Source organism: Salvelinus alpinus, chromosome 12 (assembly GCF_045679555.1).
Source record: "Salvelinus alpinus chromosome 12, SLU_Salpinus.1, whole genome shotgun sequence".
NCBI classification, from domain to species: Eukaryota; Metazoa; Chordata; class Actinopteri; order Salmoniformes; family Salmonidae; genus Salvelinus; species Salvelinus alpinus.
In genome coordinates, this window is record NC_092097.1 from 923840 (window position 1) to 995928 (window position 72089).

General features: G+C 42.4%; 2 protein-coding genes across 2 annotated transcripts in view; both read left to right on the forward strand.

The window, feature by feature from the left end:
* The first annotated feature begins 20387 nt into the window (after positions 1-20387).
* uqcc1 (ubiquinol-cytochrome c reductase complex assembly factor 1) lies at positions 20388-58255 on the forward strand. The gene is made up of 9 exons (XM_071334647.1): positions 20388-20598; positions 21547-21654; positions 25864-25974; positions 28333-28405; positions 28872-28929; positions 34120-34228; positions 46032-46109; positions 46417-46530; positions 57535-58255. The coding sequence occupies exons 1-9, from the start codon at positions 20524-20526 to the stop codon at positions 57667-57669; spliced, it is 861 nt and encodes a 286-aa protein (XP_071190748.1). The 5' UTR covers positions 20388-20523; the 3' UTR covers positions 57670-58255.
* Positions 58256-66968: 8713 nt separating this feature from the next.
* LOC139535338 (protein FAM83A-like) overlaps positions 66969-72089 on the forward strand; it is an 8004-nt gene continuing 2883 nt past the window's right edge. Inside the window, exons 1-3 of the mRNA XM_071334648.1 lie at positions 66969-67644; positions 69161-69328; positions 69643-69767. Of these exons, the coding sequence (XP_071190749.1) occupies positions 67135-67644; positions 69161-69328; positions 69643-69767 (803 nt within the window). The 5' untranslated portion in view covers positions 66969-67134. The remainder of the gene's footprint in view (positions 67645-69160; positions 69329-69642; positions 69768-72089) is intronic.

Genomic DNA, 72089 nt, shown 5'->3' on the forward strand with positions numbered 1-72089 from the left:
CAGTTTGGGATATGTTATATTTTTCATTTGCATATACATTTTGGCCAAGGCCAACCATCTTTAACTCTGTTCTGCATCATGCAGATTCTTTGCTAATAGTGTTTCTTGGCTGTTACTTATTTGGAAATTTCCAAAAGATTCTAAAACACACGTCAAGCATTACAAACTTGTTCAGGTTTCACAGTTCTAGTAAAGAAACTGAAACTGTCAAATGTCTGGCAACCATGTACTATGTGTCTCACTTGCACAGGCTCTACAGACATAACGTAACTCCATCTCCACTTAATTCTAGAATTTTTCTGTGGTTTTTATCTTGCAACGGGAAATTTGAATGAATAAGGGATGTTCTGGTGCAGTTCTGGTGCCGTTTGGGCAATTTCAAGTATTGATTGGGGGATATTTTTGGATGAATTGTAACTGTTTTTCTGGGTGATTTGTGATGTTTTACTTGAGCTTACCATGACTGTGTTTTTGTATTCTAATGTGTGAATACAGTGCCGTGAAAAAGTATTTTCCCCTTTTCTAATTTTCTATACTTTTGCATATTTTTTATACTGAATCTTATCAGATATTTAATCAAAACCTAATATTAAATATAGGGAACCTGAGTGAACAAATAACACAACAATTACATTTATTTCATTAAAATCTCTCTGGGATAGGGTCTAGTTTCCTGAATTTCCGCCTGACTGACGTGCCCAAAGTAAACTGACTGTTACTCAGGCCCAGGTAGCATTGGATAGAAAACACCGTTTCTAAAACTGTTAAAATAATGTCTGAGACGATAACAGAATCGATATGGCAGGTGAAAATCCGAAGAATATCCAACCGGAAAATATTATTTTTTAAACTCCCAGAATCTTATAATGGGAAGCTATTGTTTCTATGTAAATCCGTCTCCCAGATTGCAATTCCTATGGCTTCCACTAGATGTCACCAGTCTAAGGTTTCAGGCTTTTTTTTGGAAAAACGAACAATTGATTGGAGTTTTGGTGAGAAGAGCACCGGAACAATATCAGTCTTTCGGCGCGTGAGGGAGAGGGCGCGCCCTTACTAATTAACCTTTCCTATTGAACATGCTACTTTCCATATGAAATATTATAGTTTATTTACATTTTAAAGTAGCTGAGGATTAAATAGAAATGTTGTTTGACTTGATTGGACAAAGTTTAGCGGTAGCTTTTTGGACTCCTTTGTCTGCATGTTGAACGAGTGGATTACTGAAATCGATGGCGCCAACTAAACATACTTTTTGGGATATAAAGAAGGATTTTATCTAACATAACAAACAGAGGAAGATCTTCAAAAGTAAGTGATTTTATGAAGCCTGTGCTGGTTGAAAAATATGTTGATGTGGGGCGCCATCCTCAGACAAACGCATGGTATGCTTTCGCCGTAAAGCCTTTTTGAAATCGGACAACACAGTTAGAATAACAAGAATTGAAGCTTTTAAATTATATGATACTTGTATGTTCATGAATGTTTAATATTACGATTATTTATTTGAATTGCGCGCCCTCCAATTTCACCGGATGTTGTCGTCTGATGTCCCGCTAGCGGGACGCCTATCCCTAAGTTAACAAACTTACGCCACACCCAATGCCCCTGTGTGAAAATCGAATTGCCTCCTTACACTCAATAACGGGTTGTGCCACCTTTAGCTGTAATGACTCCAACCAAACACTTCCTGTAGTTGTTGATCAGTCTCTCACGTTGCTGTGGAGGAATTTTGGCCCACTCTACAGCAAAACTGCTGTAACTCAGTGACATTTGTGGGTTTTCAAGCATGAACTGCTTGTTCCGAGTCCTCCCACAACATCTCAATTGGGATTAGGTCTGGACTTTGACTAGGCCATTCCAAAACTTAAAATGTGTTGCTTTTTGCCATTTTCATGTAGACTTGATTGTGTGTTTTGGATCATTGTCTTGCTGCATGACCCAGCTACACTTAAGCATCAGCTCACAGATGGATGGCCTGACATTCTCCTGTAGAATTCTCTGATACAGAGCATTCATGGTTCCTTCTATTAAGGAAAGTCATCCAGGTAATGAGGTGAAAAAGCATCCCCAAACCATCACACTACCACCACCATGCTTGACCGTTGGTATGAGGTTCTGCAGTATTTGTTTTTTTCCATAAGGGGACCCATCATCCAAAAAGTTATACTTTTGAATCATATGCCCATTGAACATTCTTCAAAGAGTCTTGATGATCAACCAGGTGCTTCCAGGTGTGTTTTGGAAAACTTGAGTCAACTTTTTGGATGACATGGGTCCCATTATGCCTGATCTGATAACATTCAGTATAGAAAATTGCAAAAATAGAGAACATCCAAAAGACGGCAAATACTCTTTCAAAGCACTCGGAATGTATTCAGACCCCTTGACCTTTTCCATATTTTGTTACGTTACAGCCTTATTCTAAAATTGATTGAATTGTTTTAATCAATAAATCTACACACAATAGCCCATAATGACAAAACAAAAACTGGTTTTAACAAATGTTAGCAAACATATTTAAAAAATATATATACAGTTGAAGTCGGAACTTTACATACACCTTAGCCAAATACATTTAAACTCAGTTTTTCACAATTCCTGACATTTAATCCTAGTAACAATTCCCTGTTTTAGGTCAGTTAGGATCACCACTTTAATTTAAGAATGTGAAATGTCAGAATAATAGTAGAGAGAATGATTTATTTCAGTTTGTATTTCTTTCATCACATTCCCTGTGGGTCAGAAGTTTACATACCCTCAATTAGTATTTGGTAGCACTACCTTTAAATTGTTAAACTTGGGTCAAACGTTTCAGGTAGCCTTCCACAAGCTTCCCACAATAAGTTCGGTGTATTTTGGCCCATTCCTCCTGACAGAGCTGGTGTAACTGAGTCAGGTTTGTAAGCCTCCTTGCTCGCACATGCTTTTTCAGTTCTGCCTTTGTTGTCCTTAAGCCATTTGCCAAAACTTTGTAAGTATGCTTGGGGTCATTGTCCATTTGGAAGACCATTTGCGACCAAGCTTTAACTTCCTGACTGATGTCTTGAGATCTTGCTTCAATATATCCACAATTTTCCTGCCTCATGATGCCATCTATTTTGTGAAGTGCCCCAGTCCCTCCTGCAGCAAAGCACCCCCACAACATGATGCTGCCACCCCCGTGCTTCACGGTTGGTATGGTGTTCTTCGGCTTGCAAGCGTCCCCCTTTTTCCTCCAAACATAACGGTGGTCATTATGGCCAAACAGTTCTATTTTTGTTTCATCAGACCAGAGGACATTTCTCCAAAAAGTACGATCTTTGTCCCCATGTGCAGCTGCAAACTGTAGTCTGGCTTTTTTATGGCGGTTTTGGAGCAGTGGCTTCTTCCTTGCTGAGCGGCCTTTCAGGTTATGGCAATACAGGACTCATTTTACTTTGGATATATAGATACTTTTGTACCTTTTTCCTCCAGCATCTTCACAAGGTCCTTTGCTGTTGTTCTGGGATTTATTTGCACTTTTCGCACCAAAGTACGTTCATCTCTAGGAGACAGAACGTATGTCCTTCCTGAGCGGTATGACGGCTGTGTGGTCCCATGGTGTTTATACTTGCGTACTATTCTTTGTACAAATGAACGTGGTACGTTCAGGCATTTGGAAATTGCTCCCAAGGATGAACCAGACTTGTGGAGAGGTCTACAATTTCTTTCTGTGATCTTGGCTGATATCTTTTGATTTTTCCATGATGTCAAGCAAAGAGGCACTGACTTTGAAGGTAGGCCTTGAAATACATCCACAGGTAAGCCTCCAATTGACTCAAAATATGTCAATTAGCCTATCAGAAGCTTCTAAAGCCATGACATCATTTTCTGGAATTTTCCAAGCTGTTTAAAGGCACTTTCAACTTAGTGTATGTAAACTTCGGACCCACTGAAATTGTGATACAGTGAATTTTAAGTGAAATTGTCTGTAAACAATTGTTGGAAAAATTACTTGTGTAATGCATAAAGTACATGTCCTAACCGACTTGCCATAACTATAGTTTGTTAACAAGAAATTTGTGGAGTGGTTACTTAAGTAAAAGAAATTGAGTTTAGTTAGTAAATATTTTCTTAAATCTATTTATTGAAATGCATTGTTGGTTAAGGGCTTGAATGTAAGCATTTCGGCGCATGTGACAAATACGATTTGATTTTGATTTGAAATGTCTATTTACTCTGTTCCATCTCACTGTCTCATCAGCCTAGCTAGGGAATTTCTAAACTTGATCTCCACTATAAAAAGCATCTAGACTTTATCTCCCATTTCTTTTAGACTATCATTGGATTTTCAACAGCGGAGATTTGTATAAACCTTGCTGTCAGTCTCACGTTTGCAACATTGTTTCAATATCGAAATTCGATCTCCAGCTGTCCCATAGTAATGAACGTGTCAGGAGTCGGAACGAGACACAGGCAGGCAGCATTTCTCAGCCATTTGAAATCATGAATCAGCTGGCATCATTTTTGTGGATATATACAAAGAAATGTCCATAGAAAACAGTTCAAATGAAACGAAATGTGGCTAGTTTGCTGTCTTTCCAGGTTCAGTTTGAAATTATTGTGTTAGCTGTGCTGTTGGCTAACTCTTCTGAACAACAGTGTCCTGACGAGAGAGCCAGGCAAAATCGCGGAGCATTAGCTCATTGTTATGAATGTATCCAAATAAATGTCACTAGGAAACAGCATAAACATTTGCAAATGCAGCTACTTTGCTGTTATTCTGGATGCACTGTTTGACGTGACTGTAAGTTAGTCATAGTTGGATAGCTAGCAAGCAAGGGATAAGAACTGGCAATGGAACATTTAGAATGAACGACTGGGTCGTGTCCATAGATGCAGAACAAAAAGACTGACTGACTGGGTCATGTTTCTGGCAACCGAACATCCCGCCGGCTTGGGTAGCAACCCAATATTTCTGTCGAGACTATTTCTTGTGGAAAGATTAAAAAGTATGAATAAATTCATTAAAATTATGTTTTTCATGAAAATATGTCAATCATTATTTGAACATGTTGGTAATCGTTGTATAAAAGTGATAATGCCCTCGAAGCCAGTGTTTGGAGGATATATTGGCACAGTTTGCCGGCCCTCAACATTGTCTCGGGCCTAACAACACCTGTGCCAAGACATCTTCCAAACACTGGCTTCGAGGGCATTATCACTTAATTAGTTAGATTTTGTTGGGTTTAGGGTTAGGGTTAGGGTTAGGGTTAACCCTAACCCTAAACCCAACAAAATCTAACTAATTAAGTGATAATGCCCTCGAAGTTAACCCTAACCCTAACCCTAACCCTAACCCTTCAACAAATGATCAGGTCTATATAATTATCAAACATACATTAGTAATGGAAAGGAAACACAGACTCTTTGTTTAAGTATTAAAATACTCCTTTAGTAATATAATTGTAGGCAGAAGTTGGTACAGAGTACAGTACATAATAACTCTCCCCAGGTTCTGCAAAATGTCTAAGACATCCTGTAACTCATATAGCCTCTCCCAGTCCTCCTTGCGTGAGTTTCCCTGGCAACAACATTTTAATAAATCTAACCTCCCCCTGACAGCAGCAACCATTTTATCAGCAATTAAAAGCTCAGAAGTGGGTTTGACCGCAACTTGACCTTTCATCACAAGTATAGAGTCATAACAAGGTGAATGAGTCCAAGCATCTTCTGGCAGGTGGCTGTTTTCATCAGGCCTGCGGTAGCCTTGTGTTCTCAAAAAACCTGTCGTATTTCTCAGAACCTCAGATAGCCAGGTGGGGCCCAGACAGGAGGAGTATGTACTGTAGACTGTTTCCGTCTTCTGATAGTGTCTGAAGGGCACAAAACTCAAAACTGGTGTTAATACACACACAGAGGTCTCCTAGAAGAGGAGACCTTACAGTTTATCGTAACACAATTTATTAACCCTAAAAAGGTATGAGGCCTTGGTTTAACCCTCTTCAATTTGAGTCTTGAAATTCCCTTCCTGGAAGTGTTCAACATAAGCTTTTATCCTCCCTTCATATTTGGTAACGTTAGATAGCTAGCTAACTAGCTAAACTAAAACACGATGTACTAACACTAGTTAGCTAGCTTGTTTTGAATACAAAGTGAGACATTGACATGTCAGTTGGCTAGCTAGCTTGAAGCTACTAGCTGAACACAGTCACTAATGTCATCAACAACCTGAGTGAGGCTAGCTAGCCACAATAAGGATTAGCCACAATAGTGGAATTTGTGGTTCGTCTTCAAAATAAAAGTCGGCCATTGAAACGGATACAAATAGTGGAATAATACCATATTTGGAATAGACAGGACCAGCCTTAGCCCTTTGGGGGCCCTTAGCGTCACTTGACGTCAGAAAGAAAACAAAGTTTAGTTAATTACCTGTGATTCTACACATTTTGTAATGGGGTGAAGAGAAAATAGAGACATTTTATAATGCATTTTATGCAATTCTACAAATTTTACCATGGGGCAGAGAGAACAGAATGTGTCATTTTACAGCTAATTTCCTGTAATTCTACCCATTTTGCCATGGGGTGAAGATACATGTTTTGCAGTTTGAAACTGAGAGGAAATTAAGAGGAAATTAAAAAAAATTGCCAGCTTAATGACGATACCCATGATATATTTGGGCTAGGGTTATGCTTATCGGTCAATAGGTTAATTTGCATAATTTAGTGGAATTAAATTGGCACGTGTATTTTCATTAGTTATCATTAGAGCCTGACTGATTTATTGTTTGACTGATATTATTGCCGATATGAGCCTTTTATGGATGTATTTGCATCGGTGTTTAATCCACCTAAAAGGACCGATTTAGAATAGATACAGTGGGGAGAACAAGTATTTGATACACTGCCGATTTTGCAGGTTTTCCTACTTACAAAGCATGTAGAGGTCTGTCATTTTTATCATAGGTACACTTCAACTGTGAGAGACGGAATCTAAAACAAAAATCCAGAAAATCACATTGTATGATTTTTAAGTAATTAATTTGCATTTTATTGCATGACATAAGTATTTGATCACCTACCAACCAGTAAGAATTCCGGCTCTCACAGACCTGTTAGTTTTTCTTTAAGAAGCCCTCCTGTTCTCCACTCATTACCTGTATTAACTGCACCTGTTTGAACTCGTTACCTGTATAAAAGACACCTGTCCACACACTCAATCAAACAGACTCCAACCTCTCCACAATGGCCAAGACCAGAGAGCTGTGTAAGGACATCAGGGATAAATTGTAGACCTGTACAAGGCTGGGATGGGCTACAGGACAATAGCCAAGCAGCTTGGTGAGAAGGCAACAACTGTTGGCACAATTATTAGAAAATGGAAGAAGTTCAAGATGACGGTCAATCACCCTCGGTCTGGGGCTCCATGCAAGATCTCACCTCGTGGGGCATCAATGATCATGAGGAATGTGAGGGATCAGCCCAGAACTACACGGCAGGACCTGGTCAATGACCTGAAGAGAGCTGGGACCACAGTCTCAAAGAAAACCATTAGTAACACACTACGCCGTCATGGATTAAAATCCTGCAGCGCACGCAAGGTCCCCCTGCTCAAGCCAGCGCATGTCCAGGCCCGTCTGAAGTTTGCCAATGACCATCTGGATGATCCAGAGGAGGAATGGGAGAAGGTCATGTGGTCTGATGAGACAAAAATAGAGCTTTTTGCTCTAAACTCCACTCGCCGTGTTTGGAGGAATAGAAGGATGAGTACAACCCCAAGAACACCATCCCAACCGTGAAGCATGGAGGTGGAAACATCATTCTTTGGGGATGCTTTTCTGCAAAGGGGACAGGACGACTGCACCGTATTGAAGGGAGGATGGACGGGGCCATGTATCGCGAGATCTTGACCAACAACCTCCTTCCCTCAGTAAGAGCATTGAAGATGGGTCGTGGCTGGGTCTTCCAGCATGACAACGACCCGAAACACACAGCCAGGGCAACTAAGGAGTGGCTCCGTAAGAAGCATCTCAAGGTCCTGGAGTGGCCTAGCCAGTCTCCAGACCTGAACCCAATAGAAAATCTTTGGAGGGAGCCGAAAGTCCGTATTGCCCAGCGACAGCCCCGAAACCTGAAGGATCTGGAGAAGGTCTGTATGGAGGAGTGGGCCAAAATCCCTGCTGCAGTGTGTGCAAACCTGGTCAAGAACTACAGGAAACGTATGATCTCTGTAATTGCAAACTAAGGTTTCTGTACCAAATATTCAGTTCTGCTTTTCTGATGTATCAAATACTTATGTCATGCAATAAAATGCAAATTAATTAATTAAAAATCATACAATGTGATTTTCTGGATTTTTGTTTTAGATTCCTTCTCTCACAGTTGAAGTGTACCTATGATAAAAATTACAGACCTCTACATGCTTTGTAAGTAGGAAAACCTGCAAAATTGTCAGTGTATCAAATACTTGTTCTCCCCACTGTATATAGAACTACTTTTTTGCATTTCATTATTTGTCCTGAAGAAACTTCTTCTCGGGCCTAACAACACCCATGCCAATATATCCTCCAAACACTGGATTCTCAGGCATTATCACTTAAGAGTGCTTTGAATTTAAAATATTCTGCACACCCCAAAACATACACACATGCGTACCTGCATCCTTCATTTCGCTTGTTCAAGTATCCATGCCCATCTCCAAAGAGCGCCTCTCATCTGGTTACGAAAGACATGCTCCTCCAAACGTATTCAATTATTCAGTCCTATAATGCAGTATCAACGGTAGGACTAGACTATAATTTGCTTAATGAGACCATGCCTCAAACATACAATACAATTTACAGGCTAAAGGTGTTTTTTATTTTAGGAGCAGTGCCAGAATTTATTAAAATACTGATGGAGAGAATTGTTTCTCACTTTTAAAATGAAAATGTAGGCTGTAGGAATCAACAGCATGATGAACACTTTTCACACTCTAGTGGACAAAAGTGGTGACGGCGGCTAAATATCTTTCAAATTTCAAATGATGTCTTCTTCTCCCCGGCACAAACGGTGAATAGTTCATATTTTCCTTGTGGTGTGATGAACTCAATATGATTCACCTTGTTTATTTTACTAGAAATTATTACGAAAGGTTCTGCACAGAGCACAGAACAACTGCCCCAGAGTATCCTGGTGCAGGCTTGAATAAAGGTATTAGCAAGGACGTAGGAGCCGGGGAGACGGAGGCCTTTTTATTTTGAAAAGGCCTCTGCGGCTGGAACATGAGTCACTTCCCCCGCCTTCACTGACTGCTTCCTTCTCACTCTCGGTTGTTACAAGCAGTGTGACAGTGTGTGAGTGAGAGAAAAAGCACTGTGCGGCACAAGCATCATTACTCACCGCACAAGGTAAAGTTATTTTTGTTGGCAACAACATAGTATGTTTAAGTAAAAATGTATGAATGTGAATAAAGGTTGATATGTTAGAACGAACGTGAGCAACTAAACTTTCTCCTGGCTAGTAGCTAGTTAGATTTACATTTACAGTTTAGTCATTTTTAGCTGTGTCAGGTTATATCTAACTAGCTAATGCTGGGTAGTTCTAGACGTGTGAAAAACTGATAGTGAATGTTTTGAAGCCAATAATACTTGCTAGCTACAGAATTACTTGCACAATCACTGTCTTAGTTGTCATCATATGGCAGCAAGTTAGCAATGGATGTGCCACCTGTCCGGAAGAGAGAAAAAAAAAGCATAAAGAGTTTTATTTCAAAGGAGGTTCTTGGCCACTGACCCCACACCACCCCTGGCAAACTTTTATGCTTTCAGCTTAGATTAACAAATTTAGGCATGACATGGGCTCCCGAGTCGTGCAGCTGTCTAAGGCACTGCATCCTAGTGCTAGAGGCATCACTACAGACCCTGGTTTGATTCCAAGCTGTATCACAACCGGCCGTGATTGAGAGTCCCATAGGCCGGCGCACAATTGGCCCAGCGTCGTCCGGGTTAGGGTTTGGCCGGTGTAGGCCGTCATTGTAAATAAGAATTTGTTCTTAACTGATTTGCCTAGTTAAATAAAGGTTAAATGATGGTTTTGCCTACACCTAGCAACCTGTTTAAATTATATGAGCAAAAAATATACAATTTTATTTGGAATGGCAAGCCAAACAAAATTATTATTGGATTACTCACTCATTAATGGCTTTGGATCAAAATAAATAAGTACCAACATTCTTTCTGATAGTCTTTAATAAATACATGTTTTGACTGTTTTGACCAGGTTCATCTGCTCATGTGTGTGTTCAATTATTTGTGACGTGGCATTTAAAGCATATTGAAGATAGAAGCCGCCTTATTTGATGCTTATATACTCTAAAGTTTTACACAGTATCTGTTCATCAACATCTTTATGCTTCGTTAATAAAATAAAGATAAAAAATACTTTAAAAATGCAGATGTTTATTTCAACTACTGTACATCTCAGCTACATTTTAGTTGCACTTCCCCCGAGCTCCACGACCACGGGTAAAACTTTGCTGAGATGTTTTCAAAAACTTTCAAAAGCTTCTTTAAATCGGGGCAGCAGGTAGCCTAGTGGTTAGAGCATTGGACTAGTAACAGAAAGGTTGCAAGATTGAATCCCTGAGCTGACAAGGTAAACATCTGTTGTTCTGCCCCTGAACAATACAGTTAACCCACTGTTCTTAGGCTGTCATTGAAAATAAGAATTTGTTCTTAACTGACTTGCCTAGTTAAAAAAAGGCAAATAATAATAATAATCAGCACAACAGTTTTCAGCTGTGCTAACATAATTGCAAAAGGGTTTTCTAATGATCAATTTGCATTTTAAAATAATAAAGTTGAATTAGCTAACACAACGTGCTGTTGGAACACAGGAGTGATGGTTGCTGATAATGGGCCTCTGTACGCCTATGTAGATATTCCATAAAAAAATCTGCAATTTCCAACTACAATAGTCATTTACAACATTAACAATGTCTACACTGTATTTCTGATCAATTTTATGTTATTTTAATGGACAAAAAAAGTGTGCTAGGTGTGCTTTTTACTAGGATTAAATGTCAGAAATTGTGAAAAACTTAGTTAAAATGTATTTGGCTAAGATGTAGGTAAACTTCCGACTTCAACTGTAGTCATTAGTATATAAACAACATTACGTTTTTGTCATAAACCTCTAAACAATGACTAAATTATCCCAACCACGTGTTAGAACAAGCGCATATTCATTTCACTGGTAGAATCGGGAAGTTTCGACTTCCTGTGTATTAATCTGCTCAAAGTGAACCACAAAGTCTGGCATTCATAGCGAATGCAGACAACGCCCGCTAGGTAGATGTGGCGTGCCCGAAAACTTGGATGATGGCGTTGTTTACTTCGAACGAACACACAGTAATCTCAGAACTTCTCTAGGCAATAATCTTTTTGTCTTTGTTTTTCAACATGTTCTGTACCTGATATGCTGATTACAAACGAGCAAAAATGTGTTATCTTTCACTGTTCTACCTACCAGAGATTTACCCGGACGCTGCCAGTGGCTTTCTAACCTACAAAGCATTTCATGGGCTTGCTCCTACCCATCTTTCCGATTTGGTCCTGCCGTGCTATGGTCACAAGACGCAGGCCTCATAACTGTCCCTAGAATTTCTAAGCAAACAGCTGGAGGTAGGGCTTTCTCCTATATAGCTCCATTTTTATGCAATGGTCTGCCTCCCATGTGAGAGACGCAGACTTGGTCTCAAATTTTAAGTCTTTATTGAAGACTCATCTCTTCAGTAGGTCCTATGAGTGTAGTCTGGCCCAGGAGTGTGAAGGTGAACGGAAAGGCACTGGAGCAACGAACCGCCCTTGCTGTCTCTGCCTGGCCGTTTCCCCTCTCTCCACTGGGATTCTCTGCCTCTAACCCAAAATACAGGGGCTGAGTCACTGGCTTACTGGTGCTCTTCCATGCCGTCCTTAGGAGGGGTGTGTCACTTGAGCGGGTTGAGTCACTGACGTGATCTTCCCATCTGGGTTGGTGCGCCCCACCCCCCCCCCCTTGGCGTGTGCCGTGGCGGAGATCTTTGTGGGCTATACTCGGCCTTGTCTCAGGATGGTAAGTTGGTGGTTGAAGATATCCCTGTGGGTGGGGTTATGGGTGGGTGGGGTTATATCCTGCCTGTTTGGCCCTGTCCGGGGGTATCGTCGGACGGGGCCACAGTGTCTCCCGACCCCTCCTGTCTCAACCTCCAGTATTTATGCTGCAGTAGTTTGTGTCGGGGGACTAGGGTCAGTCTATTATATCTGGAGTATTTCTCCTGTCTTATCCGGTGTCCTGTGTGAATTTAAGTATGCTCTCTCTAATTCTTTCTTTCTCGGAGGACCTGAGCCCTAGGACCATGGCTCAGGACTACCTGGCCTGATGACTCCTTGCTGTCCCTAGTCCACCTGGCCGTGCTGCTGCTCCAGTTTCAACTGTTCTGCTTGCGGCTATGGGACCCTGACCTGTTCACCAGACGTGCTACCTGTTCCAGACCTGCTGTTTTCAACTCTCTAGAGACAGCAGGAGCGGTAGAGATACTCTGAATGATCGGCTATGAAAAGCCAACTGACATTTACTCCTGAGGTGCTGACCTGTTGCACCCTCGACAACCACTGTGATTATTATTATTTGACCCTGCTGGTAATCTATGAACATTTGAACATCTTGGCCATGTTCTGTTATAATCTCCACCTGGTACAGCCAGAAGAGGACTGGCCACCCCTCATAGCCATGGTTCCTCTCTAGGTTTCTTCCTAGGTCCTGGCCTTTTTAGGGAGTTTTTCCTAGCCACCATGCCTCTACACCTGCATTGCTTGCTGTTTGGGGTTTTAGGCTGGGTTTCTGTACAGCACTTTGAGATATCAGCTGATGTAAGAAGGGCTTTATAAAAACATTTGATTTGATTTCTGCTATCAAGAATGATGCTTACGGTGAACAAAGATTATCAGAAAGATTTTCAGTCTGAACTGATGGGGAATCCTTTTTGACGACAGCTGAGAAATGATGTGATACCATATATTTTTTCCTTCACAACAAAATGGAAGATTCTCGATTAGAGGTAACCTAAAGTTAGCTGGCTTGCTAGCCTAGCTTGACTAGGTATGTTAATGTTACAATCATGTATTAAACTCTGAAAGCCATCAGTTAAATCCTATTGCTAGCTAGCTATGTTTTGGATACACACTTTTGGATATAAACTGCCTTCATTTTGCTGGACCCCAGGAAGAGTAGCTGCTGCTTTGGCAGCAGCTAATGGGGATCCATAATAAATACAAAGAATCTATTTTGCCTATGCCATGGTAGTCACTGCTAGACTGGTTGCTACATTTAGCAGAGTAAACATGTTTGTTCATTCTATCTTTGACTAAAGTTATTTAGTCCAGCAGCATACCACCCTTCATCACACTGCTGGCTAGCCTCTGAAGCTAAGCAGGGTTGGTCCTGAATGGGAGATCAGATGCTGCTGGAAGTTGTGTTGGAGGACCAGTAGGAGGCACTCTTTACTCTGGTCTAAAATATAGATATATATATTCCCTAGGGCAGTGATTGTGAACATTACCCTATGTAGGGTGCTGTCTTTTGGATGGGATGTTAAATGGGTATCCTGACTCTCTGTGGTCACTAAAGATCCCATGGCACTTCGTAAGAGTAGGGGTGTTAACCTTGGTGTCCAGGCTAAATTCCCAATCTGGCCCTCATACCATCATGTCCACAATCATCCCCAGCTTCCAATTGGCTCATTCATCCCCTGTAACTATTGGTAGCCATCTATTCCACCCTTGTCTGGAAAACACTCCGTTACATAAATTAGAATTTTCGAGCTAGTTGTGTGTTGGTATGAATGTGTATAAATCGTCTGTAGTTGGTTCTCAGTTGGCTAGAAATCTTGCTGCCAATTTAGTGACATTGGCTAGATAACAGCAAGCTGACAATATTGACATGTCTATGTTAGGTGTGCTAAGATAGTGTATTGATCTGTATTAGACTGGCTAAGTGGGGTAGTTAAATTGTGTATTTTGTTGTACTGTAGGTGGTACAGAATCTGATTCCACCAGCATGTGCTTCTAACCCCTAGCTCTGCACAAGGTGAAGGTAAGTTGGCAAAAATACAAACTGATTGCTAAGATAGCTCAATTTACAGTAAGCATGGCATAAACATGAATTGGGTCGTGTTTGTATGGTTTTGTATTATGGGATTACAGGTAGCCTAACATGCTGACCAGACCGGACACGTCGCGTGCGCGAGCGTCGCAAAATAAATTTAGAAATCCATGTTATTCAATTATTGCACCCACACTGCTCGTGCGCGTCAACAAGCATCTGCGTTACCAAGGGCTAAAATAGAAGTCATTCCTATTTCTGATGCAGATCGCGCTGAAAGTCCTGCCTCTCCCATCTCCTCATTGGTTTATAGAAGCAGGTACCCACATGCCATCTCCTCATTGGTTATGCCCACGTGGGTGATTGAAAGACGAACTGTTTTGCCGGTTGTCGTGGTAATACTATTAAAGTTTAGATGCGATCACCATATAAGTTCAACGATGAAAAAGCCTGGAAGGAGGAGAGATGACTAGAAACGATTCGGTTGGCCGTTTTATGTGTGGATTAATTTGTCAGAGTAGAGGACCTCGTGCAATTCAGGTAAAATAACAACTCAATGTTTATATCCCAGGACAAATTAGCTAGCAACAGCAAGCTAGCTAAATAGGACAAATTAGCTAGCAAGTGCAAGCTAACTAGCTAAATTGCCATACATGTTTTGTTTTGATATTTTAACCTGCGTGTCGTGATTGCGTTTGGTGTAGGGGGACAAAATACATTTGCACACGATAGCGCATGATGGCGCACGCTCGCAGACGGTTTGGGTTCCGTGTAAGGAGTGAGACCACAGACTACCTTCCAGACCATGTAATCAATTTAGTCTACCTGTCACACCTGCTCCTGCAACGCCCTCTACTGCTCATCCTGTGTCTCCTTGACCTGCCGCCACTCCCCCAGTACTCTCTCTCTCTCTACGTGTGTGACTGTGTGGGCGGAGACAGGTGTGCTGGAGTCAGAGCAGATCCCCACCAGCTGAAACCTGTTCCATAATCAAGACCTCTACAAATACTCAGCCCTGCCACTTCCACACTGCCGGAACGTAATCTCTGTTTATTCTGCCCGCTCTGACTCTGGTCCCTGTCTCACGGCTCGTCCTCATGCTACTCTGTCCTGGATTCCCCACACTATTACCCCCTTGGATTCCCCTCCGGACCTGCGTACCCTGTCTCAAACCCTCTCGCCTCAGCACCTGGTTTCCAGCAACTCACCCGAGTTTCCCCTGACCTGCACTCCATCTCCACCCTGGGGTTCAATAAATACCTTGGTTACTTCATTCCAGTATCCTCGTCTGAATCTGCTCTTGGGTTCCCCTGTTCCACTCCGCGTAACACTACCCCTTTTCTCTTTTATCATTTTCTCTTTGTAAAACAGGCTATCTAGAGTCCTTCCAGCAGTGGCATTTTGGGTACACAAGCACGTGGGAGTGAATACACATTGCGGATGTGGAGCACAACAAGATTGTATGACAGAAACCAGCAAGGGACACTGAAAGGTATAAAATCAAGACTACAACAATAAGTCTGTCAATTTGATTACTGTAAAATTGCATTGTATCTGGTCAAACTATTTTTTCCCCAAATGTTTACTAAGAGTTGGTAACCGGCTGATTGGTTGGCTATTTGAGCCAGTAAAGAGGGCTTTAATATTCGGTAGTAGAATTACTTTTGCTTCCCACCAGGCCTGAGGGCACAAACTTTGTTATAGGCTTAAATTGAAGATGGGGCGCATGGGATTGGCAATATTGTCTGCTATTATCCTTAGTAATTTTACATCCAAGCTGTCAGACCCCGGGTGGCTTGTCATTGATGATAGACAACAATACTTTTTCACCTCTTCCACACTCACTTCACGGAATTCAAAATGACAATGCTTGTCTTTCATAATATGGTCAGATGTACTTTGATGTGTAGTGTCAGAGTTTGTTGCTGTCATGCATAAATTTGCTAATCTTGCCAATTAAAAAAATATTTAAGTAATATCTGCTTATTAGATATCTGGGATATGCTGTTTCTCCTCATTACACACCACGGAACAACAAATATTCTTTACATCAAAACATAGGAATCACTACAAACATATTGTATGTCCGCTTATACACTATATTAGGCCCAGCCTTTGGAACTTTGGTTTTCATAGATATGGCTACTATATTGTGATCACTACATCTGATGGCTTTGATACTAGCAAATTTCTGCACCATTAGTAAAGATGTAATCAATACATGTTGATTTCATTCCTGTGCTGTTTGTAACTACCCTGGTAGGTTGACTGATAACCTGATCCAGGTTGCAGGCACTAGTTACAGTTTGAAGCTTTTTTTTGAGTGAGCAGTCTGATGAAAGCGAGTCTATTTCAATTACTCAGAAAATATACCTTTTTTTTGTAATTATTTTTTTTACCTTCATTTAACCAAGCAAGTCAGTTAAGAACAAATTCTTATCTTCAATGACGGCCTAGGAACACTGGGTTAACTGCCTTGTTCAGGGGCAGAACAACATATTTTTACCTTGTCAGCTCGGGGATTCAATCTTGCAACCTTTATGTTACTAGTCCAACGCTCTAACCACTAGGCTACCTGCCGCCCCAAGGATTCCTGTGAGTAGGCAGAGAACAAGAGAGAGTGCTATGAAGAATATGTGCTTCAGTAAGCTGGGCTTTTTAGCATCTATAGCCATGGTTGTTAATTGTAGTGCAGAAATGAGTCTAAAGTCACAGAAAATAGAGGTTGTAGCGGCAGAGATGTACTTGGGATTGTGAAGATTTATTGCAGAACAGCTGCAGGGGGTGTTGAGTGACATGCCCTCTCAGACTGTTGGTCTGGAGTAGGACTACGTACTAGGTAGGGTTAAATAGCGGAATGGGTGATGTGTTTTTTAGAGGGGGCTAATAGGTGGTAGGGTAATTTTCCTTTCCCCCAATTTTGTATTATTGTATCGAAGAATATAATGTAGGTGGGTGATTCTGCAACTATGTGCACTGGGTTAATTTTTGGGATTTAAAAAACCCCCGCTTTTATTCTTTATATGTTAAGGTCAAACTGCAATCACCAAGGATTTTTTAACACCTCTCTCAAGTATTTGAGCTACTTTCAGATGCATTTTATACCTCAATTGCCCTTGTCCCTGACCCAGACTTTTGAGCTTCTACTATGTTTTACTATGAGAAAACATGAATTAAACCTTATATTATGTATTCACTAGAGAGAGTCAATTAAGTAAAAGCTATATCAATATTTATTGTGAGTATGCCCGTAATTTTCTTTACACAAAATATACCTGTCCTTTGGTAGTGGTGTCATTTCCACTAGAGGGCAAATTCCTCATTAATAATGGTGTTTCAAGTATTTTAATTTGTTTTTAGAATATGCCACATAAAACAGCACAGAGGTCACAGACATATTAAATAAATACGATACCAGGAACATCTGCAAAAATAATGGGAGAGATACTGGAAGACAAAAGAGAAGGGAGAAGTGAAATCTATCTCTGAGCTTACAAAGCGAGAACAAAGAGGCAAGAGAAGGCAATGGAAATGCAACCAATGGAATAGAAGACAGACTTTAAAGACCACAGTTGCAATGGAGACCTACCTATCAGGCAACACACCACCTCAGTCACCAGATGACTTGCAGCCAGAACATGAGGACAACATACCTGCCCCTAACTTACCTACCCCTGATGCAAGTCCTGATACCACTTCCTCATCGTCTGCAACAACAATGAGAAGTCGAATACTTGCTGGAAGGAAAAAGGTTGGAAGAGGTCGCTCAAAAACATACAGAGATCTTTGCATGAAAAATGTCAAACTTGATAAAGCTTTACGGAAAGCTGAGAAATACAAACAAGGTCAACTGATGAAGAAAATGGAGAGACAAGATCTGTCACGCCTGCTCCCGCTCCCCTTCCCTGGCACTCGAAGGCGCCAGGCTCCCCAGCATTATGCACTCCTGCTACCATCATTATGCACACCTGCTTCCCCCGTCACGCGCACCAGTGATTATTGGACTCACCTGGACTCAATAACCTCTGTCATTACCTCCTCAATATCTGTCTGGTTCTCCGCTCTGTTCCCTGTTTCAGCATTAATTGTCGTCTGTCGTTGTTTACCCGTGTGCTGACGCTGTTCCTGTTTTGTTACCCGTCTGTTCCTGAACAAATGTTGACTCCCTGTACCTGCTTCTCATCTCCAGCGTCGGTCATTACAAGATTCCCCAAAGACAAAACAGCAAATGAAGGGTACTCTGAAGAACTTGAGAAGTATTTTATTGTATCAAAATGCCATCAATGCTGAAAAGCTTTTTAAAAATGTGCAGTGCCAAGGACAAACAAGTGGCTTCAAAATTGTTCAGAGGCAACATCCTGAGAAAGTATGGCCTGGTCAAAGCCGCAAACAGAGAATTTGGATTTTCAGCAAAAGTAATTAGGGCAAATCAATACAGGCCAACAAGTCTTCAATACTCCAGGAAAAAGCAGTGTAACAGAATTAGCATAGCCACAGAAGAGAATATCACTAGATGATATGAACGTGATGACAACAATAGAGCAACAAAAGGGCAAAAGGATACACTAATGAGAAAAAAAATAAAAAAGCAGAAGCGCATCTTGAATGGCACAATTCAGAACCTTTTATCAGAAGTTTAGGAGGGAATATTCAGAGATTGAAATGTCTACTATGAATTCTGCAAAACGCAGTCTTTTTTGTTTTGTCAAGCCAGCAGTCCAGGATAGGGACACATGCTTTCGCAAATCCCACGCCAACCTCCAGATCATAGAGGACAAACTAAAATACCACAAACCTTATTGAGTCTTTGTGCTGAGAAAAACCAGAAGAGAGAGAAGAAAAACAAAGAGGGAAACATGGTGAAGTTCACTGTACAGTAAAATAAAATGTGGGTGTGTGGCACACTGCATATTCTACTGGAGGACTTCTCAAAAGGATTGAATGAGAAGTTGGGTCAACACGTGTACACCATTCGACACAAATACTCCAAACTGAGAGAATTAAAAGAGAATCTGCGGAAAGAGATCATTGTGCAAATTGCTTTGCAGAGAACTACCTGTGTAAATTCACCAGAGAAATCCTGGCAGTTCACTTTGGTGATTCTCATAAGCAGGTGACCCTCCACACCTGTGTTGGATATACTACAAAGGATACAGTTTCACTTTACTCACTGAGCTCTTCTATGCAGACGACCCCTCTACTACAGTATCTGGGCCCATCTCTCAAAAACACTGGCCTACTTCCTTGAGCTCTGCCCATCGGTTACTTTTGGAATCTTACTTTGTCTTATGTTAATTACATGTTTAAAAATGGTTGTTCAAAATGTTTGCAATTGTAACGCTCGTCTTCCTCCTCTTCTGAGGAGGAGTAGTAGGAAGGATCGGAGGACCAATGCGCAGCGTGGTATGTTTCCATACTTTAATAAAGCAAATAGAAACACTGAACAAAACCAACAAAGTCCCGTATGGTAACAATACAGGAACAATCACCCACAAAGACAAAACAGGCTACCTAAATATGGCTCCCAATCAGAGACAACAACTAACACCTGCCTCTGATTGAGAACCATATCAGGCCAAACACATAGAAACAGACAAACTAGACATACAACATAGAATGCCCACTCATATCACACCCTGACCAAACAAAACATAGAAACATACAACGCAAACTATGGTCAGGGCGTGACAGCAATAAAATATTTTTTTCATACTTTTTAACATAGATGTCATTTCCACCACACCTGGTCATTTCCACCACACTGATATTTTTGAGGTAAATTAGTATATAATTTACATTTAGATAAGGACATTATATGGTTGTTATTATGATCTCACAAAAAAGTTGGGTGGAAATATCTTATTTTTCATGATAAATGTTTTCAGTCGTCATGAAGGCAAGTTTATACATTCAGGCGTCGTGGTGAGTTGTTAATATTAGGAAAACCTTAAAAATCACTTAAAATAATATTCAATACACGTTCATGTACACATGTATAAGAAATGTGTTATAAATGAATTGTACGATGATGTTTAATGCCTTGACAGAAATGACATTTGTCTATGGGTGTCTGAGAAAAATTTACAAAAATATATACATACCTGAATCGTACGATCGCAGCTATTATCAGATATTGCTTCTAGACAAATCAAAGACAATTATAATACTTGTAAAATTGTGTTTCAATACATTTTAATTATGAAAGCCTGCAACGCCAAAGTGCCCGAAGTTGCAGTTACCCATGTAGGCCGTGAAGGGCCTCACACGCCAGTACATTAGGTGGCAGTGTATGCACCTAAAAGTTGGATGCGATCCACCAACCAAATCCCAAAGAAGAAGGAGGGCCAGTGTTACAAAACGTGAAGATTTAATTGAAAAACAATCTGTTTCCAGCTTCTTGGTTTCAATACGTAGGTTAAATATTGTAACTTTTGGCGGAGTCATGTATCGGCGACCATTGCAGGCCGCTGTGAGGAACATAATAAATACGTCGGCATCCAGAGTCACCTTCGGCAAGGTAATGTAAGGCTTGCTCACATGAAGGCTATAGCTAGCTAGCTAGCTTAGCTAACTGTCAAGTCGCAACATTTTCTGTATTGGTTGCCAAATAAAATAACTCCAGTGCCAACCAAATTGCGCTCACTTGTCAGATTGGAACATGAATAATAGATTGTAGGCTTACTCTATTGAATGTTCCAAAAACATAAGAAAAACTAGAGCTAACGTTAGCCAATGTCAGCTAGCATTACCTCCAACCCAGGTGAACTTGGGTGTCATTAACTTATTTCAATATTCTTCCTAAATTGTACTCTTATCTCCTTGCCTTTCTGTGTAAAACTTCTAGAGATGATTACACAATATGCCGTGGTAGGCTGCTTCATCTTTTTTTGCTGCAGAACAGTCCGCAGTAAGTTAACTAACTCGTATACACTTCACAAAACCCAGAGGCCAAGTCAGGTTTCTAAGATCACAACGACAGCAATACAAAATGTTATTGGTATACAGGTAGCTTAGCTCTTTCGAGACAACCAGAAGTAGTCTATAGTAGTGAATATTCTCTCTCTCTGTTCTAACTTACCACAAATTCACATCGTAGCCTATCTGCATGAATCTGTCCTGTCAGTTTACTGTTAGCTAGCAGTCACAGCAGTAGTAGTTAACGTTAAATGTTAGATACAAGTAGACCTAACTGTCACCAGCGCATGCAGCAGCCTCCCCTGAAGCCCCCCTAAAATGGGTCTAGCGACGTCCCTGCAGGTAGCTATGATAGTTCAGCAAAACTTAAAAGCTTTATGAGAACTTTTAGCCTACCATGGACACATGCACATATTTTTTTCTTTGTAAAATGTATATAATTGCATGGTACATCCACTCCCAAATATGTTGGTAAGTAGGCCTAACTGCATCTCAGTACCTTTTTTATTGGATTTTACCTAATGCCATGTTTATTCTGTCATTGTTTAAGGCATTAGAGCAAGAGGCCTGTCTTGGAAGAGCTTTAATTGCTTGCCGGTTGTTCGCCGCAACCTCTCCGTCCCAGACACAATGCCGGACTCTTCACAGCACTTCACAGGTATGTGCTAACCACCATGACTCGCATCAAGGTTGGAACTACAGAAAATGTGCCTTCACTGATCGTATTTTCAGTCTAGCCAAAGCCTAAGTTAGCCCAATATTGAACTAAAGGAGCCTAATGTTCTGTTTAAAAGAAGAATTGGCTCTGGGAGGCAAAATGGCCAAATACTCCATAAAAACGTGAATCGATTCTCAATTGCGTTACTGTTCTAGAAACATAAATCCCTCTACTTGCGTATCACAATCAATTATTTCGCAAAATACACACTACCTGTACACTGTTTTAACCAGGGATTGGAACTGGTTCAGGGAACCGAACTAATAAATACATTTTTGAAAGAACAGAAACAGAACTAGGAACAAAAATGATCCACACTATACTAAAACGGATGTTATTTTAAAAGCATCAGTTCCGGTTAATGTTATTTTACGTTCCAGGCATTTTTGTTCTAGTCCCACAAAAAAACGCAATAATGTTCCAGGCAAAGCCCTCTCTGCCACTCAGAAACTTATTCTAGTGTCTGGCTGCAAGCTGAGATCTTTGCCAGTGCAAGCATAGGCTACTGTACTGACATTACAAGTGTGATTCAGAAGATAGATTTTTTTTTTTATTAGCTAGAGAAGAATGGATTAACTTTTTCAATGCTTAACTCAGCAAAAAATTAAACGTCCCTTTTTCAGGACCCTGTCTTTCAAAGATAATTCGTAGAAATCCATAAACACTGTTCCCATGCTGTTCTCATGCTGCTCTTCCGGCGCCGAAAAGAGATGGCCGCCTCGCTTCGCGTTCCTTGGAAAATATGCAGTTTTTAGTTTTTTTGTGTTATTTCTTACATCGGTACCCCAGGTAATCTTAGGTTTCATTACATACAGTCGGGAGGAACTACTGAATATACGATTAACGTCAACTCATCATCGTTCCTACCAGGAATATGACTTTCCCGAAACGGATCCAGTGTTTTGCCTTCCACCCAATACAATGGATCTGATCCCAGCCGGCGACCCTGTGCGACGCCGAAAAAGGGGCAAACGAGGCGGTCTCGTGGTCAGGCTTCGGAGACGGGCACATCGCGCTCCACTCCCTAGCATACTACTCGCCAATGTCCAGTCTCTTGACAATAAGGTTGATGAAATCCGAGCACGGGTAGCATTCCAGAGAGACATCAGGGATTGCAACGTGCTCTGCTTCACGGAAACATGGTTAACTCAAGGGACGCTAACGGAGTCGGTGCAGCCAGCTGGTTTCTTCATGCATCGCGCCGACAGAAACAAACATCTTTCCGGTAAGAAGAGGGGCGGGGGGGTATGCCTTATGATTAACGAGAAGTGGTGTGATCATCATAACAACACACAGGGCCTACAGGGAGGAGGTGAGGGCCCTCGGAGTGTGGTGTCAGGAAAATAACCTCACACTCAACGTCAACAAAACAAAGGAGATGATTGTGGACTTCAGGAAACAGCAGAGGGAGCACCCCCCTATCCACATCGACGGGTCAGTAGTGGAGAAGGTGGAAAGTTTTAAGTTCCTCGGTGTACACATCACGGACAAACTGAATTGGTCCACCCACACAGACAGCGTTGTGAAGAAGGCGCAGCAGCGCCTCTTCAACCTCAGGAGGCTGAAGAAATTCGGCTTGTCACCAAAAGCACTCACAAACTTCTACAGATGCACAATCGAGAGCATCCTGTCGGGCTGTATCACCGCCTGGTACGGCAACTGCTCCGCCCACAACCGTAAGGCTCTCCAGAGGGTAGTGAGGTCTGCAGAACGCATCACCAGGGGCAAACTACCTGCCCTCCAGGACACCTACACCACCCGATGTCACAGGAAGGCCATAAAGATCATCAAGGACAACAACCACCCAAGCCACTGCCTGTTCACCCCGCTATCATCCAGAAGGCGAGGTCAGTACAGGTGCATCAAAGCAGGGACCGAGAGACTGAAAAACAGCTTCTATCTCAAGGCCATCAGACTGTTAAACAGCCACCACTAACATTTAGCGGCCGCTGCCAACATACTGACTCAACTCCAGCCACTTTAAAAATGGGAATTGATGGAAATTATGTAAAAATGTACCACTAGCCACTTTAAACAATGCCACTTAATATAATGTTTACATACCCTACATTACCCATCTCATATGTATATACTGTACTCTATATCATCTACTGCATCTTGCCATCTTTATGTAATACATGTACCACTAGCCACTTTAAACTATGCCACTTTATGTTTACATACCCTACAGTACTCATCTCATATGTATATACCGTACTCTATACCATCTACTGCATCTGCCATGCCGTTCTGTACCACCACTCATTCATATATCTTTATGTACATATTCTTTATCCCTTTACACTTGTGTGTGTGTGTAAGGTAGTAGTTGTGGAATTGTTAGGTTAGATTACTTGTTGGTTATTACTGCATTGTCGGAACTAGAAGCACAAGCATTTCGCTACACTCGCATTAACATCTGCTAACCATGTGTATGTGACTAATAAAATTTGATTTGATTTGATTTCAATGAACCATAAACAATTAATGAACATGCACCTGTGGAACGGTCATTAAAACACTAACAGCTTGCAGACGGTAGGCATTAAGGTCACAGTTTTGAAAACTTAGGACACTAAAGAGGCTTTTCTACTGACTCAAAACACCAAAAGAAAGATGCCCAGGGTCCCTGCTCATCTGCGTGAACGTGCCTTAGACATGCTGCAAGAAGGGATGAAGACTGCAGATGTGGCCAGGGAAATAAATTACAATGTCCTTATTGTGAGACGCCTAAGACAGCGCTACAGGGAGACAGGATGGACAGCTGATCATCCTCACAGTGGCAGACCACATGTAACATCTGCACAGGATCGGTACATCCGAACATCACACCTGCAAGACAGGTACAGGATGGCAACAACTGCCCGAGTTACACCAGGAATGCACAATCCCTCCATCAGTGCTCAGACTGTCCGCAATAGGCTGAGAGAGGCTGGACTGAGGGCTTGTAGGCCTGTTGTATGGCAGGTCCTCACCAGACATCACTGGCAACAATGTCGCCTATGGGCACTAACCCACTGTCGCTGGACCAGACAGGACTGGCAAAAAGTGCTCTTCACTGACGAGTCGTGGTTTTGTCTCTCACCAGGGGTGATGGTTGGATTTGCGTTTATTGTCGACGGAATGAGCGTTACACCAAGGCCTGTACTCTGGAGTGGGATCGATTTGGAGGTGGAGGGTTTGTCATGGTCTGGGGAGGTGTGTCACAGCATCATCGGACTGAGCTTGTTGTCTTTGCAGGCAATCTCAACGCTGTGCGTTACAGGGAAGACATCCTCCCTCATGTGGTACCCTTCCTGCAGGCTCATCCTGACATGACTCTCCAGCATGACAATGCCACCTGCCATACTACTCGTCTGTGCGTGATTTCCTGAAAGACAGGAATGTCAGTGTTCTGCCATGGCCAGCGACGAGCCCGCATCTCAATCCCATTGAGCACGTCTGGGACCTGTTGGATTGGAGGGTGAGGGCTAGGGTCATTTCCCCCCCCAGAAATGTCTGGGAACTTGCAGGTGGAAGAGTGGGGTAACATCTCACAGTAAGAACTGGCAAATCTGGTGCAGTCCATGAGGAGATGCGCTACAGTACTTAGTATCTGGTGTGGCCACCAGCTGCATTGACTGTTACTTTTGATTTTAACCGTCCCCCTTTTGTTCAGGGACACATTATTCCATTTCTGTTAGTCACATGTCTGTGGAACTTGTTCAGTTTGTTTGAGTTGTTGAATCTTATGTTCATACAAATATTTACATATGTTAAGTTTGCTGAAAATAAACGCAGTTGACAGTGAGGACTTTCTTTTTTTGCTGAGTTTATTAGCAGGTTGGAAAAAGTAGCCTATCACTGGTTAGCTGTTAATGCTTAGTCTACATGCTAAAATAAGCCATTATTGTTGCATGTTTGACATTTTAAATGCGTTTTCTGAGATATTTAATAGATGCATTTTGAATTTACAGGTTGCGGGTCCCTTACTGTATCACATCAAGACGGGCAGGTGCCGGATCAGTTCTTTTGAAATTGCGGACAGTTGTGGTTTTGATGTGCGCTGATCCGCACATCCCTAGTCAGTGTCTGTAGTAGGCTTACTGGGCTACCTTTCAAGCTGATATCATGCGTCAAGGCTCTTCCCTCTTGTCCCTCCATTCCCAGCTCTTTAATGTGAAAGAAACCCCACAGATGGCCATGGAAGAGGAGGTGGGGGCCTTCACCAAGCTCATCGAGGCCATGGGCTTCACAGGACCTCTCAAATACAACAAATGGGTAAGTGCCTCTAGCGTTCACCAAACCACTCAAATGTCCATCCACTGCAGTTCTTCATACAGCGTTACTTTAGGTCTCTCACAAGTAACCTCTCTGATTTATCAGCTCACACTTTAATCTATATGTAGGATGTCATGTTCAATAATGCATCGAGGTTCACTTGTGAAGGATAGCATTTCAACCAACATGTACACACGAGATGCATCCAAAAGTATGTGTCGCCGAAATGGGAGTTGTTGCAACTCGCTCGTTGTTTTAGACCTATCGTTAATTTGTGTGTAACAATGTGTAACAAATGTGTAACAAATGCCTGTCACATTGAACGCACACATTCCCATCTCTAAAGACAGGACTGGCACTTAAATGTCCATCCTGGTTACATGGGGATATGAGGCTTATGAATCCCAACAGGGGAGCATTAACCCTGTGGTGAACCAGGAATCTTCCCTGTGGACTAGCCCAAGTACCTCCTATGGGTTAGGGGTGACAATGCATTCTGAAACCACCCTCTCTTGGGTTGGGCCCAGACCTGGGTTCAAATAGCCTACCATTGGAAATCATTATAAATACTTTGATTGAGCTTCCCTGTTGCTATGGAACCGATAGAAACCGGCGAGCCCCGCCCATCTATGTGAATGTGAATGTGTGTATGTGAAAGGTAAAAAAATATATATATAAAAAAGCTAGGTCTGGTTCCTAATGTTGGTAACTCTGGGCTGGGCCCTAGACTTTAAATGGGTCCTTGAGATGTTTTTCTGGCCATGTTACAAGGACAGAAAAGCTATAAGGTATAGCCTTAGCAATATGGTAATAGCCCCACCTTGCCCTCTGAAGTTTTGTCATATTACACCTATCCTATCCACTCAGATTTCTACAAGTGTGTAGGGAGTATCGGAGGATGGTGTTTTAAAGTGGTAATCAACAGTTGAAACCAGAAGAAAGCGCCCTCCCCTCCCCTGTTCGGGGTGAAGCGCTGAGGGATGGGGCTGGAGAAATGTAAATTCATAGAACTATGGATACAGACTGACCTGCCATGATATGAACATTTTATATTTTTAACCAGGGGCTGGAACCCAAGTTTATTTTTCAATCGTTTGGTTCTGAACAGAAACACTTTTTTTTTTGTGTGTTCCACTGTTCCGACCAGCAAAATAAAGTTCTGAACCCTAGGAGGAGCTTCATCTATGGAGGAACTTTGACTGTCCTTTGAGCTAGCTAGCTAATAAGCTTATTTGTTCAGAGCGGCACCAGAATTAAAAACACATCTTACCTTTTTTGTAGTTAATAAATCCAACGTGAAATGTGATAACTAGGCCTATAGTATCGTTGACTAGCGTTGAAAAAGTTAAACCATTCCTCTAGCTAATAAAAAAATCTCTCCCTATCTTCTGAATCAAGTTTGTAACGTCAGTATAGTGGCTTGGGAGGGGCAGGTAGCCTAAATACGCATACACGCTGGCAAAGATTTCCAGCTTGCAGGCAGACACTGAAATAAGTTTCTGACAGAGTTATGCCTTTGCGTAGACACATTTTTTTTTTTTTTTTTGTGGGTCTAGATTTTAAAAAAATGCCTGGAACGTAAAAGAACGTCATTAACCGGTACTCATGCTTTTAAAATAACGCTTCTGTTCCAGAACAGTATGGCTCTTCGGTTCCAACCCCCGGTTTTAACAATGTTTTGAGGCTATCTGGTGTTTATATACATTGACTTTGTTTACAAACATTGGAGAGGCATTTATAACTTATATTCTTCAAGAATCAATGGGTATATAGTATTCATTTATAAGTCCGAAAATGGATGTAGCAACTGCAGATTGCCCCTTTTTTAAATCAGAGCTGTCATTTACCTCTTGTCTGCACTAATGCTCAATTTGCACATGGCCTTTGTCACAACTGCTACAGGGTCTTAAAACAGCACAAGGTAGCTTCATTTAGATCAGCTTGAAAAGCCTTCCTCTGAACCGTGTCTTACGGTTTAAATTGGTTTGGTATCAAAAGCCTTAGGGAATGCAAAGGCATACCAACTACAAACCATAGCCACTGCTGTACTGTGAGTGGGTAGCAGCAGAGTTCCTAAATGAACGTTGACTCGTGTGCACAGCAGCTGAGGCTGCGCTCAGAGGGCCTCCCATGCCAGCGCCAAGCTTACCCAGAATGCCCGGACGGAGAGAGATTTACCCATGATTCACAATCCGCTCTTCTTATGCCACCACCCACCCTGGGCCAAAGCCCTCTGCTTTTCTTATGTGTGAACTTTGGTTTATATTTTGGAGAAGTTAAAAGGAAAGTGTTAAGGTGTGGGATACTCTTTAGGTCTTTGTTGTCTTATCAACTTATTGCTACGGTCTGTTTTTGCAGAAAATCAAGATTGCTGCCTTGCGCATGTACACATGCTGTGTGGAGAGAATCAACTATGATGAATTTTTTGAAAGTAAGTATTTACCTATATATATTCAGATTCCTTCTATGTAGTTAATTCCTTCTATAGAGTGCATCACCTGAGGTAGCCTATTATTCCAGCCAGATGCCAACAGGTCTTTGTTGATAATTAATTGAACATAAGCAATTGATTTCATAAGTCATTGACAGGTTAGTAATCTATGACTGAGATGTAGTTGTGCCAGTCTGAGTACATTTCCATGTCTTTGAGAACAATGGCCGTGTGGACCTTACCAGTCCCATGGATGGATGGAGGGAAGGGCTGCTTGGGCTTATCGACCCAGAGTAACTTCACATCAACAAGACTGCCCAAGTGCCTAAAGGGACCCTTTCATTGGCAACCTGAAAGATTAATGTGACACTTTTCAGGCTGGTTAGGCTGTTTTCTTTAGCGGGTGGGGGGGATGGAATGTAAGCCGGTCTTGGCTGACACGCCCCTCTGATCTCTCCGTCCACAGAATGCTCCCTCCCCGACACGCTCAACTCCTGGTTCCTGGTGGCACAGCTCCATGTCTGGCGAGTACCATTGTTACACCCCCTCTACGGGCCCTCCGCAGGCCAGGTTTACTTAGCTTTTAACACCCTCTGTTAAATTTGAAACCCTTTTGGGAACAACAAGTTCCCATGACGAAGCCTTTATTTTCTACTTTGACCTCAATTCTGTCTTTCAGTTTGGCTGTTCTTTTGTCTCCCATCTGCTGTTCCTTGGAAGTCAAATCTAGACTTTCAATTGGTTAAGATTTTGTATTTTCTGATAAAAGGATTTGACATAGGAGACATTCTAGGCATGAGCGCCAATGACGTCTAAATCAAATAAAATTGTATTTGTCACATACACGTATTTAGCAGATGTTATTGCAAGTGTAGCGAAATGCTTGTGTTCCTAGCTCCAACAGTGGAGGAGTATCTAACAATTCACAACAATACACACTTCTAAAAGAATGGAATTAAGAACTATATAAATATTAGGACGAGCAATGTCGCAGTGGCTTTTCATAAAATACAGTATATACATATGAAATGAGTAAAGCAGTATGTAAACATTATTAATGTGACTAGTGTTCCATTATTTAAGTGGCCAGTGATTCCATGTATATAGGGCAGCAGCCTAAGGTGCAGGGTGGCTTGTCCCCAGTCCACCTGGCCTTGCTGCTGTTCCAGTTTCAACTGTTCTGCCTGCGGCTATGGAACCCTGACCTGTCCACCGGACGTGCTACCTGTCCCAGACCTGCTGTTTTCAACTCTCTAGAGACCGCAGGAGCGGTAGAGATACTCTTAATAATCGGCTATGAAAAGCCAACTGACATTTACTCCTGATTATTATTTGACCATGCTGGTCATTTATGAACATTTGAACATCTTGGCCATGTTCTGTTATAATCTCCACCCGGCACAGCCAGAAGAGGACTGGCCACCCCTCAAAGCCTGGTTCCTCTCTAGGTTTCTTCCTAGGTTTTGGCCTTTCTAGGGAGTTTTTCCTAGCCACCGTGCTTCTACACCTGCATTGCTTGCTGTTTGAGGTTTTAGGCTGGGTTTCTGTACAGCACTTCGAGATATTAGCTGATGTACGAAGGGCTATATAAAATAAACTTGATTTGGTAGCCGGCTAGCGATGACTATTTTAACAGTCTGATGGCCTTGAGATGGAAGCTGTTTTTCAGTCTTTCGGTCCCAGCTTTGATGCACCTGTACTGACCTCGCCTTCTGGATGGTAGCGGAGTGAATAGGCCGTGGCTCAGGTGATTGATCCTTTTGGCCTTCCTGTGACATCGGGTGCTGTAGATGTCCTGCAGGGCAGGCAGTGTGCCCCCGGTGATGCGTTGTGCAGACCGCACCACCTCTGGAGAGCCCTGCGGTTGCGGGTGGTGCAGTTGTCGTGCCAGGCGGCGATACAGCACAACGGGGTGCTCTCAATTGTGCATCTGTAAAAGTTTCTGAGGGTCTTAGGTGCCAAGCCAAATTTCTTCAGCCTTCTGATGTTGAAGAGCCGCTGTTGCGCTTCACCACACTGTCAGTGTGGACGATTTCAGATTGTCAGTGATGTGTACACTGAAGAACTTGAAGCTTTCCACCTACTCCACTACGATCCCGTCGACGTGGATAGCGGCGTTCTCCCATAGGGGCGTGCTCCCTCTGCTGTTTCCTGAAGTCCACGATCAGCGCCTTCGTTTTGTTGACGTTGAGGGAGAGGTTATTTTCCTGGTACCACTCCACCAGGGCCCTGACCAAGCTCCCTGTCTGTATAGAGTGCAGTGGTAAGGGCTTAATTGTTTAGGTATGTTTCTATTTGGATAAGAATTGTTTAGAGGTAAATCTTGCCATGATTTTCCAAGAGAAAAATCTAACTGGGTGTCATCCATATACTCTTATTTTAGAATAACCTAACCTCACCACCCTTTTTGCATCTGTACTCTCAAGCCCCAGGTAGTTCAGGTTACATGCCTTGAGTTAACACATGCCTTGGTATTTGATCCAGACCTGGGAAAGAAAGGTATGCATGCATGAGCTCATCAGAGTTGGGTGATAAATTGCGCTGCCACGAACCTCTTCATCAAACATGCCCACCACTCCTCTGACTTCCTGTCAAAGCTACTTTCCTGCCACTAATTCTGTTGACTTTGGCATGCGGGATGACATAAGCTCCAAAAGCCAGGCCTGGACTCAATCAAAACTGCTGTGCGCATGAGGCTAAACAATCTTCACGCTATGAAAATGGTGTCATGTCGTGGGAATAATGCACACGAATGCGGATTCATACTCACACAGGTTTAGGTTATTTGCATTTGGATCCAAGAAACAGTGAGTGAAAATGTAGAACAACCACCGATTCAGTTCTATTGACTTAATCAGATACCCGTTTCAGAAATTGCACAGTACTAGTCAGAATAAAGCCCATTAAGAAAAGGGTTGTGTGTGATCCCAACACAGCAGAATCAACATGAACCACTTAAAAGTAGCATTGTTACAGTAACTTGATACAAGCATGTGTGACTTGAACATAAATAATTCATGCATTGATGTCAGAGGATTTCCTAGGTATGGTCATGTACAATACATGACCAAAAGTATGTGGACACCTGCTCATTCAAAAATCATGGGCATTAATATGGAGATTGTTCCTCCTCTGCTGCTGTAACAGCCCCCACTCTTCTTGGAAGGCTTTCCACTAGGTGTTGGAACATTGCTGCGGGGACTTGTTTCCATTCAGCCACAAGCATTAGTGAGGTTGGGCGATTAGGCCTGGCTCGCAGTCTGCGTTCCATTTCATCCAAAAGATGTTTGATTGAGGTCAGGGCTCTGTGCAGGCCAGTCAAGTTCTTCCATGCTGATCTCGACAAACCATTTCTGTATGGACCTCGCTTTGTGCAGGAAAGGGCCACCCCCAAACTGTTGCCACAAAGTTGGAACCACAGAATCGTCTAGAATGTTATTATATGCTGTAGTGTTAAGATTTCCCTTCACTGGAACGAAGGGGCCTAGCCCGAACCATGAAAAACAGCCCCAGACCATTATTCCACCTCCACCAAACGTTACAGTTGACACTATGCGTTGGGGGCCTGTAGCTTTCTCCTGGCATCCGCCAACTCCTTTGTCCGTCCGACTGCCAGGTCGGGAAGTATGATTCATCACTCCAGAGAACACGTTCCAGTGTCCAATGGTGGCGAACTTTACACCACCAGCCAACGCTTGGCATTGCGTATTGTGATCTTAGGCTTGTCGGCCATGGAAACCCATCTCATGAAGCTCCCGACTAATAGTTCTAATGCTGACTTTGCTTCTAGATGCAGTTTGGAGCTCGGTAGTGATTGTTGCAACTGAGGACAGATGATTTTTATGTGCTACGCACTTCGGCACTTGGCTGTCCCATTCTGTGAGCTTGTGTGGCGTACCACTTCACGGCTGAGTAGAACGGGGCGTCTCTAGCAGGGGAGAAATTAATAGGGGAGAGATTTGAGGAAGTGAGGTGGCATCCTATGATGGTGCCACGTTAAATCACTGAGCTCTTCTGTAAGGCCATTCTACTGCCACGTTGAAAATCACTGAGCTCTTCTGTAAGGCCATTCTACTGCCAATGTTTGTCTATGGAGGTTGCATGGATGTGTGCTCGATTCTTATACCCCTGTCAGCGACGGGTGTGGCTGGAATATCCAAATCCATGAATTTGAAGGGGGGTCCACATACTTTTGTGTATTTACGGTGCACTCAAAGTATTCAGACCCCTTGACTTTTTCCACATTTTGTTATGTTACAGCCTTATTCTAAAATGGATGAAATAGTTTTTTCCCCCTCATCAATCTACACAATACCCCATAGTGAAAAAGCAAGAACAGGTTTTTAGACATTTTTGCAAATGTATAAAACATGTAACTGAAATATCTCATACGTGTGTATTCAGACCCTTTACTCAGTACTTTGTTGAAGCACCTTTGGCAGCGATTACAGCCTTGGTTATGACACTACAAGCTTGGTACTCCTGTATTTGGGAACTTTCTCCCGTTCTTCTCTGCAGATCCACGCAAGCTCTGTCAGGTTGGATGGGGAACGTTGCTGCACAGCTATTTTCAGGTCTCTCCAGAGACGTTAGATCGGGTTCAAGTCCGGGCTCTGGCTGGGCCACTCAAGGACATTCAAAGACTTGTCCCGAAGCCACTCCTGCGTTGTCTTGGCTGTGTGCTTAGGGTTGTTGTCCTGTTGGAAGGTGAACCTTCACCCCAGTCTGAGGTCCTGAGAGCTCTGGAGCAGGTTTTCATCATGTTGATGCCACCACCATGCTTCACCATAGGGATGGCGCCAGGTTTCCTCCAGACTTGACGCTTGGCATTCAGGCCAAAGAGTTCAATCTTGGTTTCATCAAACCAGAGAATCTTGTTTCTCATGGTCTGAGTCCTATAGGTGCCTTTTGGTAGGCTGTCATGTGCCTTCCATCTGGCCACTCTACCATAAAGGCCTGATTGGTGGAGTGCTGCAGAGATGGCTGTCCTTCTAGAAGGTTCTCCCATCTCCACAGAGGAACTCTGGAGCTCTGTCAGTGACCATCAGGTTCTTGGTCACCTCCCTGACCCTTCTCTCCCGATTGCTTAGTTTGGCTGGGCGGCCAGCTCTAGGAAGAGTCTTTGTGGTTCCAAACTTCTTGCATTTAAGAATGATGGAGGTCACTGTGTTCTTGGGGACCTTCAATGCTGCAGAAATGTTTTGGTACCCTTCCCCAGATCTGTGCCTCGACACAATCCTGTCTCGGTCAATTCCTTAGATCTCAAGGCTTGGTTTTTGCTCTGACATGCACTGTCAACTGTGGGACCTTATATAGACAGGTGTGCATTTCCAAATAATGTCCAGTCAATTGAATATACCACAGGTGGACTCCGATCAATTTGTCAAAAACATCTCAAGGATGGTTAATGGAAACCGGATGCACCTGAGCTCAATTTCGAGTCTCATAGCAAAGTGTCTGAATACTTATGTAAATAAGGTATTAATGTATTTATTTTTTTGGCTAGAATTTTCAAAAAAACTGTCTTCGCTTTGTCATTATGTGGTATTGTTTGTAGATTGAGGAATATTATTGATTTAATAAATTGTGGAGAAGGGGTCTGAATACTTTCCGAATACACTGTATAGTGTAATCTCAAGTTGGGTATTGGCCCTTTAGGGTAAGAGGCTGTCCGTCCCTGTCTGATAAGGTGTTAACTCTGTAATCCCCTGTAGGATTTGTCTGGTGAGGATTAGGCAAGAAGGCCGTGAGGGGAAGTACATGTGCCGCTACATCGTCCACTCAATGTGGGAGGACGTGGAGCAGAGGAGCAAGATCATGGGGGTAAGTACCTCAAACTTCAACCTCATGTCTTTTCCAGTCTAAAACCTGGGACCACATCTGTCAAGCATCTGGAAGTAGTAGTGCTGGTCTAGGATTTGGTTCCCTCTGCCCATGTAATCTTTTTCATAATGACTTAAAAGGCAAAACTGATCCTATGATCAGACAGCTAATAATGGCTCAACTTAACATTCTGATAGGATGGATGGAGTTTCTACCATTTTGCTTTCTCAATACCCATCCAGTAATTTCAGGTCAAGGTTACATGACGTTTTTAGTAGCAGAGAAAGAAATCGGGATTCATTGCATACTGGACATCGCCATTGAATCAGTGTGCCCAAAAGGTACCACTGGGAGGGACAGAGAGGGAAACTTCTGCGTATTGCTTTTAATATGTGCATCATGCATCTTGTAGAATACACTGACATCTGTTGCAATCACAAAGCATCCTGTATTATCTATAGGCAGATACAGGGAACTGCCAAAATAATGGGAACACTTGAGTAAATTAGGGATGCAAAGTCAATTAAAAGCAGGTGCTTCCACGCAGGTTGTGGTTCCTGAGGTAATTAACTTCCCATCATGCCCAGGTTCAAGTATAAAAATGCTGGGCAGGCCAAAACAATTTTGGCTACCATGGCTATACCCCCATAGGATGACAATGCCCCCTTCCACAGGGGCACGAGTGGTCACTGAATGGTTTGATGAGCATGAAAACAATATGCCATGGCCTTCTGTCACCAGATCTCAACCCAATTATTGAACACTTATGAGTTTCTGTAGTGGCCCCTGAATGGTGTTGCATTCCTCCAATAGAGTTCCAGACACTTGTAGAATCTACATTTCGTTCGGAAAGTATTCAGACCCCTTGACTTTTTCCACTTTTTGTTACTTTACAGCCTTATTCAAAAAAAAATAAATCCCTCATCAATTTAATCAATCTAGACACTACCCCATAATGACAAAGTTAAAAACAGATTTTTAGACATTTTTGCAGAGTTATTACAAGTAGAAACCTGCGATCACATTTAGATAAGTATTCGGATCCTTTACTCAGTACTTAGTTGAAGCACCTTTGGCAGCGATTATAGCTTCGAGTCTTCTTGGGTATGATGCTACATGCTTGGCACACCTGTATTTGGGGGAGTCTCTCCCATTCTTCTCTGCAGATCCTCTCAAGCGCTGTCGCGTTGGGTAGGGAGCGTAGCTACACAGCTATTCTCAGGTCTCGAGGTGTACGATCGAGTTCAAGTCCGGGCTTTGGCTGGGCCACTGAAGGACATTGAGACTTGTCCAGAAGCCACTCCTGCGTTGTCTTGGCTGTGTGCTTAGGGTCGTTGTCCTGTTGGAAGGTGAACCTTCACCCCAGTCTGAGGTCCTGAGCGAACTGGAGCAGGTTTTCATCGAGGATCTTTCTGTACTTTGCTCCGTTTATCTTTCCCTCGATCCTGACTAGTCTCCCAGTCCCTGTCGCTGAAAAACATCCCACAGCATGGTGCTGCCACCACCATGCTTCAACGTAGGAGTGGTGCCAGGTTTCCTCTAGATGTGATGCTTGGCATTCAGGCTGAAGAGTTTAATCTTGGTTTCATCAGACCAGAGAATCTTGTTTCTCATAGTCAGAGTCCTTTAGGTGCCTTTTGGCAAAATCCAAGTGGGCTGTCATGTACCGTTTACTGAGGAGCGACTTCCGTCTGGCCACTCTACCATGAAGGCCTGATTTGGTGGAGTGCTGCAGAGATGGTTGTCCTTCTGGAAGATTCTCCCGTCTCCACAGAGGAACTCTGCAGCTCTGTAGCTCTGTCAGAGTTACCATCGGGTTATTGGGCACCTCCCTGATCAAGGCCGTTTTCTCTCGATTGCTCAGTTTGGCTGGGTGGTTCCAAACTTCTTCCATTTAAGAATGATGGAGGCCACTGTGTTCTTGGGGACCTTCAATGCTGCAGAATTGTTTTGGTGTATTTCCCCAGATCTGTGCCTTGACACAATCCTGTCTCGGAGCTCTACGGATAATTCCTTCGTCCTCAAGGCTTGGTTTCTGCACTGTCATGCACTGTGGGACCTTACACAGACGGGTGTGTGCCTTTCTAAATCATGTCCAATCAATTGAATTTCACCACAGGTTCACTTCAATCAAGTTGTAGAAACATCTCAAGGATGATCAATGGAAATCGGATGTACCTGAGCTCAATTTCGAGTCTCATAGCAAAGGGTCTGAATACTTATGTAAATAAGGTATTTCTGTTTTAGTTTTTTTACTGTTTTTGCCTTGTCATCCAATTGGTGAGATATTGTGTCGATTGATTTAAATATTTTTCCTTCTTAATCTTAGAACAAGGCTGTAACGTAACAAAATGTGGGAAAAGTAAGTGTCTGAATACTTTCCAAATGCACTGTATGCCTAGGTGCATCAACTGTTCTGGCTCTATACCTTTTCTTCCTCTTTCCACTGGTACAGCCACTTTCTTTCACTCTAAATGTCAAGCTTCTGCCTCTAACCCTAGGAAACTATTTTCCTCCCTCTGCGGATGACTTTGAACCACTTTGAACCACTTTGAAAAGGTTGAAATCTGCTTCTCATTCACTGCCTATTGAGTCCACTGGTCCCACTCACAGAGAAAGACTCTACGCCTTGACCTCTTTCTCCCCTCTCTCTCCAGATTAAATCCTGCAACTAGTGAGGTCAACTCATTACTGGCTGCATCTCCTCAAGAATCTAACACTCGACACTTCTGAAGTCAAAACTACAGACCCACTGCTGAGTGGTTTAGCAGTCTAAAGCACCACTACAGACCTGGGTTCAATCCCGGCCGTGACCAGGAGACCCATGAAGCTGCGCACAATTTGCCCAGTGTCATCTGGGTTAGGGGAGGATTTGGCTGGACGAAATGTCCTTGTCCCATCGCACTCTAGCGACTCATTGTGGCGGGCCGGGCACCTGCAAGCTGACTTCGGTCGCCAGCTGGACGGTGTTTCCTCCGACACATTGGTGCGGCTGGCTTCCGGGTTAAGTGTGTCAGTGTGTCAAGAAGCAGTGCAGCTTGGCAGGATCGTGTTTCTGAGGACGCATGGCTCTCAACATTCGCCTTTCCGAGTCCGTAGGGGAGTTGCAGCAATTAGACAAGACTAACTACCAATTGGATATCACAAAATTTGGGAGAAAAAGGGGTAAAAGTACTGCAAAATAAACTACAGACCCTTTTTTTCTTTCCAAAATACTAGGGTGTGCTGACTTTTACCAACTCTCTCCCTATCTCTCTCAGAATGATCTTCAACCTAGCCGGTCAGGCTTCAAGACGGGTCACTCAACCGAGACTGCTGTCCTCTGTGTCACGGAGGCACTCCGTACTGCCAAAGCTGACTCTCTCTTCTCTGTTCCCATCCTCCCAAGATGTATCCGCTGCCAATTAGATTCTTTTCTCCACCCTCTCAGGGCTGGGCGTCTCAAGCTTTGCACACTCTTGGATTGCATCCTACCTTGCAGGCTGCTCCTACCAGATGACGTGGAGAGGATCTGTGTCTGCAGCATGTACCCTCACTACTGGTGTCCCTCCGGGCTCAGTTCTAGGCCCTCTTCTCTCTCTACACCAAGTCACCCGGCTCTGTCATGTCCTCACATGGTCTCTCCTGTCATTTGCTATGCGGATGACACTCAACTACTTTTCTACCCCCCCCCCCCCCTTCTGACACCCAGGTGGCGACACGCATCTCTCCGTGCCTGCAGGTATCTCGGCCCACCACCTCAAGCTCAACCTCGACAAGACTGAGCTGCTCTTCCTCCCAGAGAAAGCCTGCCCTCTCCATGACCTCTCCATCATGGTGACTACTCCAGTGTCCACTTCCCAGAGTGCAAAGAACATTGGCGTGACCTTGGACAACATCCTGCCGTTCTCTGCAAACATCAAAGCAGTGACTTGCTCCTGAAGGTTCATGCTCTACAACAGCTCCTATCGCACATAGGAAGTGGTGCAGGTCCTAATCCAGGCATTTGTCATATCCTGCCTGGACTACTGCAACTTGCTGTTGGCTGGGCTCCCCAGTTGTGTCATCAAACCCCTGCAACTTACCCAAAACGCCGCAGCCCGACTGGTGTTCAACCTTCCCAGGTTCTCCCATGTCACCCCGCTCCTGCGCATACTCCACTGGCTTCCAGTTGAAGCTTGCATCCACTACAACACCATGGTACTTGCCTAAGGAGCAGCGAGAGGAACTTCCCCTCCCTACCTTCAGGCTATGCTCAAACCCTACACTCCAACCCGACTACTCTGTTCTGTAATTTCTGGTCTCTCTTACCCATACAGGAGGGTAGCTCCTACTCAGCCCAATCAAAGCCCCAATGGTGGAACCAGCTTCTCCCTGCAAATCGTCAGAAAACATCTAACCCCCCCCAGGACTGACTTTATTGATAGCTAATTTAAAGCCAGCAGCATGCCACCCTGCATCCCACTGCTGGCTTGCTTCTCAAGCTAAGCAGGGTTGACCAGATGCTGCTGGAAGTGGTGTTGGAGGGACAGTAGGAGGCACCCTTTTCCTCTGGTCCTAAAACATATCCCAATGCCCCAGGGCAGTGATTGGGGACATTGCCCTGTGTGGGTGCTGTCTTTCGGATGGGACGTTAAACGGGTGTCCTGACTCTCTGTGGTCACTAAAGATCTCATGGCACTTATCGTAGGTGTGTTAATCCCGGTGTCCTGGCTAAATTCCCAATCTGGCCTTCATACCATCTTGGCTAATCATCCCCAGTTTACAATTAGCGTTTTCATCCCCCCTCTCCCCTGTAACTATTCCCCAGGTTGTTGCTGTAAATGTGTTCTTAGTCAACTTACCTGGTAAAATAAGGCTTAAATAAAATTGAGGAAAAATGTACACACTATCTTAAGATGAATGCTCTGGATAAGATGGTCTGCTAAATTACTAAAATGTAATGTGGTGGCCCAATGCCATATTTAAGCACTTTGTGTTTCCTTTATTTTGGCAGTTACCTGTATATGTCAGTCAACTGCTATTCGGTCCTGATGTTGCAGCCCCAGGTAGTGTCGCTATTAACATTACCGAAGCAGGGGCTTGAATAGTGTTTGAAGGGCTTTTTAAAGTTTCCGCTGTCATGATAAACTGTGAACAGTCAGTGCCTCACTCTGCCCCCCACCCCAAACTTTAATTGTGACTGTCATTCCTCATCTCTGAACCCTTTGTGTCTCAAGACCCAGAAAAAACACAGAATAATTCTCATTTCATACCTGATTTACATGTATCTATCTGTAAACTTGTTTAAAATGCAATAGATGATCTTATGGGATAGATTACTTCTGTATAGCCTACTTTTGTTGCATAACCCCTGAACCAGTTCTCTTGAACCAGACCAGCTTTGGCTGTCAGTCATGTCAACATGTACAGGGTTGTATGCTGGCCAACAATTTCACCAGCTATATGCACAGTAGGAAAGTCAAATGTCCTGTCTCCCACCGTCTATTCGTTGTAAGGAATGATTTGCCTGGTTATCAAGTCAAGATTCCCCCTTTGAGCTTTAAGTAATACTTTTCTATAACTTTCATGTTGATGGCTTCAAAATTGATTTATGGTTAAAACTTGTAATAGAGAAAGATGTCTGAAATGAATACCTTCCTTGTAAAACAAATGTCAATGTCTCCATTGTCAAAGGCCATGCCCTCGTATATCTTTTACAGTGCTCGCACTAACGTCTGAGGCCGCCGCGATCTTCGCCCATTTTCATGATTTACTTGCCCATCCAGACAGCTTTTCCATGCGGTAACACCGCTCCTTCCGTGCGGACTGTAAATCAAGAAGGAAAGGTTTCAGCATTGGATTTTACAAGAAAATCCTCACATTTTCAGGTGTCTGTTTAGGGAAAATGTATTCGGTCATTATCAGTATTATTTAGCCCAAATGAGGCAGGCGAGCTGCTGCCAGCTATTTGGAGTAATCCTCTGAGTGGGCCAGCTTTTACAGGGCCCTGAATAATCACCATGACGTACTGTAACCTCCACTATTAAATAGTTGAAATCAGCTGATAGAGCCATCTCGAAACATGAACCATCTTTGTGTGTCCTGTGTATAGGCCTACAATATTGTACATTGTAGTTCCATACCACGCCAGGAACACCTGAAGTCAAAGGTCGCTGCTCTCCATGCTCCGGTCACCCAAACATGCCTCGTTAAAGCCTGTTTTCCATGGAGAATTTGGGCATCCGTTGGCGTGACCTCATTCTCGACGGTGGCAGGGGAATGAGAACCCGAGCTGTAAAGATTGATAATGACTGCAGTAAGCGGGGCCCTCGCTGTAAGCTCAGTCGTATACCTTCTCCCGAAGCTTAACCACTCCTGTGCCCTGGCAGCTCAAGCCCCACTTGGCACTGCGTCAACTTGGCCTCATTTTCCTGCTCCTCCACCCAACTGGCCTGAGGGCACCACCGGGGCAAGCCCATGTAACTCCAGAGGAGAGGATTACTAAAATGAAGGGACCCCTTGTTCCCCACAGTGTTAACGTGGCACTGAGCAGATGGCTCTGCGAGTGCATATTCTGTCTTTACCTGGACAGTGGAGCTACAGACCAGTACAAGGCTGACACACTGGCTGTTTCATTAAATAGTACCCGCAAAACACCAGACTCAACGTCAACAGTGAAGAGGCGACTCCAGGATGCTGGCCTTCTAGGCAGGGTTCCTCTGTCCAGTGTCCTTTTGCCCATCTTTTATTTTTATTGGCCAATCTAAGAGATGGCTTTTTCTTTGCAACTCTGCCTAGAAGGCCAGCATCCCGGAGTCGTCTCTTCACTGTTGACATTGAGACTGGTGTTTTGCGGGTACTATTTAATGAAGGTGCCAGTTGAGGACTTGTGAGGCGTCTGGTTCTCAAACTAGACATTCTAATGTACTTGTCATCTTGCTCAGTAGTGGGCCGGGGCCTCCCACTCTTTCTATTCTGTTTAGTGCTCATTTGCACTGTTCTGTGAAGGGAGTAGTACACAGCGTTGTATGAGATCTTCAGTTTCTTGGCAATTTCTCGCATGGAATAGCCTTCATTTCTCAGAACAAGAATAGACTGACGAGTTTCAGAAGAAAGTTATTGGTTTCTGGCCATTTTGAGTCGGTAATCGAACCCACAAATGCTGATGCTCCAGATACTCAACTAGTCTAAAGAAGGCCGGTTTTATTGCTTCTTTAATGAGGACAACAGTTTTCAGCTGTGCTAACATAATTGCAAAAGGGTTTTCTAATGAACAATTAGCCTTTAAAAATGATAAACTTGGATTAGCTAACACAACGTGCCATTGAAACACAAGAGTGATGGTTGCTGATAATGGGCCTCTGTACGCCTATGTAGCTATTTCATAAAAAATCTGCCGTTTCCAGCTACAATAGTGATTTACAACATTAACCTGTCTAGCCCCGGGGTTCCGCTAGCGGAGCTCCTCCCACATTCCACTGAAAAGGCAGAGCGTGAAATTCAAAATTTTTTGGGGAGAAATATTTAACTTTCACACATTAACAAGTCCAATACAGCAAATGAAAGATAAACATCTTGTGAATCCAGTCAACATGTCCGATTTTTAAAATGTTTTACAGCGAAAACACCACGTATATTTATGTTAGCTCACCACCAAATACAAAAAAGCAGACATTTTTCACAGCACAGGTAGCATGCACAAAACCAACCAAACTAACCAAGAACCAACCAAACTAACCAAGAACCAACTTCATCAGATGACAGTCTTATAACATGTTACACAATAAATCTATGTTTTGTTTGAAAAATGTGCATATTTGAGCTATAAATCAGTTTTACATTGCAGCTACCATCACAGCTACCGTCACAAATAGCACCGAAGCAGCCAGAGTAATTAGAGACCAACGTGAAATACCTAAATACTCATCATAAAACATTTCTGAAAAATGCATGGTGTACAGCAAATGAAAGACAAGCATCTTGTGAATCCAGCCAATATTTCCGATTTTTTTTAAAGTGTTTTACAGCGAAAACACAATATAGCATTATATTAGCTTACTACAATAGCCTACCACACAACCGCATTCATTCATTCAAGGCACGTTAGCGATAGCAATAGGCACGTTAGCGATAGCGAATAAACCAGCAAAAGATATACATTTTTTCACTAACCTTCATAAACTTCATCAGATGACAGTCCTATAACATCATATTACACAATACATATATGGTTTGTTCGAAAATGTGCATATTTAGAGCTGATATCCGTGGTTATACATTCTGAAAACGTAGCATCTTTTTCCCAGAATGTCCGGATATTTCTCTGACACTCACCTATTCTGACCAAATAACTATTCATAAACATTACTAAAAAATACATGTTGTATAGGAAATGATAGATACACTAGTTCTTAATGCAATCGCCGTGTTAGAATTCTAAAAATAACTTCATTACGACATGCAGCTTACGTTATGGCGAGAGAGCGCCCAAAATCTGGGCGCAAACTAATAGTACACATGTTCGACAGATATATGAAATAACACCATAAATGAGTCCTACTTTTGTTGAGCTTCCATCAGAATGTTGTACAAGGGGTCCTTTGTCGGGAACAATCGTTGTTTGGTTTTAGAATGGTATTTTTCCCTCTCGAATGAGCAAGCAAAACTAGCCAAGTGGCGCTAAGCTCTCCTTCGTCACCAAACGCAAAGAACGCAACACGTCTAAACTCCCGAAAAAATTTCAATAATCTAATACAACTATATTGAAAAAACATACTTTACGATGATATCTTCACATTTATCAAATAAAATCAAAGCCGGAGATATAAGACGTCTATAACGATTGTTTTTCAGAAGCCAATACTGGTGACCTTTATGCGCTTCCTGAACAAATGAATTCTGGGGTCATGTCATTCCAAGCTGTCTCTTTTGACCATAGAAAGAGATTGAGACCCCATTTCACCTCTCACAGCCTATTGACATCTAGTGGAAGGCGTATGAAGTGCATGTATAGTCATACATCTCAAGCAAAATGATAGGGAGGGCCTGGAACAGAGCCTCGATTTGAGATTTTTCACTTTCTGACAGGAAGTTTGCTGCAAAATGAGTTCTGTTTTACTTGAGTGTTTTCTATCCAATAGTAATAATAATATGCATATTGTACGAGCAAGAATAGAGTACGAGGTCGTTTAAATTGGGCACAATTTTCCCCCAAAGTGTAAATAGCGCCCTCTATCCTCAACAGGTTAACGAAGTCTGCGCTCTATTTCTGATCAATTTGATGTTATTTTAATGGACAAAAAATGTAATTTTCTTCCAAAAACAAGGACATTTCTAAGTGACCCCAAACTTTTGAATGGGTGTGTGTGTGTTTAAGCTCCCGTCCCCGCTGGAGGCCTTATGGTAGGCCGTCAATGTAAATAAGAATTTGTTCTTAATTGACTTGCCTAGTTAAATAAAAAAAAATCTGCAAATATAGTAGCTTAAGTTTCAGATGAGGCATAAGGAAGGTCGTTGGTATATAAACTCGGCAAAAAAAGAAACGTCCCTTTTTCAGGACCCTGTCTTTCAAAGATAATTTGTAAAAATCCAAATAACTTCACATATCTTCATTGTAAAGGGTTTAAACACTGTTTCCCATGCTTGTTCAATGAACATGCACCTGTGGAACAGTCGTTAAGACACTAACAGCTTACAGACGGTAGGCAATTAAGGTCACAGTTTTGAAAACTTAGGACACTAAAGAGGCTTTCTACTGACTCTGAAAAACACCAAAAGAAAGATGCCCAGGGTCCCGGCTCATCTGTGTGAATGTGCCTTAGGCATGCTGCAAGGAGGCATGCGGACTGCAGATGTGGCCAGGGCAATAAATGACAATGTCCGTATTGTGAGACGCCTAAGACAGCGCTACAGGGAGACAGGACGGACAACTGATCGTCCTCGCAATGGCAGACCATCTAACAACACCTGCACAGGATTGGTACATCTGAACATCACACCTGCGGGACAGGTACAGGATGGCAACAACAACTGCCCGAGTTACACCAGGAACGCACGATCCCTCTATCAGTGCTCAGACTGTCCGTGAGAGGCTGGACTGAGGGCTTGTAGGCCTGTTGTAAGGCAGGTCCTCACTAGACATCACCGGCAACAATGTCGCCTATGGGCACAAACCCACTGTCGCTGGACCAGACAGGACTGGCAAAAAGTGCTCTTCACTGACAAGTCGTGGTTTTGTCTCACCAGGGGGGATGATCGGAATCAAGTTTATCGTCGAAGGAATTAGCGTTACACCGAGCCCTGTACTCTGGAGTGGGATCGATTTCGAGGTGGAGGGTCCGTCATGGTCTGGGGCGGTGTGTCACAGCATCATCGAACTGAGCTTGTTGTCATTGCAGGCAATCTCAACGCTGTGCGTTACAGGGAAGACATCCTCCTCCCTCGTGGTACCCTTACTGTAGGCTCATCCTGACATGACCCTCTAGCATGAGAATGCCACCACGCACAAAACAAGCAGTATGGCTGATTTTCCTGAAAGACAGGAATGTCAATGTTTGCCATGGCCAGCAAAGAGCCTGGATCTCAATCCCATTGAGCACGTCTGGGACCTGTTGGATTGGAGGGTGAGGGCTAGGGCTAGGACCATTCCCCCCAGAAATGTCTGGGAACTTGCAGGTGCCTTGGTGGAAGAGTGGGGTAACATCTCACAGCAAGAACTGGCAAATCTGGTGCAGTCCATGAGGAGGAGATGCACTGCAGTACTTAGTATCTGGTGTGGCCACCAGCTGCATTGACTTTTGATTTTGACCCCACCCCCCCCCCCCCCCCTTTGTTCAGGGACACATTATACCATTTCTGTTAGTCAAATATCTGTGGAACTTGTTCAGTTTATGTATCAGTTGTTGAATCTTATGTTCATACTAATATTTATGAACAAGTTTGCTGAAAATAAACGCAGTTGACAGTGAGAGGCCGCTGCTCTGCAGTATTCCACAGTTTAAAGCATGAGGGGAAGGAAATGTGGAAGCCTTTAAACTGATTTTTAATAAATGAGATCACTTTTTTTTTTTATGAATCCAAAAACACCAGAGATTGCAGCATGTTACTGTGGAGAATTGCACAGAGCAGAGGTTACGGGACTCATACTTGTCTTTTAGAACAATTACAACAAGGCCTAAGTGGGAGTTCTACTCCTGTCGAATCACGCCTGCTCAAAATTGACCTATTTTCAATGCGTGTCTCATCACACCTGAAATGTGAAATTGGGCGTGTCGAACCGGTAAAACTAGGTCCTCATCTATTGAGTTTTCAAACCCCTTCCAGGTTACTGTTTTTCAAGCTGCTGAGTTTGTATGGAAGATTCCTCGAGGCCACCTCTGATTTAATTCTTGTCACAGCCTATTGAGTTCTGTGTTTTACTCTCCTAGTCTATTACAATGCATTCATTATCTAAACTCCCTGAGTGTTATTAGTGTCCTTGGTGTACCTAATACAGTACTGTATGTACGTATGAGTGCTGTATTTATGTAAGGATAGTTTACACCACCTGCTGGACACACTCAGTGAGTGGCCACAAAGATCCCCTACTCTCAACCTAGTCCAACACTATAAACTGGCTCCAACAGCTCAAGGAAAAGGTTTATTTATATTTCAGGAGGGGAAAGTGTGTGTGCGTGCGCTTGAAGTGGAAAATGTGACCAAATTTGAGGAACTCAAGCAAAGCAGTAGTATTGGGACTGTTTACCCAAAATAGTGTTAATACCAACTTGGGTCCTTGCTCTGCAGCTGGCTAACCCACATCCCTCCATCTTCCTTCCTTCCCTCCTGTCTCTCGCCCGTCTAGATTGATGCCATTCACCGGAAGGAAAGCATGAGGGCTATGACAGAGACTTTCTATGCTGCTATTTTTGGATATGATGAGGTAAGACCCCGCTTTGACCATTAGGGTTATCTTTGCCTCAGCTGTGGCAGATAGTATAAAACACAACACACACACACTGGAAATGATGACTGGGAATGGAAGGGCCCCAGAGACCAAGCCTGCTTGGGAACAGGTCAGCAGCTAGCATGTCGTGGTGCTGTTCTAGGCCTGACCTGCGGAACGGTCCTGCAGGAGCCACTGTGTTCTGTCTGGTCCAGTCCTCAGTGTTATTTGACAACGCAGTGATGGAAGGTAATGAGCATGACGACAACCATGATTCACCTCCTCTGTGTTGTTGCATTTGAAGGGAATCCTTTCGGACGATGGGGTGCTGGCGGCCGCCCTGTGGAGGAACATGTTCAACCGCCAGTGCGAGGACCCCAGGCAGCTGGAGCTCATGGTGGAGTACGTCCGTAAACAGGTGAGAAAGGAAGACGAGCCTCCATATCACCACAAGATGGGATACGAGGACCCTAGTCCTCAGTGGTTCCCCAAATAAAGAAAACCACTGTTTCTGGCCTCAGTTTTCAGCCTGCACCCAAAAAGATTCTGCCCCGACTTCAGGTTTGGAAAGACCTGAGGGACGTGGGGACCCCCAGGCGTTTCACAATTTTGTTGTAGCCCTGAACTAGCTCACCTAATTCACCTATTCAAGGGTTTGATGATTAGTTGACAAGTTAAATCAGGTGTGCTAGTTCTGGAATAGTTCAAATACATGGAACGGCTGGGATTCCTGAGGAAATATTTGAAAAAGGCACTGGAGAGCCTAGTTTATATTAATTTGAGTTATTTAAACTGAATGTCTAAATAACAAAAAATAATGAAAACTAGGCTCCAAAGTGGCATTTGAAGACAATTGTTCACCAAAAAAGATTGAACATTTCGTCATGTTAAAGCTGACACTGGCGTGTTCCACACCTTATGCCAGGTTCGGCAAATTTACCTGTCTAACATCAGCTCGCTTGTGCTGAGGTGGGAGGGATGTAAATATAGGTGTGTCCTTAAAAACATTTGCCAATATGCACAACTAAGGATATTTAAGACTGACCAAAAGCAGGTTTACGGGGAACGCGATTGGTTATGGCATTGATTTTGACAGCAGAGAGGCACACAGTAGGCCTTATGTAGGCTTACATCACCAATGTTTTATTTAAAGAAAAACTTTCAACAGATTCCCAATCTTTTTATTTACATTTGATATTATTTTGCACAGCTTCTGTGAAAAGTTTGAGCACATTTCATGAAATGTGTCAGTGACTGTAGGAAGCCTATTTAGGAACAACAAGTTATTTTAATTAAAGTCCAAAAATGCGTCTTCCACTTTCCTCTGTTGGACCTAACTGTCATATATCAGGAATTCTGTAACAAAATCACTACTGGCTATATCAACAGAGATTGTGGGCTATATATATTTATATATTTGGGAGCTGTAATGGTGAGCGGACATTCCCCCTTCAAGCTCCTGTGAAAAGTTTGGATGTCCGTAAGACACTCCATAGTCTACATTGTCTTAGGCCTAATATTTTATGCCCACGGGCAGCAATTATTGTGCCTGTAACTGTATTTTGACACAGCCTATTTTAAAACAAGTTGTTTTATTAGAATTTACAGTAGGCTTATATCAGTGCAAAATTGTGAATGCTATGTTTCCATATTGAAGCCATGCAATGTTCAACATATTTAGCAAATATGGGATAGGCCTACATTTTATTTTGTTTCGGTAGGCTATTTAACAAACTAGGCTATAACGGACTAAGATTCTAATTGGAGTTGATGACGACGCAATCAGGGTTGGGTAGGTTACTTTCTAAATGTAATCCGTGACAGTTGCCATGAAAAAATATTGCGATACTGATATCTTCCCAGCCCTAGTTACTATACAAAAATATAAATGCAACATGTTGTCTCAGTCTGAAGTGTTGGTCCCATGTTTCATCAACTGAAATAAAAGATCCCAGAAATTTTCCATGCGCACAAAAAGCTTATTTCTGTCAGATTTTGGGCAGAAATTTGTTTCTATCCCTGTTGGTGAGCATTTTTCCTTTGCCAATATTATCCATCCACCTGACAGGTGTGGCATAGAAGAAGCTGGTTAAACAGTGTGATCATTACACAGGTGCACCTTGTGTTGGGGACAAAAGGCCACTCTAAAATGTGCAGTTGTCACACAACATTCCACAGATGTCTCAAGTTTTGAGGGAGCATGCAATTGGAATACTGACTGCAGGAATGTCCACCAGGGCTGTTGCCAGAATTTTATGTTAATTTCTCTACCACAAGTCACCTCCAACCTCATTTTAGAGAATTTGGAAGTCCGCCCAACTGGCCTCAACTGCAGATCATGTGTGACCACGCCAGCCCACCTCCATACCCGGCTTCTTCACCTGCAGGATGGTCTGAGATGAGCCACCTGGACAGCTGATAACTGTGGGTTTGCACAACCAAAGAATTACTGCTCAAACTGTCAGAGACCATCTCAGGGAACCTCATCTGCATGCTCATCGTCCTCACCTGAGTCTTGACCTGACTGCAGTTTGGCGTGGTAACCAACTTCAGTGGGAAAATTCTCACCTTGGATGGCCACTGGCATACTGGAGAAGTGTGCTCTTCATGGATGAATCCTGGTTTCAACTGTACCGGCAGATGGCAGACGCAGACAGCCATGGTGTCGTGTGTGCGAGCAGTTTGGTGTGCCCCGTGGTGGTAGGGTTATGGTATGGGCAGGCATAAGCTACAGACAACGAACACAATTGCAATTTAATCAATGGCAAATTGAATGCACAGATACCGTGTTGAGATCCTGAGGCTCATTGTCGTGCCATTCATCCACCACCATCACCTCCTGTTTCAGCATGATAATGCACGGCCCAAGGATATGTACACAATTCCTGGAAGCTGAAAATGTCCCAGTTCTTCCGTCCCAGCTTCCAGGAATTGTATGCATTGATTATGTTTGGGATGCTCTGAATCGGCATGTACGACAGCGTGTTCCCGCCAGTACGAGAAACTTTGCCTGTTCAACTCTATGAGAAGGAGATGTATCGAGCTGCATGAGGCAAATGGTGGTCACACCCGACACCGACTTTTTTACAGAAAATGTAAAGGTGTCTGTGACCAACAGATGCATATCTGTTATTCCCAGTCATGTGAAATCCATAGATTAGGGCCTAATGAATTTAAATAAATTTGACTGATTTTCCTTATTAACTGTAACTCGGTAAAATCTTTGGAATTGTTGCATTTGTTTTTGTTCAGTGTCATTTATTTAACTATTATAAGTAATGTCATTATCATTAGTAGGCTTAGTGTACAGTGGTTCCTCCTTTTTTTAAAGTTGTGAGTTTACGCCGCGGGACTTAGAGGTAATTTGTGGTTTAGTACGGTACCCTGTATCACCACTTCATTGCTCCAGACCAGCGCAAGGGGGAGTTAGTAGGACCCAAAAGCATAATCCGTGCTCGAACAATGAATGGGCGACATAAACCTAAATAGAAACTGATAATTTTCTCGCTCATTTTACATTATTTGAAAACCAAATAATCTCAAATATTTAAGGGGCATTGCACTAATAATGGCGCTGACTAGGGAAATGTTCCCGCTGTTCTGTTCTTAGTGTCAGTCTGCACGTTCAAACTAAAACAATGTAAGTAATAATGGCATCTTTATGCTTTCATTAATAAAATAATGATAAAAATACTCTTTCGAAATGCAGATGTTGATTTAGTTATGGATCCATAACGAATTACTATGGGAGTAAATATCACTGAATTACAGAAATATCCTCCAATCTCTATGTAATTATTGCCGTAGAGTCACGTCATATTTTTAGATATACTGTATATAGGCAACTTGAGTCTCACTAGTGTTGAGTAATGTGCTGTTAAAAGTGGTGTAGGTGTTATTTATTTAAAGAGCATATAGAAGCAACAGGATTTGAAGCAAAAGCCTACAACTATTTTAGCACTGTTTCGCGCTGCTCTGAGAACAGCATGGGGACTGGTCTAGATAACTCACTGAGATTTATATTTTCACTTCATCTCCATTTGAGTATTGGTTAGACTACAATTATACATGCTCTTGGTGTAACCTTTATTTAACTAGGCAAGTCAGTTAAAAACAAGGACAGCCTACTACTTCCTCCCCGTCGGGGAATTGAACACCGGTCTCCCACGTGCCCTGCCCGCACGACATGGGGATTCTTTGGCTAAATAGCCCAGTGCTGTACTGCCGACTGTCACGTTGTACAGCGTCATATATATATATATTATTTATATATACATACATACACACACACTCAGCAAAAAAAGAAACGTCAACTGCGTTTATTTTCAGCAAACTTAACATGTGTAAATATTTGTATGAACATGACAATATTCAACAACTGAGACATAAACTGAACAAGTTCCACAGACATTTGACTAATAGAAATGGAATAATGTGTCCCTGATCAAAGGGGGGTCAAAAGTAACCACCAACTGCATTAAGTACTGCAGTGCATCTCCTCATGGACTGCACCAGATTTGCCAGTTCTTGCTGTGAGATGTTACCCCACTCTTCCACCAAGGCACCTGCAAGTTCCCGGACATTTCTGGGGGGGAATGGTCCTAGCCCTCACCCTCCGATCCAACGGGTCCCAGACGTGCTACATGGGATTGAGATCTGGGCTCTTCGCTGGCCATGGCAGAACATGGACATTCCTGTTTTTCAGGAAATCACGGACAGAATGAGCAGTATGGCTGGTGGCATTGCCCTGCTGGAGGGTCATGTCAGGATGAGCCTACAGGAAGGTTACCACATGAGGGAGGAGGATGTCTTCCCTGTAATGCACAACGTGGAGATTGCCTGCACTGACAACAAGCTCAGTCCGATGATGCTGTGACACACTGCCCCAGACCATGACGGACCCTCCACCTCGAAATCGATCTCGCTCCAGAGTGCAGGCCAAGTCTATATTATGGGAAGAACAGCTCAAATCAGCAGATAGTTTCTATCATTACTTTTAGACATGGTCAGTCAATCTGGAAAAATGGCAAATGCAGTCGCAAAAACGATCAAGCGCTATGATGAAACTGGCTCTCATGAGGACTGCCACAGGAAAGGAAGACCCGGAGTCACATCTGCTGCAGAGGATAAGTTCAGTTACCAGCCTCAGAAATTGCAGTCCAAATAAATGCTTCACAGAGTTCAAGTAAGCAAGACACATCTCAACATCAACTGTTCAGAGGAGATTGTGTGAATCAGGCCTTCATGGTCAAATTGCTGCAAAGAAACCACTACTAAAGGACACCAATAAGAAGAAGAGACTTGCTTGCGCCAAGAAACATGAGCAATGGACATTAGACCGGTGGACATCTGTCCTTTGGTCTGATGAGTCCAAATTTGAGATTTTTGGTTCCAACCGCCATTTCTTTGTGAAATGCAGAGTAGGTGAACGGATGATCTCCGCATGTGTGGTTCCCACTGAAGCATGGAGGACGTTGTGCGGGGGTGCTTTGCTGGTGACAGTCTGATTTATTTAGAATTGAAGGCACACTTAACCAGCATGGCTACCACAGCATTCTGAAGAGATACGCCATCCCATCTGATTTGCGCTTAGTCCCACTATAATTTGTTTCTCAACAGGACAATGACCCAAAACACACACCCATGCTGTGTAAGGGCTATTTGACCAAGAAGGAGAGTGATGGAGTGCTGCATCAAATGACCTGACCTCCACAATCACCCGACCTCAACCCAATTGAGATGGTTTGGGATGAGTTGGACCGCAGAGTGAAGGAAAATCAGCCAACAAGTACTCAGCATATGTGGGAACTCCTTCAAAACTGTTGGGAAAGCATTCCAGGTGAAGCTGGTTGAGAGAATGCCAAAAGTGTGCAATGCAAGGCAAAGGGTGGCTACTTTGAAGAATCTCAAATTTCTTGTTATTTCATAGTTTTGATGCGTTCAATATTATTCTACAATGTAGAAAATAGTAAAAATAAAGAGAAACCCTTGACTGGTACTGTAGCTGATTTGGTTAAAACATATAGCATGTCTCTAATATATGGGATAAAACATATTTACAATTTTCAATCAATCGATTGGTCGAGAAGGGTGGCATCCCTAGTGGCAACTTGGAGACACCATGTTAGACCTCTCACTCAAACCTTTTTTCCTGTCTTGCACCTACTCCAAAATGTCCAGTGTGTTTTCAGATTTCATTATTGACAAATGCTGTGGAAACTACAGTAAATGTAAAATACAGTGGTTTAACATAAGTTTAAAAAATACTTTGAAGTACCCCAAAACACAATTTAAGTAGTATCTACAGTACTATTTATATTTTTGACAACTTTTACCCCACTACGTTCCTAAAGAAAATTTACTTTTTATTCCCATACATTTTGATGCTTCATTTGTAAATGATGTCTGCGTGTGCCCCTGGCTACCTGTGAATAAAAAAAATCAGTGTTGCTTAAGGAATATGTAATTTTGTAATTTATTTCTAGCATTTACTTTTGATGCTTAAGTACACTGCTCAAAAAAATAAAGGGAACACTTAAACAACACAATGTAACTCCAAGTCAATCACACTTCTGTGAAATCAAACTGTCCACTTAGGAAGCAACACTGATTGACAATAAATTTCACATGCTGTTGTGCAAATGGAATAGACAAAAGTTGGAAATTATAGGCAATAGCAAGACACCCCCAATAAAGGAGTGGTTCTGCAGGTGGTGACCACTTCTGTTCCTATGCTTCCTGGCTGATGTTTTGGTCACTTTTGAATGCTGGCGGTGCTTTCACTCTAGTGGTAGCATGAGACGGAGTCTACAACCCACCCCAGAGTTCAGGTAAGGTAGTGCAGCTCATCCAGGATGGCACATCAATGCGAGCTGTGGCAAGAAGGTTTGCTGTGTCTGTCAGCGTAGTGTCCAGAGCATGGAGGCGCTACCAGGAGACAGGCCAGTACATCAGGAGACGTGTAGGAGGTGCACATTTGTGGCCTACTTGAGGTCATTTTGCAGGGCTCTGGCAGTGCTCCTCCTTGCACAAAGGCGGAGGTAGCGGTCCTGCTGCTGGGTTGTTGCCCTCCTACGGCCTCCTCCACGTCTCCTGATGTACTGGCCTGTCTCCTGGTAGCGCCTCCATGCTCTGGACACTACGCTGACAGACACAGCAAACCTTCTTGCCACAGCTCGCATTGATGTGCCATCCTGGATGAGCTGCACTACCTGAGCCACTTGTGTGGGTTGTAGACTCCGTCTCATGTTACCACTAGAGTGAAAGCATCGCCAGCATTCAAAAGTGACCAAAACATCAGCCAGGAAGCATAGGAACTGAGAAGTGGTCTGTGGTCACCACCTGCAGAACCACTCCTTTATTGGGGGTGTCTTGCTAATGGCCTATAATTTCCACATTTTGTCTATTCCATTTGCACAACAGCATGTGAAATTTATTGTCAATCAGTGTTGCTTCCTAAGTGGACAGTTTGATTTCACAGAAGTGTGATTGACTTGGAGTTACATTGTGTTTAAGTGTTCCCTTTATTTTTTTGAGCAGTGTATATTTAAAACCCAATACATTTACTCAAGTAGTATTTTACTTGGTGACTTTTACTTGTCATTTTCTTTTAAGAGATCTTTATTTTACTTGGGTACTTTTTCCACCACTGGTAAAATGCACAAAATCAAGTCTGTTAGTATTCAAGTCTTGTCAGGTGAGCTTTTGTCCTCACATTTTGGTCTAACAAGCTCCTAAATGTTCTCTTTCAATTGCTACCATGGTCATACATAATGCTTTTTATAGTTATTCCGTTAGAAACATTTAAATTTGGCCATATCCATATAGGCCTATTTCTACGAGTGTAAAGGGTTAAAGGTGTCAGATTTACGGTCAAACTAAATCAAGCGTTTGACCGTTTCCTCGACCCAAGCCGGCATGGCGACAGTGAAACTGATGTTAGTACGAAAACATATGAAAGTGGCGTTGGGAACGTGTGACGGCCACTCCACTGGCACCCCCCTTGGTCTTGTAGTCCTGAGTTATTGGTGTGTACGTTGTCCAGGGCCTGACCCACTCCTGCCTGCTTGCATTAAAGGTCTCCTCGCATCACTGCACACAGAGACAGGGCCCTGCCCTAGGGCCATGCCACAGGTTACAGTTAGCTAGCCTACATTACAGGCACTGCCAGCAATTTATGAGACGAGGGGGGACTTTTCAAGAGGGGAAAAAAACTAAAGATACTGTTTCTCTGAGCTCGCAGGGATTTCAAGAGCGTAGTCGAGCTCTTGAAAGGTAGAGGAAATGAGAGACTGGGAGAAAAGGCAGTGCAAAGAAAACAGGTTTGTTAATCAAGTGGGCCAGAGCTGTTAAATCACAGGTGCAGCACATAAAACCTGGCCATGCCTGATGACACACTACAGGAGATGTAATCGCAGGCCCTCGGCCCCTTCCCCAGCGATGAAGTCACGTACAGTGGTGGCTCGCTGCACTGGCATTGCCACTGCATCGTTACACACACTACTTACTTTCATCAAATGCTCCTTCCATGAGCTCAAGCCACTTAATTAATTAAAGATGCAATATGTAACTTTTTGGGTGACCCTACCAAATTCACATTGAAATGTGAGTTATATACGGTGCATTTGGAAAGTATTCAGACCCCTTGACTTTTTCCAGATTTTGTTATGTTACAGCCTTATTCTAAAATGGATTGAATTGTTTATTTTCCCTCAGTCTACACACACTACCCCATAATGACAAAGCAAAAACATATTTTTTTTTAGGTCTCTCCAGAGATGTTCAATCAGGTTTAAATCTGGGCTCTGGCTGGCCTACTCAAGGACATTGAGGCTTGTCCCGAAGCCACTCCTGCGTGGTCTTGGCTGTGTGCTCCAGGTCGTTGTTCTGTTGGAAGGTGAACCTTCACCCCAGTCTGAGGTCCTGAGCGAACTGGAGCAGGTTTTCATCAAGGATCTCTCTCTACTTTGCTCTGTTCATCTTTCCCTCGATCCTGACTAGTTTCCCAGTCGCTGAAAAACATCCCCACAGCATGATGCTGCCACCATCATGCTTCATCGTAGGGATGGTGCCAGGTTTCCTCCAGACATGACGCTTGGCATTCAGGCAAAATAGTTAAATCTTGGTTTCATCAGACCAGAGAATCTTGTTTCTCATGGTCTGAGAGTCCTTAAGGTGCCTTTTGGCAAACTCCAAGCGGGCTGTCATGTGCCTTTTTTTTCTTTCGTCTGGCCACTGAACCATAAAGGCCTGATTTGGTGGAGTGCTGCAGAGATGGGAGACCCTTCCAAAAGGACAACCATCTCCACAGAGGAACTCTGGAGCTCTGTCAGTGACCATCGGGTTCTTGGTCACCTCCCTGACCAAGGCCCTTCTCCCCCGATTGCTCAGTTTGGTCGGGCGGCCAGCTCTTGAACGAGTATTGGTGGTTCCAAACTTCTTCCGTTTAACAATGATGGAGGCCGCTGTGCTCTTGGGGACCTTCAATGCTGCAGAACATTTTTGGTACACTCCCCAGATCTGTGCCTCGACACAATCTTGTATTGTACACAATCTTTACAGACAATTCCTTCAACCTCATGGCTTGGTTTTTGCGCTAAAAGTAATTTAATTTGCTTTAGAATACGTCTGTAACATAACAAAATGTGGGAAAAGGAAGGGGTCTGAATACTTTCCGAATGAACTGTCGATCGGTTATTCTCATTAAAGGCAAGTCTAAGGAGCGGTAGATAAGTTCTGTGTGTGCGATTTCTATACTTCCCATTTGAAGTTTTGTTTTTGCGTCTTTTACTTACAGTTTGATTACCAGCTGAAAATAAAATAACTCTGGTTATTGAAAAGGTATTTCATAGCGGTTTGGATGGGGGAACTCTAGAAAGAGGCCAGTGATTCCGAGTTAGATGACCCTACAAATGTACTTTTCCCAGTCAGAGCTCGTTAATGGCACGCTAATTACAGAATATAGCTTACGGTTGTGAGTGACGAAATAAAAGCAGGGCATTCTACCTAAGAATTGTTGTACTTGGACTGTCTCGTTTGCCTTTAGTTATCCTAATTTGACTTTGGTGCAGGTCATGTTGTTCTTCACATTACCGTCTCTGGTAAACACACACTATATCAAATAAAATCAAAGTTTATTTGTCACATGCACAGCATACAGAAGGTGTAAACGGTTCAATGAAATGGTTACTTGCATAGTGGAGTCATTTTTTTAGACATCTAGCTAGCTAAACAATTAGCCATAATACCAACTCATAACATTAGTACCATGCATGAATCTGTAGGTAGCTAAAGCTAACCAACCAGCTAGCAATGCAAATGTATTTCTGAGATACAAATAATATTACTACACAGATCATACACAACATTAGCTAGCTAACAGTATGCTTTAACTGGCACTGAAAACAACTTTCTGACAAAATTCGAAACATATCTGAAAATGTAGCTTGCTGAACTCTTACCCGTATACATGGATGAACGCTTCTCCCTCTGTCATGGATGCCATAGTTGCCGTTAGTTTGAAGATGTAATCCGGAGACAGATGTTTTATACAACAGCCTTCTGACTCTTTTCAACTCCCTCGGTTAAACTTATTCCGTGACAACACGCCGTTTCTTCCCCATCACTGTCATCAGAAGACTCTACAATGTCTGGGTCAGTTAAAATGTCAGGGATTTCCTCATCTGATTCATTTGCAGTGTCCGAGAATGTCAGCATGGCACGATTGTCCTACAGAAAGTAATCATCACAACCTTTTTCCCTCTGATTTTGACTTTGTCGATAACACGTAAAATTCAGTGCAGCAACATTGAGAGCAGTAGCAACACTTTTTTTTTGCAGTTCTTTATCTTTCTAAAGCTGTGGTAGAAAGGATTATCGATACATACTGAGCAGCTCATGTTATAGACTGACGCGTTGGTACACCAATCTGAACTCCTCTCTCTCGGGCATGTCCAGCCCATCCATTATCTCAGCCAGCTAGCGGGAAGATTCTTGCCATTTTTTGTGGCTGAATCAACTAGGCTTGTAATTTTAACAATTGTATTCGTATTTACAGATGGCATACTAGTTTGTTATTAAGGCACATGAAAGTTCACAATTTCCAGAAGACATTTCTGCAAAACGCATTTTGATTTAAATAATAAAATGCCTCTCCTGTGAAGTAGTGACGTGCGACATACGCCTAGCTTAACGGGTCACAATATACAGCACTTGTTGAGTTTTTGTCCAACACAAAATACTATGTTGAGAAATACTTGAGTAGGTTGCTTTGGTTTTGTTCACCATTTCAATGTTCCACAAACTATCATTGACTATTCAGTACATAATAAAAATATGAAGCATCAGTTTGCCTCTGTAATGATGTCCTTGTGCCAGTCTTAATGGTGCTTTCTTTGTCTTTATCTGTGCTTGTTCCACACAGATGCAGTTTATCGACGCTCTGGACGGGGAGGACCTCCTGCTGACTGGGGAGGTCAATTGGCGCCCCCTTCTGGAGGATAATGCACAGAGCATCCTGAAGGTCCCCACGCCCACCTACAACGACGCTGGGCTCTAAGACGCCCACCCCCATCACCCTGCTCCACCTCCTTCTCTACCCATACTCCTCTGTGGCCAGAAACACTGTACTCTAGGCAGGATAGCCATGCAGGGACTCTCACACCTGATCTACACAACATACACCCTCTCTCTCCCTTCACCCCCCCCCCCCCCTTTCCCCACCCACCCTCTAAAACAATCCCCTAACCAGTGTCCCATCAACCAACTGACTGGCAGGGAATACCATCCACCGCCATTTCCTATACGTTTTGAGAGTAAGAAGATGCCCGCTTGGAATGTTGCACTTCATTTAAAAAATTATGCAGAAATCCTTTCTAGTTATCTATTTTTTCTGATGCCATAATATTTATAAGCGTTCTTCATAGCCTTTGCTGTTACATGCCCCGCTGTCTAAGTTTTTCTGGTGCAGCAGTTCCGTCTTCCAATGCTCTCAGAATGTTATGGGAAACAAATACATGTTGCCTGGCGAATCATCAATGTATAAAATGGGACTTTTGCCCTAACTGAAATAAGTCTCAAAGGAATTTTTGTTTTTCTTTTTGTTTGTATGAATCCTCCTTCAAAATAAATCTGTAAACCAGTAATGAAGTGCCTGATGAGTATATCCCAGTTTTGCATAACAGGTGTGCTAGTTGATACGTGTTTGTCAGTTGCTTTCAGCCAATTGCTTTAGGTCTTTGACAGTGAATGGAGGCTTCTCCATGGAAACGGTGGTGTTGGGTTTCCCTCTGACTGACAGATCACTGTCTCGTTGGTCCACAAGGGGCTCTGGGAGAGGGAAAGAGTCTACTGGGGCCTGTGTGTGTGAGAACAGGTCTAAAGGGTGTTTAAGAAAGGGAAGTTTTGTGCTCTGGCCTGGAGAAGAGACATAGATACAGACTCCTCTCAGGAATAACAGTTGTCCAGTTGCAAATTAATTACAGGCCCCACCATGAGGCACTTTTCTTTTTTGTTAAATTCATCTGAAAGAATTTGAAATGGTACATATTTTCTGGAGCTGTATGTTTCCTTTTTTACACCTTTTGGTTTGGAATTGGGTATGTGTGCGAGTGTCTGGCCATCCGTGTGGCTGTTCAGCTGACTGTCTGTGACTGTGAGGGAGGGAGTGGGCCCTTTTAGGTCTCACCTCATGCATTTGTTTTAGGGCTTTTTTTCCCACAGCAGGAGTTCTCTCATTCAGTGAAATCACCCCATCCATACAGTCTTTTACCTATGCTTTGAAACACTCATATGGGAGATGTATGTCACATTTCCCATAAAAGTTTAGAAAACGCATCTTATGAAAAGACAACAATCCAAAACTAGCGATGGGGGCATAAACATGCTATTGGTCATTTTATGATGCTTGGAAGTGATTTTAAACAAAGATGGAGTCATCAGCAAGTCACCATTGTTCACTTAAGCCACAGGTCTATATAAAAAGGACTTTATATACAGTTGCTAGTGGTTAGTACTACATGGTCATATGATCCTGTTTAGTGTACCTTTCTAGGCCATGTCTATTTGCTCTGCGAGCAGCCAGGCGCTGACCTATGCTGCTAACACAGAGATCATGTGCAGGTTTACAGCACGGTGGTTTTAGAGCAGTCATCAGGACAGCAGTAAAACTAACGCAGTCTTCCTGTGTTATATTATCCTTCAGGTGTGTCACCTGGTGTTTACTTACGACACCATGACCCACACAGCCTGCTCACATGACCAGGCAGGATTCAGTGTGCCACTTCTGTTGTGTTGTTACGTCTTCCAGTACTGTGACCCTTTTGGGTTCAGATCAGTCACCCCATTTCCTCTACTTGTGTTCAGATCGGTGCTCCACCTTTCTACAAAGATTTTTTTTGTGATCTGAATAGTGCTGCGGTAATCTTATCAAAGATGACCTTTGAGTTTTCTTGACCTTGTGATTCGACCAGGAAAAACTCAGGGCTGTATCCAACACTGCTATATTTCCAGTTTGGGTAAAAGTTGAGGGAAGCCTTAGCGAATATTCCCAGTGAATTGTTGGATGAGGCAGTTATTCTCCTGTTGTGAAACAAATGTGGTATTGCCCATAGTTGAAGTACAGTAGTCTCATCTATGTCTCAGCGATACACAGTGTAACGCCCAACCTTCCCCCAAACTATATTTAACAACCTATCCAAAATATTACATCTCAAACACTTTAAACAGGAAATGCAAACTCAAGTCGGCTTAGTCAGTGTTCCCATGGTACTAAACTGTAAATGTCCCGAGGCCCAGACCAGAGAGTGACAAACAGCGTCTTGGAAAAGGTCAACGTTAAAGCTGTTGAGAGCAATGTTGTCAGGCTGCAATTTATTACCATGAGCTGGATGGAGGCCCTGGCACCGCACCAGGGAGTCAACTGGTTCAAACATTAACCTGTTTTTTTCCTATTTGTTTTCTTCATGAGAGTCCTGGAGGAGCACTCACCCTGCTGCTGTGTTAAGGGAGTGTTTAGTGCATGCCTATGGGTGGAGGAGGTTTGACGTCACAAACCCAGTGGTATCACGGCTAAGCTCGCTTCAGGTGATATGTATAATCTCTAGGTGTAAGCAGTACTGTCAGTAACTTGAATGCAGAAAATTGTTTCCTCCCTAAGGAGATAATGTGGTATGTTGATTTAGCTTAGTTCGGAAAACGTTACGAGGGTTCTGGCCCACGTTGATTTCAGAGAAATTATTTTAATTGGGATGTCATATAATCAATCAAATGACACTCCAAAGTGCTCAGTGAAAATCTGAGATGGCCCTTCCAATTTTTATTTACTTATGCTCTTAATTTTGCAGGGATAAACATCTGTATGGCCTTTCCATTGTATTAATGAAATGAGGTCATTTTAAGCATTTAAGCAATCTGGCCAGCCCTCGGAGCCTGGTTCCTCTAGGTTTTTTCCTAGGTTCCTGCCTTCTCGGAAGTTGTTCCCCTACAGCAACCTTTCGGTTACTGGCCCAATGCTCTAACCACTAGGCTACCTGCCGCCCCTCTTTGTGACAACTGCTGATGGGGGAAAAAGGCTTTATAAAATGCGTTGGATTGATTTGCCGTAAATATATCATCTAGATATGTTAAGTTTGTAGACTGCCTCTGTCAATAAATAACTTTGTGCATGTGAGGCTATCATGAAAATGACTACAGAGTAAGCCAAGCACTTCTTAATTGTTGTGCTATATCCTTTCATTTAAGAACCTGTTCCTCTAACTACACTTTATTCAGCCAGTCTTTACAGGCAATTCCTAGGAGGTTAAACATGATCTAGGAGAAGCTGGATTAGCAGGGTGAGAGCAGCTAGCTAAGAAGGTTATCTGATGAAACGTTCCATATTGGAGTAAAAATTATAATTTTTTTTAGATCCAATGCTTAGTCAAGACTACAGTGGGATTGTAGCATAACCTAGACCTGTCTTGTGAGCCCTACTTAACGCATGCACGGGGATGCAGCTTGATTTGATAAATAGACAGGGAAATAAGTGCTAAATTGTTGTTTTTTTCTGACTGAATCAATTCGGAATGTTTTCCCTAGCTGAGAGAAGAAAAAAATAAGAAACAATGCTCAGGACTGACACATCTTACCGAAATATGTATTGTATGCAAACCCTACAGCATGTGCTACAGTACCCTTATATGTTTGATGGTTTTATAAGCAAAAGTATTTCTACAAAGAGAATGAATTCATTAGGAGAGTGTTGGCCTTGTGTCATATGGGGCATCCTTGACTTATATCAACTTTTGCTGAGCGGTTGCTGGGACAAGTTCGAGTCAGGTCACATCTTTTTAATCAAATCGAATTTTGCAAATTTGTACTTGCCCTCCCTGCAGGGCTGTGGCTGTCATTTCCATTTAGAATGTAACTCCTGTTATTTAAGCATTACTTCAGCACCTCTTAGCACCACCCTTCACAAACAATCAGATCAAAACCATTATTTGAGTTCTCCATCCTGAAACGTCAGAAAAGCTAAGGAAGAAGGTGCCAAAGATGCCAGATGTCTGGGTAGTTCAACAATTCTACGGCAATTCTTCCATTTTTTTTTTTACTGGAATAATGGGTGGTGGCATATTACTATTGGTGGGATATTTATGTATAAATTAATAAATAAGGCTGGCACGTAGCTCATAGTCAATGTATTATTACGATTGCCATTTCACCTATTTGAAAGGTCCAATTTGTATTTCTGAGAATATATGTCCCCTCAAACTCAGCAAGATAATCCTGCTGTGTGTTATTGATTGTGATTTCAAGATGATCCATTGAAAAGAAGTTGACGTCCCATATCTAAAAAGGGAATATCTGTTTACTACTTTGCTGGTCCCAAAAGTGATTGCAGCAGCAAAGCAGTAGGCGAACATGATATTTTTCTGTTTATTGGACCTTTTTGTCCAGCTCCTGTTATTATTGTGGATGTGTATAAAACCCCCTCCTTTCATTATTTCTATATCTGTTAAAATAATGTGCTATTCACAACACAAGTGTTTGCTGTTGTATCACGGTGAGCTGTGTCACCATTACCTCTATGGGCAGCGGTGTAGCTTCCTCATTGTCTAACTATATTTTATACAACACAATTGATGTAGACACTGAAATTACAGCCTGAAGCTATTACATAAGTCCGTCAGGAACTCCTGTATCATTGCTTTTTGTACATTTATGGAATACTTCGTGTCGCTGTTTTCCCGGAGAATAATGTTAAGCTTCTCAACACGTTTCCCTTTGCTCCACCTGAGCTGAAAGAATCTGGTGAAACCTGATTTGTTCGTTTTGTACGGAACACACTGTAGTTGCAGTGGTGATAGTAGTGCAAACTGATGACAAATCCTGTCTCGTGATAATGGGTGGCTAGAGAAAGAACACATCTAAGTTTTGACAGCTTTTAGATTGGTAGATATGGATGTGATCAACAAGAATAACCCTACTTGTACTGTTAACACTTCAGTGACAGACGATTAGTTGATTCGGAGATAAGTTATTGTAGATAAGGGCTTGATGTCAGGCATTGTATGTATGATATCAACCAGGTATAATGTTGCTGAACATGAAATAGTAACTACAACCATGGGTATTGATTACCTCTACATCCTGCCGCATCACTTCACAATGGAGTAAGTACTAGTTTTGAGCTTTTGTGGGAAGAAAGTTTCCACCATGGGTGGGCCTACAGCTGTCTTACCCCAGTAAGGATCTCTTCAGTAAATGTGATCAAAAGTATTAACTGCCGATCAGTTTAATTTTTAAATATCCTTCTTTTGAAATAGAACCTTACATTATGGAAAATTCAATCATTATTTTGTATCAATCAATTTGACCCGAAACAAAACAAATGACACATTCAATATCTGAGCCTCAGATGCTGAGATGTAGGCTACCAATTTCCTTCCTGTTGAAGACTTTTAATTCGGGTGTGGATGCTTTTTTTATATAATTTACCTTGTGGCTTTTTATGAGCAAGATGACATGTAAATTAACTTCTACAATGTCATGCACTCTTCCCTAGTTCCTATATTTACTATTCAGTCAGTGGCAGTGAAGCCATAGCCAAGCTGGTATGATATGAGTGCCTGATCAAGCAAGCCTATTAGATCTAAATGCTTACATTGCTAGAAGGCAAAATACTAGATGTAACATCGTAAAGGTAAATCCGATACACTCAAAATAGTATGTTATATTTGGTATGGTTATATAAGTCAAAAGCAGAAGTAGTGTGGGTGGAGCTCATCTTGGTCAACTTTAGCATTTAACTAATTAGCACATTTTCAACTACTTAATACTTTTTACTTACTTTGCAACTACTTAGCATGTTGCCTAATCCTTCTCCTAACCTTAACCCTGTTAGCTAACCCTAACTTTAACCCTTTTAGCTAAAACATCCCCTAACCATAACCCTTTAACCTAACTCCTAACCCCTAGCCTAGCTAATGTTAGCCAGCTATCTAACGTTAGCCACCTAACTAGAATTTGTAATGTATCATACGTTTTGCAAATTCGTAACATGTAATACGAATTGTAAATAGTAACATATCATACGAAATGAGTGATAGCATCCACAAATTAATACATCCAGAATAATATGAAATGCTCTGAGACCAGGTTGAAAATAGAGGTAAATTACTACCAGATAGTCTTGTCTTGTGGACCTGTTTGTCAAATTTAGGTGGACACACAACTCAGAAGCCATATCTTTGACACTGCTTGAGACCCATTTGCCTATTACATACAAAATTAGGTAGGCCTATAAACAATGTATAATAGGCCTACATTGCCTACTTATAACCTATGTAATAAAATAGAAAGGTGACATCAGGTATAGGTTTGTAACAGCGTATTAGGAGAAGTTGCAGCCATGCATTCGTTTGTTGTATGCAGACTACAACAACAACAAAAAACTATGGAGTGCTAATTCTACATTGTCACTTAATAACTTTATCCCACTCACGGGGAGGGGTGGACTTGAGAGAGCTCTCAGCCGATTTTAAGGTGGAACATTAGACTGTGTAGAGCCCTTAATCTAACGTAGCAGGCATAAAGGCCTCCCTGAAATGCAATACCACCAATGTTACATATATATATACTACCGTTCAAAAGTTTGGGGTCACTTAGAAATGTCCTTGTTTTTTAAAGAAAAGCACATTTTTGTCCATGTAAAATCATGTTTAAATTGATCAGAAATACAGTGTAGACATTGTTAATGTTGTAAATGACTATTGTAGCCAGAAAACAGCAGATTTTTTTTATGGAATATCTACATAGGCGTACAGAGGCCCATTATCAGCAACCATCACTCCTGTGTTCTAATGGCACGTTGTGTTAGCTAATCCAAGTTTATCATTTTAAAAGGCTAATTGATCATTAGAAAACCCTTTTGCACTTTTGCAAAAAAATTGTACCCGCAAAACACCAGTCTCAACGTCAACAGTGAAGAGGCAACTCTGGAATGCTGGCCTTTTAGGCAGAGTTGCAAAGAAAAAGCCATATCTCAGACTGGCCAATAAAATGAAAAGATTAAGATGGCCAAAAGAACACAGACACTGGACAGAGGAATTCTGCCTAGAAGGCCAGCATCCCGGAGTTGCCTCTTCACTGTTGACATTGAGACTGGTGTTTTGCGTGCACTATATAATGAAGCTGGCAGTTGAGGACTTGTGAGGTGTCTGTTTCTCAAACTAGACACTCTAATGTACTTGTCCTCTTGCTCAGTTGTGCATCGGGACCTCCCACTCCTCTTTCTATTCTGGTTAGAGACAGTTTGCGCTGTTCTGTGAAGGGGGTAGTACACAGCGTTGTACGAGATCTTCAGTTTCTTGCCAATTTCTCGCATGGAATAGCCTTCATTTCTCAGAACAAGAATAGACTGAGTTTCAGAAGAAAGTTATTGGTTTCTGGCCATTTTGAGCCTGTAATCGAACCCACAAATGCTGATGCTCCAGATACTCAACTAGTCTAAAGAAGGCCCGTTTTATAGCATCTTTAATCAGCACAACAGTTTTCAGCTGTGTTAACATAATTGCAAAAGGGTTTTCTAATGATTATTTGCCTTTTTAAAATGATAAACTTGGATTAGCTAACACAACGTGCCATTGAAACAAAGGAGTGATGGTTGCTGATAATGGGCCTCTGTATGCCCATGTAGATATTCCATAAAAAATCTGCCGTTTCCAGCTACAATAGTCATTTACAACATTAACATTGTCTATACTCTATTATATTTATTTCTACACAATATTACTACACTGTATTTTTGATCAATTTGCTGTTATTTTAATGGACAAAAAAAATTGCTTTTCTTTCAAAAACAAGGACATTTCTAAGGGAGCCCAAACTTTTGAATGGCTGTGCCTTTGGAAAGTATTCAGACCCCTTGACTTTTTCCACATTTTGTTATGTTACAGCCTTATTCTAAAATGTATTACATCGCCCCCCCCCAGCGATTACAGCCTCGAGTCTTCTTGGGTATGACGCTACAAGCTTGGCACACCTGTATTTGGGGAGTGTCTCACATTCTCCTCTGCAGATCCTCTCAAGCTCTGTCAGGTTGCTGCACAGCTATTTTCAGGTCTCTCCAGAGATGTTAGATCGGGTTCAAGTCCGGGCTCTGGCTGGGGCACTCAAGGACATTCAGAGGCTTGTCCCGAAGCCACTCCTGCGTGGTCTTGGCTGTGTGCTCAGGGTCGTTCTATTGGAAGGTGAACCTTCACCCCAGTCTGAGGTCCTGACTGCTCTGGAGCAGGTTTTCATCAAGGATCTCTCTGTACTTGCTCCATTCATCTTTGCCTCGATTCTGTCTAGTCCCTGCAGCTGAAAAACATCCCACAGCATGATGCTGCCACCCCCATAATTCACTGTAGGGATGGTGCCAGGTTTCCTCCAGACCTGACGTTTAGCATTCAAGCAAAATAGTTAAATCTTGGTTTCATCAGACCAGATAGTTTTGTTTCTCATGGTCTAAGAGTCTTCAGGTGCCTTTTGGCAAACTGCAAGTGGGCTGTCATGTGTCTTTTTACTGAGGAGTGGCTTCTGTCTGGTCACTCTGCATAAAGGCCTGATTGGTGGAGTGCTGCAGAAATGTTTTGATACCCTTCCCCAGATCTGTGCCTCAACACAATCCTGTCTCTGAGCTCTACGGACAATTCCTAAAACCTCATGGCTTGGTTTTTGCACTGACATGCACTGTCAACTATGGGACCTTTATATAGACTGTTGTGTGCCTTTCCAAATCATGTCCATTCAATTGAATTTACCACAGGTGGACTCCAAGTTGTAGAAACATCTCAAGGATGAACAATGGAAACAGGATGCACCTGAGCTCAATGGTGAGTCTCATAGGGTCTGAATAGTTATGTAAATAAGGTATTTTTAATATAAATTTTAAATAATTTTACAAAAATGTCTGTAGATTGCTATGGAATTATTATTTATCCGTTTTAGAATAAGGCTGTAACGTAACAAAATGTGGAAAAGTCCAGGGGTCTGAATACTTTCCAAATGCACTGTATGAAGGCTACCATAAAGAGACACTGGGGATAGGTTTTCAATTTCTTATTATGTGAGCGAGAGGTGGAGCCAGATGACGTTAGATACCGTGACCGATATATACAGGGGTTTATTCATTACACCAATTATGTTGCAAAACTTTTCGTAAACGGAAGAAAACGGAACGAGGGCGAGACCTACCTGAATGTGTCCAATAGCAACGCTTGTTTTCGTTGCAAAACGCAACTTTTTGGACTAATGATTACACCCTGGTGAGCAAGAGGCGGTGTGCTTCTGAACAGACTATTAGACCAACAATACGAAAGCCCCGGCGGGAATAGCCTACCTGTCATGATCGGCAACTAGAGAAGTCCAGTCCATTTCAGCGCAGGCCGTTTCCATAAAGAGACTACTAGTTTTTAGAGATTACATTTGCTATATGCCTGTAAGAGTGCTGTAGTCCACGAGAGTACACCGCCATCTGTTACCTTAGTGCTGCGTAGGCACAATGATGAGCTCCGAGGCGCTCCGGCCGACACAGAACTCCGGGCGCAAAGCGCTTGGTAAACTCGCCAACAGGTTAGAGGAAGTGAAGAACCCATGGCGACAAGGCTCGACGCTCGAACTCAGCCACAACGAGGCGGCCAGGTTGGCAACAGACGCTCTGTTGGAGTCTGGGGAGAAGGAATACAGACGAGTTCTGACAGAGGAAAGGGAATTAAATTTTCTCTCGCCGCTTGAGATTCATTATATTACGGAGAATGCAGCCAAGAACTGTAGCTCCGACAACAGCTCAAATGGCACTGAGGGGGACATTTGGGAGGGGGATACGGTGTCGGAGCTTACCTCGGGGACCTATTTCCCAATGATGTCCGACGAAGAGCCACCTATGCTGGAACTAGGGTGGCCAGAAAACCCCCAACGATACGGACCCTCAGAAACACAGATCTATTTCCAAAGGGACAAGACTCACAATGTGAAAGACCTCATTCGGTCATTAATTAATAAAGCAAAAAGGGTAAGTCATTGAATTTTATATATATATATATATATATACACACACAGTAACGGCCAAATGGCTAATGTCCCCTAAAAGGCACTTGGGTTATTTTCCTACCTCTGTCCACTCCTGTGGCATGGCTATAGGCTTATTTTGCTTTAATACAAACAGTTGAACTATTTGACATGTCTAAACATGCCCATGTACTGTATGTTTTACAATCTAATCTGGAAAAGCTGTGTGTTGTCGCTAAAACACACATTAATTTACCTCCATTTATCTTAAAGGAAATGAGGGGGACATAAAAGCCTTCATGGTTTCGTTTTGGAGCAAGAGGACTCCCCATACAGTAGCCCATAGGCCTAGGCTATAATTTTCTTAGGGTCCTCAACGTTTCATACATTCATTTCAGCCTGTAATATGTGTGTGTGTCATATTCATTTGAAGAAAAGGTAGCCTAGTGCAATAGCAATACTTTTTACTACAGTATGTACCGAGGCATACAGGCCTTCAGCTCATGCCTGGTTATCCTTGGCAAAAAGCCATGTAGACTTATGTTAGATAAAATTGTTAACACTTCCTATGAATACCCTCTGCATAATGCATTATAATGCACATCATAGGTGTCTTAATCGTATATTACTACACTCATATAACATTATGACCAATACTATATAATGGCTTACAAAGCAAAGCATTATGACTTAAAAATTATAATGCCCTATATGTAAACCTCATTAAGAGAGCATTATATTGTGCTCATCAAGGGGTATATTCCTCTTTTTTTGAAATATCCCCATTCTCCTGCACACCCTCTAATAGTGTTTTTCAACCTCTCCTCAGGGACCCCCAGACGTTTCACCATTTTGTTGTAGCCCTGAACTAGCTCGCCTGATTGACTTAGTCAAAGGCTTGATGATCAGTTGACATGTTGAATCAGGTGTGCTAGCTCTGGAATATATCAAATACATGGAACGCCTGGGGGTCCCCGATGAGAGGTTTGAGAACCACTGCTTTAATACACCTAGCTGTCTTGCACACCGAACATGATTGCAGAATCACTCTTGACAAAAATTTCCCAATGAGCATTTCATATAGGCATTATAACACTTAGCTTAACACTTAACCTGCTTATAATGCTTTATGTAGATGTTAATGAGCAGCTAGAAACACCTATTGTTGTGCATTATGCATTGCTCATAAGGCTTATAAATGTGCTTAGACTGCATTATGGAGAGTACATTCATAGGAAGTGTTATGACATTATCTTAGCACTAATAGCAGCATTTCACCAGGTCAAATTCCTGGTACATGTAAATGTACTCGGTGAATAAAGGTGATTCTGATTCTAAAATTGTATGATCGTTTTAATTATCGTTCATACTTGGCTGGTACAAAATACAGATGTGATAAACACAATTATTATTATAGGCCTATAGATAAAATGACCAAATAGAAAATAACAGAATTGCACCCTGTTGTCTATCCAACAAATTACATTTGAGTATTTATCACCTTTTCCCTGTGTGCGCAGGTCATAGCGTTGGTCATGGACCTCTTCACAGACGTTGATCTGCTGTGTGACTTGATGGAGGCCTCGAACAAGCGCAAGGTCCCTGTGTACATTCTCCTGGACGAGAAGAATCTCAACTACTTTGTTGACATGTGTGCAGCACTGGACATCCAGAACTCTCACCTGGGTGTAAGTATGGGATGTGGTGGGTGCATGGGTTGATGGATTGCTGAATAGAGTGTACTATTTATACTCTGTGTATTTCGCTCCCTCTTTTCTCCCCCTCTCTCTCTCGCCGTATTTCTGCTTCTCTCTTATTCTGTGTGTGTGTGTGCGTGCATTCATTATACAATGTGCTTTGGTACACTTTTTCAGTGTGAAAACGGAAGATGGGTTGATACCATTTATTACCTTCAAACATACATCATGATTAGATAGATATTGTTCATCTTATTGGTGTTATTATTTCCACAAAACGTGTGACATTTTCATGACCTTTCCAGAACATGAGAATCCGCAGTGTGTGTGGAGACACGTACTGCACTAAAAGTGGGAAGAAATTCACCGGGCAGGTCCAGGAAAAGTTTATGATTATAGACTGTGAGGAAGTCATCGCTGGGTCATACAGGTAAGGATTGTACTCACGTGTCTTGGCAAAACGCATATCAGTTATTTATCTATTCATTTGCAGTAAATCTAAAGCATGATAAGCGTGAACTGAGAATTTCTATATTGCACGATATGCTGCTTCAGCTAAACGCTAGCCTTGCTCTGGACATTGTCTACCAACATTGGGTGGCACTCTGAATTATCTAGTAAGGTGACTCAGGCAAACATAGCTGAAATTTTAGTCATTAGGTAAACATCTCATTTCTAAGTGCTTTGTGCTCTCCCTCAGTTGAGCCTTGGTACCTTGTACCAGCATCCAGAAGCCAATTGGTCAAACTCTTTGGAGAGTGGATGGGATAGGTCCTCTAGGAGCAAGGTCACCTTGTGCAGCAAGTGTTTGTCATGTCAGGCAAGGCCAGGCTGGGTAGCTGTGATCCCATTAGATGGAGAGCAGACTTTGATGGTTGTATGTAAGCAGTTTTTACAGATAAATGGTTTAATAACGAAAACGTTATCACATCGGCATCAGGGGAAAATAAAATGTTCCGCTATTTAATAGTTATAACAGCTAAATAACCACTGCATTAAGCTCTATCTTTGATGTCGATTTAAATGTCTCCCAAAGCTAGTGGCCTACGGTGCTTTTATTTACATTTTTGTATTTTTTGGGGTGGGTAGATCAGCTTCAATATTGCAGATAGATTGTAGCTTCCATCATTGTAATTGTCTGCATCATTTCCAATCATATACTCATTCAAGGGTTTTTCTTTATTTGTATTATTTTCTACATTGTAGAATAACAGTGAAGAACATCAAAAGTATGAAATGACACATATGCAATCATGTAGTAACCAAAAAAGTGTTAAACAAATCAAGATATATATATTTTTTTTTAGATTCTTCGAAGTAGCCACCCGTTGCCTTGATGACAGCTTTGCACACTCTTGGCATTCTCTCAAAAACAATTTGGTTACTACATGATTCCATATGTGTCATTTCATACTTTTGATGTCTTCACTATTATTCTACAATGTAGAAAATTTTAAAAATCAAGAAAAACCCTTGAATGAGTAGGTGTTCTAAAACTTTTGACTGGTACTGTATATATTTAAAAATGTATATATTTTTCCCTAACCATACCACCCCTCCCTTAATTGGAGTAAACAGTGCTTTTCTTGTATAATTGATAGAAGTGGAAGGATTTGAAACAAGCAAATAATACTTGACCATGATAGGAGTGGTTATACAATTAGTCCCAGTAAGTGTGTCTTAACAATTGAAGAAGTGCATACATGCACTTATTAACTACACTGTATTGCTCATTGCGCTTGTCACTTAATCTCATGCAAAACATTAGTACACCCTCCATTTTGAAAAGCAATGTGTTGGCAGTTTTGTCAACTGCCAACAAAACTAGTATCAGTTGAACAAACGTGTTCTTGAGAGCCCTCAGGCGTTTTATGGGCTTGATGAAGACTAGAGGAAGGTGTGTAGAGGAAGTTGAGATGAATGTGTACTTTTCTTCCTTGGCCTTACACTTTTTCTATGTCTCACTTCACTTTATGGGGAATATGTAGCTTGTATGTTTAGATTTTGCCTTCATGTTCAGACAGGAAGATAGAAGTGTCAGCTGTTTTCTCAGCTGATGATGATTCATTACTGGGTAGGGAGCAGGTAGGACGGTCTACAAGGGTTTAACTTGTGGGTGACTGTGCAAACAATGAGGTTTGTACACATGTGCCAAGCCCTCGGTCAATGCAAAAGCATTTACCTGTGGAGTTTAATGGAAATATATCTGTAGTTCCATTTTATGTTTATCTTGAAATTCAAACAAAACGCCTTATATTTGGAAGTGGTAGCTATTTTGACTATCAAGCACATCCGTGTGACGGGCTTTACAACAATGAAAGGGAAATCAGTAGTACTTCAAACAAAAACAATTGCTCACATACAGAGGAACACTGAGATGCTATGTACCCAAGTTGTTCTTCTGGTTCAGTATTCAAATTGAATTCAAAGTTAGCCTGTTCATATTTGTTTGGTCGTTTTGAAAACATGCTTCCCCTAAGAAACTGTAGATAACACAGGTGTTATTATACAGGCATAACGTATTATGTGGTCATAGTGCATTCTAAGTAGGGACTTCACAATATATTATCACAATACTTAAGTGCCATTACGATATGTATTGCAATTCTCATGGTTCTCACGATTCTATATTTATTGCAATTCATTACTGAGATGTTATTGTGATTTGTCCCAAACATATTGCTCACTATATGTCTGCTGCGGAGAGACAAGATATTTTTTTGGATCAGTCATGGAAATAAAACTTTAACTT

What these genes read in the sequence shown, in the direction of transcription:
- uqcc1 (XM_071334647.1), top strand. Translation starts at nt 20,524, where the DNA reads ATGTATCGGCGACCATTGCAGGCCGCTGTGAGGAACATAATAAATACG. An exon ending in GTGGCACAGCTCCATGTCTG is followed by an intron (nt 28,930 to 34,119) that starts GCGAGTACCATT and finishes AATCCCCTGTAG; the next exon opens with GATTTGTCTGGTGAGGATTA. An exon ending in TGGAGTACGTCCGTAAACAG is followed by an intron (nt 46,531 to 57,534) that starts GTGAGAAAGGAA and finishes TGTTCCACACAG; the next exon opens with ATGCAGTTTATCGACGCTCT.